Source organism: Arachis ipaensis, chromosome B1, assembly GCF_059453495.1.
Source record: "Arachis ipaensis isolate K30076 ecotype BB chromosome B1, ASM5945349v1, whole genome shotgun sequence".
NCBI lineage: Eukaryota > Viridiplantae > Streptophyta > Magnoliopsida > Fabales > Fabaceae > Arachis > Arachis ipaensis.
The window spans coordinates 7,748,323-7,819,926 of record NC_142436.1 but is presented as its reverse complement, the minus strand read 5'-3'; the positions used below and the strand labels follow the sequence as shown (position 1 = coordinate 7,819,926).

General features: G+C 36.8%; 6 protein-coding genes across 6 annotated transcripts in view; 3 read left to right on the top strand and 3 right to left on the bottom strand.

Annotated features, from left to right (window-relative positions):
* LOC107615706 (uncharacterized) overlaps positions 1 to 1,118 on the top strand; it is a 4,213-nt gene extending 3,095 nt beyond the window's left edge. Inside the window, exon 5 of the mRNA XM_016317769.3 lies at positions 354 to 1,118. Coding sequence (XP_016173255.1) covers positions 354 to 807 — 454 coding nt within the window. The 3' untranslated portion in view covers positions 808 to 1,118. The remainder of the gene's footprint in view (positions 1 to 353) is intronic.
* Positions 1,119 to 9,967: 8,849 nt separating this feature from the next.
* LOC148575644 (uncharacterized) lies at positions 9,968 to 10,674 on the bottom strand. The gene is made up of 2 exons (XM_088502466.1): positions 10,318 to 10,674; positions 9,968 to 10,051 (listed from the first exon to the last, which is right to left on the bottom strand). Exons 1-2 carry the CDS (start codon positions 10,672 to 10,674, stop codon positions 9,968 to 9,970), a joined length of 441 nt encoding a protein of 146 aa, XP_088358592.1.
* A 15,088-nt stretch (positions 10,675 to 25,762) lies between these two features.
* Positions 25,763 to 30,032, bottom strand: LOC107615637 (SEC14 cytosolic factor). Its single transcript, XM_088500952.1, has 11 exons — positions 29,666 to 30,032; positions 29,509 to 29,537; positions 28,907 to 28,990; positions 28,732 to 28,785; positions 28,352 to 28,426; positions 28,092 to 28,145; positions 27,684 to 27,743; positions 27,511 to 27,606; positions 27,308 to 27,409; positions 27,129 to 27,209; positions 25,763 to 26,392 (listed from the first exon to the last, which is right to left on the bottom strand). Exons 1-11 carry the CDS (start codon positions 29,718 to 29,720, stop codon positions 26,081 to 26,083), a joined length of 1,002 nt encoding a protein of 333 aa, XP_088357078.1. The 5' UTR covers positions 29,721 to 30,032; the 3' UTR covers positions 25,763 to 26,080.
* Positions 30,033 to 40,761: 10,729 nt separating this feature from the next.
* On the bottom strand, positions 40,762 to 41,256 carry LOC148575643 (uncharacterized). Its single transcript, XM_088502465.1, has one exon. The coding sequence runs from the start codon at positions 41,254 to 41,256 to the stop codon at positions 40,762 to 40,764; it is 495 nt and encodes a 164-aa protein (XP_088358591.1).
* A 9,891-nt stretch (positions 41,257 to 51,147) lies between these two features.
* On the top strand, positions 51,148 to 57,348 carry LOC107645413 (ABC transporter G family member 26-like). Its single transcript, XM_016349431.3, has 8 exons — positions 51,148 to 51,369; positions 51,965 to 52,269; positions 52,676 to 52,831; positions 53,430 to 53,613; positions 54,790 to 55,068; positions 55,141 to 55,422; positions 55,973 to 56,365; positions 57,082 to 57,348. Exons 1-8 carry the CDS (start codon positions 51,148 to 51,150, stop codon positions 57,346 to 57,348), a joined length of 2,088 nt encoding a protein of 695 aa, XP_016204917.3.
* Positions 57,349 to 70,696: 13,348 nt separating this feature from the next.
* LOC107615572 (uncharacterized) overlaps positions 70,697 to 71,604 on the top strand; it is a 3,350-nt gene continuing 2,442 nt past the window's right edge. The window contains exon 1 of the mRNA XM_016317643.3: positions 70,697 to 71,604. This exon is cut by the window's right edge and continues 1,230 nt beyond it. Coding sequence (XP_016173129.1) covers positions 70,993 to 71,604 — 612 coding nt within the window. The 5' untranslated portion in view covers positions 70,697 to 70,992.

Genomic DNA, 71,604 nt, shown 5'->3' with positions numbered 1-71,604 from the left:
TATATCAAAAAGTGATATTAGCATATACAAGGGAACAACAGAGTGAGTATTTAAACTTCTTACAAGTTAAAAGCACAAATGGTGCTCTTCTGGGCAGTGATTTAGCTCTTAAAGTTTAAGCTGTTGGTATGTTACTGGAGATTTGCATCCGTGATGAATAACGAAACGAGCCATATTCCCTTAAGCTCTATGATGTCTATGATTTGTATTTCTTGTGGTATATTCCCTCTCTGCTGAGACCTGATTTTGGCATTCTGAAAAGTTGGTAAAATATAATGACATGTAATGAGAGTTAAAGTATGCTGATTTGATTTGCTAATTTTAATGCATCATTTTTCAATATTGCCATCAAGGGGCCAAATTGGTTTGACAGAAGAAGAACAAAAAAAGAGCCAAGAACAAAGGATTCGTCAGAACAGTGTAACAAATTTTAAAGAAAACACAGAAGAGTTCATGGATACAAACAATCATACAACAGGCACTGTTGCGTTTCAATTCCAAGAGAGCATTGCAACCTGTTGCCAAGATAATGGATATTCCTCTTGCCATCAGGACGATCATATGTCGTTAGAAAAGACGAAGATCGCTGGAGCCATTGAGACGGAGGCAAAGCTCTTAACTGATGATGATGAGTTCAGAGAGAATGTACCGTCTCGGGTAAGTAATGGCAAAGCAGCATCACGCAAATTTTGTTCCATTCCAACATGGCTTGACTACTGGGAGCAAGAAGATACTTATGCTGCTCTTTCTGTCGTATGCGCTGCCGTGTCGGTTGTTATTGCCTATCGCTGCTACAAGAACAGCTGAGCTTAGTGGAATCAATAATTTGTTGGCCACTGTATTTAGCTTAGGCTCACATGTTAAATCACATTTCATATCTGTTAATTAGCTTCCTTTTATCTGAAGCTAGTACAGTCAGCAGAGGAGGTTATGTGGATACTATGTTGTATATGATTCTTGAATTTACAATAGTCTGAAGTAGGTAGAATTTTCATTTTTTATAATGCACATATGCACAAATAGTTTGCTTGTGTGGAAATTGATTTGTTACATTTTGCAAATCCAATGAAATGCTTACAATTTTATATTTTATTAATATATGTCCTGCATCTCCTTCAGAATTTCTATTGAGTTTCAAACTAGTTTTGACGCGTTATTATGAATTCTTGAAACCCTTTGTAGTGGTTTTATCTAAGTCTCCTTCATTGAGGGTTATTTTCATCGTATCATGGTTGCTGTTATAATGTTCTTTTGTCAGGTATGAATCCTGCTTGGCCAGTTTTGTGAAATTGCAATTTGCCGTCAGCAATCAACTGGATTTGTTCCCGGAATCCGTTGGTTCAATGCCGACCAATCGTTCTTTTTTTCTTTTACCCCACAAATCAATTGTTTGTGTAAGAAAATAAAGTTTTATTTTCGCTTTCAACCAATTGATTTGATTTCTGCACAAAAAAAATGCAGGCATGGTATAAAATAGATTGGTTTTGTGAAACATAAAGAACGATTTAAAGTAGTTTATAATAAATTATATATTTCTTAACACTTGTTCATCCGTTGGCCTAATAATATGGTCCATCCCATAGTCTCCGTAACAAACAAATAAACCAAATTGGCCGCCCCTAAGTCAGCCCAACAGTGGCGAACCCAAACCAAGTTGGAAAACAAGTTAGATGTTCATCTCACTATTTCGATTATCACCTCTCATGTGACAACCAATTCAAACATGGGGGTAGAATACAGGTTTATAAAAATTAAATATACAGTGAAAGAAGTAAGAGAACTCACAATTTTTCTTATGTAATAATTTGTAATAAGTGAATAATTATTAAACTAGTTTGTTAATTCAATAATTTAGAGCATTTATTAATATTTGTGAAATTTGGAATGATTGAATTTTATATTTGTTTTGAAAAAATTTGATATTTTTGCGGATAAGATAGGGCAGGGTTTAGAACTTTAGGGTACGGGTAGGGTTAGGATAGAAAGATTCTCAACCCTCGAATTAAGTAGAGTAGAGTTTTAATAAAATTTTCAACCCGCGGATAGGATTAGGGTAGGATCCAAATCCTATCCTACCCTATCCATTGTCAGTCCTAAACACATATTGTTACGTTGGGTAACCGGAGATTAATGGGCTGGACTCGTGGGACAGGCCCAATCGTTGGAAGGAGGGAGCTTGGTGAACATATTCGCGTCTGGGGCCACCGTCCGACTTGCATGTGTGCGAGAGGATGGGGGTGGTACCTGCAAAGACACTCCGATGCCTAAGTCAGCAAGGGTCTAAGCAAGTTTTAGAGAGTATTGGGACTTAGAGATACCTGAGGGGTGTCAGTGTATTTATAGTGGTGAACCAATAATCACCATTTGAGTAGTTTCACCTTTTAAGGAGGATAACCGTCCCTTTATCTTAGGGAAGTTGGGATATGGCTCCTGGAAGTAGGTTGAGAGATTTTAGGGGCAGTTACTTATTTGAATATGTGTTATCTGCCAGCTAATCTTCTTTCCCGACTTCCTTAGAGCAAGCCGTGGTCAGTTCCGACTTCTTAAGAGAAGGTCGGTGTCGAATGAGGGCCAATCTTTGGATTGGACCTTTCATTTGGACCTGAGTCTTTAGTGTTGGGTCAGGGTATGAACAGTGCCCCTACTCGAGTACAATCTCTTTTCTTTAAGATCTGGACTTGAATATTTGGACTCGGGCTTATGACCGACGTGATGAGGAACCGACGTGTTTTTTCGAAACCGACGTGATTCAAAATTTCTCAACATTCGCGTCTAATCAAACGTCGCGTCCGTTAGGAGTTTGCGTATTTACACACGGGGAGCAATTACATTGGTAACGGCGCATCTCTTTAATGACTGCTTTGACTTTTACCATTATGCCCCTGACGTATTTATAAATACTTTCCCTCTCTTTGTTTGTTTCGTTTCTGAAAACTTTTGCACTTACACTCTCTATTCGAAAGAGACTTCTTCTGTTCGAAGGAAAACTTCTTCTTTCTTCGAGTCACTGCTGCCTCTACCATTCTTCAAGCAAAGGTTAGTTCTTTTCTCTTCTCTTTTTCTTACAAGTGCTTTTGCATGTTTTTTGAGAGAAGTGTTGACTGCAGGCTTAGTGACTCTGTTTTGTTGAGGATCTGATCTTAGGCCCCTTAGAGACCCTTGTTTTTTTTTATCCTTTTTCCTTTTTCCTTTGTAGGTTTTGCCATCATTTTTATTAGGAAAAGATGTCTTCCCTAGAGTCCCTTGCACAGTGGGTGGATGTCACTGTTCTTGGGGAGAGACCTTTAGTGGATACCGACTACATTACCGATCTCCGTACTCACCATAGAATCTGTGTTCTTGATGAGGATGAGCCAAAGTATGAATTGGTTGTCCCGGGTCCAAAAGACCGAGTCTGTTTTGGGAGGGCTTCTGATGAGGACCCTCATTTCTTCTTTATGTACGAAAGCCTTTTTACTCACCTGAGAGTTTTTCTATCTTTTTCTGATTTTGAGATTTCTGTTCTATATCACTGTCGTGTCGCTCCTACCCAACTTCACCCCAACTCTTGGGGTTTCTTGAAGATTTATCAGCTTGTCAGTCAAGCCCTGGATTTTCCAACCTTTTTGAAAATTTTCTTTTATCTCTTTCATATGACCAAGCCCTTTAGTGGGCAAAACAATAAACAACAGTGGGTGTCTTTTCGGGCTATTCAAGGTCGGAGAGTTTTCAACCTTTTCGATGAGTCCTTACATAATTTAAAAAATTTCTTCTTTAAAGTTCAAGCTGTAGAGGGTCACCACCCCTTTTTCCTGGATGAAAATTCTGCTCCTCGCTTCCCTTTATACTGGTTGGAGGCTTCTCCTGTGGAGAAGTATGGTTTGGACGATTTAGATGAGGTCGAAGAGGCTGTCGTGAGGTTCCTCCGAGAAGTTTGGGGGATGGCCCCTTATTTGGATACAAAGAAATTTCTCCAAGGGTCTCCGAATTTTGTTCGGACCCAAATAGGTAGATATGATTGTTTTTTTATTTTCTCCGACTTGTTTTAATCATTTCTGACTTTGGAATTCCGATTTTCTTGTAAATAGATTCTTTGCCTTCTTCTTTTTCAGAAATGGTGAAGAAAGCTTCTGCCTCTTCTTATCAGAAAGTCCAAGATGCCAGGAAGAGATCTCAGGCGCGGGTGGATGCGGCAAGGGCTGCTGGCACTCTTCCTCCTCCTCCTCCCCCTCCTCCTCCTCCTCCTCACAACTTGGGGACTTCCTCCCGCCTTATCATGGTATCTTCTTCCTCTACTTCCTCTCTTCCTTCTCCTCCCCCTCCGCCCCGATCTTCCCTTGAGCCCGAGAAGAAGAAGCAAAAAACTTCTGGCTCTTCTTCCGGGGTTACATTCGATGGTCCTCAATTTTTCCGGAAACATATTTTTCCCCATACATCAATTAGTATGGATGATGCTATGGTTTGGAACCATCTGAATGTTATAGTTCAGGGGAGCGTCCGGGCGGCTGAGGTGTGTACAAAACTCCTGGATATTTTGGAACAGACTCCCCTTAGCTCTTTGGGTTCTACCCAAAAGGTTGAGGAGCTCGAGGGGAGAATTTTCTTATATCAGGAAGAGGAGAAGAGGTTAAAGGAGGAGGTTACCAAGTTGAAGGAGGAGAAGGATCAGCTTCAGGAGAGGGAGAAGAAGTTGATAGGCCAGAATGCCATGGCGGAGGGCCTCAAGGAGAAGGCGGAACAGAATTACATTAGGCTCTTTGGGGAGAATCTGGATCTGAAGAAGGAGCTCTCTGGTGTCGGGACGCTTTCCAGGATTTGGAGGATTCGATCGCTGAGGGTGCAGAGGAGGCATAGAGGATCTTTAAGGAACAAGTCGGAGTTATCGCTCCCGACTTGGACCTCTCTCTGTTGGATCCTGGCAAGATCGTAGTGGATGGTGCCATTGTCTCTCCTCCCCGACCTGTGACTGACTTCGAGTTGAAGATGAAGGGACAAAAGATGGTGGAGTCTCCTCCTCAGGGAGACGTACCGAGTTCCTCTGGAGTTCCTTCTCAAAATCCTGATCAGCCTGCTCCGTCCCCTCCTGGTGCTGCTCTGACTTCTCTACCTGTGGATCCTTCTTCTGGCGATGGTGGTGACCTTCCCTCTGAACTCCCTGCAAACTGAGATTCGGATATTGGGGCCCGGCCTGTGGGCCCCTTGTTTTTTGAACAATTTATTATTTTGTTTTGTTGTGGTGGTTTGACATTTTCTGGCCTTTTATGGCCGTTAACAAAATATTTTATTTAAAAATACCCTTTTTTGGATAAGGGTTTAGGATACCTTTGTTGCGTGCATGGTTTAGGTTTTGAAGAAATCTTTTTCGATCCTTTTTGAAAACCTTTTGACTTGGCTGGCTATCCTTTGTCTAAGTTATTTTCTTAAAGACTTGGGACAGCCTCTGTCTTTGATTTTTTGACGAATTTTCTTATCTCTTTTTGTTATTCCTCGTGCTCAATTTCTCTTTTATTAAGTTTCCATAACTTAGGTTATTTTTGCGATGCATTTCATTTCTTCTCGGTTTTTTCGACTTGTAAGTCAATTAACTTCCGAGTTCTTTTATGATCTGCTTTTATAACCTCTTTACACCGACTTGTACCTCGTCGTTTTATCCTGACGACCATCTAGGTTGGTTCATAAGATTTTCACGTTTTGTCGAGTTTAAGTCGACGCGTTTCATAGAAAGAGTGAAAATAACGTAAAAAGGAATTTATATAGAGATATGGAAAAGATCTTTATTTATTTGAGAGGGTACTTTTTTGCTACTAAAGGTTTTGGCAATTTGTTCCCCCTTAGCCCCCACTTTGATGCCTCGTTAAAAACTCCCCTTCAGGAAAACCCTTTCTTTTGGAAAAAAACCATGAAGTTGGGAAAAGAGTACATCAGGGAGTGGAGTTCGCTTTTAACTATAGTACCTTTTCATATTACAAGCATGCCACGACCTAGGTAGCTCGGTGCCGTTTAAGTCGGTCACCTTGTAGTAGCTTTTTCCTAAGACCTCACTAATTTTGTATGGTCATTTTCAATTGGCAGCAAGCTTTCCATCCCTAGATTTGTTGACTTCAATGTCGTTTCTAATCAAAACTAAGTCGTCTGGGGTGAAACTTTTTTGAATGGCCTTTTTATTATATCTATTTGTCATCCTTTGTTTCAGCGCTGCTTCTCTTATCTAGGCTTGTTCTCTAACTTCAGGGAGTAGCTCAAGTTCTTCTTTGTGCCCCTGTATGTTTCCAACCTCGTCGTAGAAGCTCACCCTTGGACTTTGCTCGTTGATTTCAACTGGTATCATGGCTTCTATGCCATAGGCAAGTCGGAAGGGTGTTTTCCCTGTGGCAGACTGAGGTGTAGTCCGATAAGCCCATAGTACTTGAGGAAGCTCTTCAGTCCAAGCTCCCTTTGCATCTTGCAACCTTTTCTTCAACCCTGCCAGTATAACTTTGTTGGCCGCCTCGACTTGTCCATTTGCTTGCGGATGTTCTACTGAGGTGAACTGATGCTTGATCCTCATGCTGGCTATTAGGTTTCTGAAGGTTGAGTCGGTGAACTGAGTGCCATTATCAGTGGTAATGGAGTGAGGTACCCCATACCTTGTGATAATGTTCTTGTAGAGGAACTTCCGACTTCTCTGGGCGGTGATAGTGGCCAAAGGTTCTACCTCGATCCACTTTGTGAAGTATTCTATCCATACTATTAAGTATTTTACTTGTCCAGGCGCATGGGGGAATGGTCCTAACAAGTCCAATCCCATTTTGCGAAAGGCCATGGAGGAGTTATACTAATGAGCTCCTCGGGAGGAGCGACGTGGAAGTTTGCATGCATTTAGCATAGCTGGCATTTCTTCACAAATTCTGTGGCATCCCTTTGCAAGGTTGGCCAGTAGAACCCAGCTCGGATGACTTTCCTAGCCAGGGACCTTGGTCCGAGGTGATTTCCGCATATACCATTGTGGACTTCTTCTAGGACCTCCGTCGTCCTTGAGGTCGGAACGCACTTCAATAATGGTGTTGATATCCCCCTTTTGTAGAGGATATTTTTCACCAAAGTATAGTTTTGTGCTTCCCTCCAAATTTTCTTGGATTCTTTTTCCTCTTTGGGTAGGATGTCGAATTTTAAGTATTCGATTAAAGGATTCATCCATCCGAGGTCTAATCCAGAGACTTCGAGGACATCTTGCTTGGCCTCTGTTTTTGCTACAGAGGGTTCTTAGAGAGTTTCTTGGATCAGACTTCTATTATTCTCCCTGGCTTGGTACTTGGTAACTTGGAGAGGGCATCTGCTCTGCTATTGAGATCCCGAGTTATGTGTTTGACCTCGGTTTCTGTGAAGCGCCTAAGATACTCCAAGGTTTTGTCCAAGTATCTTTTCATATTGGGGTCTTTGGTCTGATACTCTCCATTTATCTAGGAGGTCACCACCTGAGAGTCGCTGAATATTACTACTTTTGTTGCACCGATTTCTTGTGCCAGCTTTAATCCTGCAATCAAGGCTACATATTCTGCCTGATTGTTGGAAGCTGAGAATTCAAATTTGAGTGAGACTTCTATCTGCACTCCCCCTTGTTGACCAATATTATTCCCTCAACGCTTCCTATTTTGTTTGAGGATCCATCTACATATAACTCCCATGTAGTGGATTCTTCCTCTCGGTCTCCTGCATATTATGCTTCGAAGTCGGTGAGGCATTGGGCTTTTATTGCCGTCCGAGTTTCATACTTCAAGTCAAACTCGAACAGCTCTATCACCCATTGAACCATTCTACCCGCAATATCCGTCTTCTAGAGGATTTGCTTCATAGGTTGGTTCGTTCGGACTCTTATTGTGTGAGTTTGAAAATAAGGCCGTAACCTTCGAGAGGCTACTATCAAGGCATACGAGAACTTCTCGAGTTTTTGATACCTTAATTCAGGGCCTTGTAGAACTTTGCTGGTGAAGTAGACAGGATGCTGCCCGACCTCGTCTTCCCGTATTAGGGCCGACGCTACAGCTTTGTCTGCTACGGACAAATACAGGACGAGTTCTTCCCCAACTTTAGGTCGGGTCAGAATGGGAGGTTGGCTTAAAAACCTTTTGAACTCCTGGAAAGCTTATTTGCAGTCAGGAGTCCATTCGAACTGGCATCCTTTTCTTAGTAGAGAGAAAAGTGGTAGGAATCTTAATGCTGGTCCCACCAAGAACCTGGAGAGGGCGGCAAGTCGGCCGTTCAGCTGCTGAACCTCTTTTAAGCAAGTCGGGCTTTTCATTTTTAGGACTGCTTTACACTTGTCTGGATTAGCGTCAATTCCTCTTTGTGTAAGCATGAATCCTATCAATTTTCCAGCCTCTACTGCGAAGGTGCACTTTGCGGGATTCAATCTCTTCCCATGCAACCTTATGGTGTTGAAAACTTGCAGGAGGTTTGTCAAGAGGTCGGTCTCATCCTTGGTTTTCACTAGCATGTTGTCTATATAGACTTCCATAAATCCCCAAGGTGAGGTGCAACACCTTATTCATCAGCCTTTGATATGTGGCTCCAGCATTTTTCATCCCAAAAGGCATGACCACATAGCAATAGTTTGCTTTAGGCGTGATGAACGATGTTTTCTCTTGATCCTGCTTGTACATCGGGATTTGAATGTATCCCGAGTATGCATCCATGAACGAAAAGTATTGATACCCTCAACTAGAGTCTACTAGGGTATCAATGCTTGGGAGTGGATATGGGTCTTTGGGACACGCCTTGTTCAGGTCGGTGTAATCGACGCACATACTCCACTTGCCGTTTTATGTTTTGACTAGCACCACATTTGCTAGCCACGCCGGATATTTGACCTCTTTGATGAACCCAGCTTCTAGGAGGGCTTGTACTTGCTCTTCCACTACTTGAGCTTTTTCAGGTCCGAGCTTCCTTCTTCTTTGCTGAACAGGTCACGAACCGGGGTACATCGATAGCTTGTGCGATATGAGCTCGGGGTCTATCCCCGGCATGTCGGAAGCTTTCCAGGCGAAGATGTCGGAATTTTCTCGTAGGAGCCTTATGAGATTTTTCTTCAAATCTTCTTTCAGGTTGGCTCCTATGTTGGTGTTTTTTCCTTCCTCTTCTCCAACCTGTACTTCCTCAGTTTTTTCCCCTGATTGTGGTCGCAATTCTTCCTTGGCTCTGACTCCTCCGAGCTCAATTGAGTGCACCTCCTTTCCTTTTCCTTTCAGATTCAGGCTTTCATTGTAGCATTTCCTTGCCAATTTCTGGTCTCCCCTAGTGGTTGCTATTCCCTCTGGTGTTGGGAATTTCATGCAAAGGTGAGGGGTAGACACCACCGCTTCGAGTCGATTAGAGTGGTTCTACCGATTAGGGCATTGTAAGCTGAACCCACATCAACGACTATGAAGTTGATACTCAGAGTCTTGGACTTTTCTCCTTTTCCGAAAGTTGTGTGAAGGGGTACATATCCCAGTGGTTTTATTGGTGTGTCCCCTAGGCCATATAGGGTATCAGGGTAAGCTCTTAATTCCGTTTCATCCAATCCCAGCTTATCGAATGCCGGCTTGAAAAGGATGTCGGCCGAGCTTCCCTGATCTACCAAGGTTCTGTGAAGATGGGCATTGGCAAGGATCATGGTTATCACAACTGGATCATCATATCCAGGAATGATTCCTTGCCCATCTTCTTTGGTGAATGAGATAGTAGGGAGGTCAGAAGCCTGGCCCCCGACCTGGTAGACTTCCTTCAAATGCCTCTTGCGAGCTGACTTTGTGAGGCCACCTCCACCGAATCCCCCTGAGATTATATGTATATGTCTTTCTAGAGTTTGTGGGGGTGGATCTCTTCGGTCCTCGTCGTTTCGCTTCCTTTTCCCATGATGGTCCGACCTTTCCATAAGATATCTGTCAAGCCGACCTTCTCTGGCCAACTTTTCTATCACATTTTTGAGGTCGTAACAATCATTCGTTGAGTGACTGTATATCTTATGGTTCTAGCAGTAGTCGCCACGACTCCCCCCCCTTTTTTTGTTTTTGATGGGCCTAGGGGTGGTAGCCTTTCCGTATGGCAAATTTTCCTGTATACATCAACTAGGGAAGCTCTTAGAGGAGTATAGGAGTGATATCTCCTAGGCCTTTCAAGGTCGACTTCCTCTTTTTTCTTGGGCTCTATTTCTTTCTCCTTTGATGAATGAGAGTGCTCAGGTCGCCAGTTCTGTTCTCGCAGTCTGGCATTTTTCTCCATGTTGATGTACTTCTCAGCTCTTTCCTACACATCACTCAAGGAGGTCGAATGCCTTTTTGATATGGACTGGGAGAAGAGACCTTCCCTAAGTCCACTTACTAGGCCCATAATTACTGCCTCTGTGGGAAGGTCTTGAATCTCCAAGCACGCCTTGTTGAACCTTTCCATGTAGTCCCTCAAAGGTTCTCTGACCTCCTGTTTTACTCCTAGGAGGTTTGGTGCGTGCTTTACTTTGTCCTTCTGGATGGAGAATCGCATCAAGAACTTTCGCGAGAGGTCGTCGAAGCTAGTGACCGACCTTGGGGGAAGATTGTCGAACCACTTCATCGCTGCTTTCGTCAAGGTGGTCGGGAAAGCCTTGTAGCGAGTAGCATCAGAAGCGTCAGCTAGGTACATCCGACTTTTAAAGTTGCCTAGATGATGCTTCGAGTTCGTGGTTCCGTCATAGAGGTTCATATCAGGGCTTTTAAAGTTTCTTGGAACTTTTGCCCTCATTATGTCCTCGCTGCATGGGGTTGTCCTTCTTTTCCTGACTCGTGCCCTTCAGATGAAGAAGATTTCGGTCAGAGGAAAAAGATCTCAGAGGGATGAATCATCTCTGCTTTTGTGTTCACTCATCACAGAAGGTAGCTAGGGTGGCTACGTGAAGGAGGAAGCAAAAGTAGAGCAGGAGGAGCTGTCATACATCAAGAAGCATCAAGGGCTAGGAGTCCATCTTGGAGTGCAAGTCAAGATGGATGGCTCGGATTGATAAAGCTTGGTGTAAAGGGAAGACTCAGAGGTAATTGCATTTTGATTTTAGCATTTGGTTACCTCTCCTCTCTCTCTCTCTGGCCGAACCGGTTTTGCATGAAGAATAAGAAGTTTAGCTTGGTTCAGTTGGTTTCAACCGTGGAGGCTTCCCCCTCTATATAAGGGAGAATAGCCAGGGCTTGAAGCAAGGAGTGAGAGTGCAAGGCACAGGATTCTCATAGTTACCTAAGCTAACAGAAGTTCTTTTCCTTCAATGTTTTCTGTTTTGTAATTTTCTGTTTAATTTTGTCTGTCTTGAGTCTCATGGAAAAAGGCAAATAGTGAGGTTTGTAAGAAAAAGCCATAGAGTGAAAAAAGGCAGAGAGTGCAAAATTAAAAGAAAAAAGCAATATATGTCCTTAGAGGTCCTTTGTACATCTGTGTTGTGTTTTATGATTCTGTGGGAATCCCCTTGCAAGTTGGGTTAGCACTTAGCAGTTGAAAGCTTGGCAGTAACCAAGTCAAGTTCAGGATTAGGGTTTAGATTCTGAACTTGTCCCAGATAGGAAGGATAGTTCCTAGGGAGAATTGGTGTTTGTAATCAAGGATGATTATAGTGAAATTCCATCATTGTTGTGATGGAGATTGGATGTAGGCTGCATTGCACTTAGCAGCTGAACCAAGATATATCTTGGTGTAATTCTCTCTCTTCTACTCCATTTCTGTTTCTGCTGCACAGGAGATAAAAATAAAAAATATCTCGTGCCGGGTTACGAGATAAAAAGAAAAAGTCTCGTGGCTGGGTACGAGACAAAAATAAAAAAGTCTCCAGAAGTTGTTTCAAAGACCAGCAAGTGTTATTAAGTGAAAAAAGGGGCTAAGATTCAACCCCCCTTCTCTTAGCCACTGAAAACCATCACAATTAAACAAATATTAACATTAATTGATAAAGTAATTTATTAAAGATTAAATATTAAATATTAACAAAAAGAAACTCACTTTTTATTATTTGATTTTTCATAATAAATTTTTAATTCTATATACTGATTCCTTTTTATATTAGGTTATTTTCTGAATTATTTTTCTTTTATTTGGTTATATTTTAATTTTTTGCTATGAATTAAATGTGTTTATTTTTTGTATGATTGTACTTGAAGTAATTTGTAGGAAGAAAAACAGAAATTTTGAGCAAATGTAAGATTAAAATTTTGTTATATTAATTTTATTGTTGTTACTGATCTGATGCTAATTGCTCGCGTTAAGTCTCAAAATAGTCCCTAAACTTGCACTCGAGCCTCAAAATAATCTCTGAAGTTAATAATTACTCAAATTCGTCCCCAAACTTGTACTCCAGGACTCATAGTAGTCCCTAAAATATTTTCCGTTCATTGGAATCTTAAAACGACGTCGTTTTGAACAAAAAAAATTTTAAAAAAAAAAAGAAAAAAGAAAGCAACGTCGTTTTGAAAAAAAACAAAAAAAAAAGAAGCGTACACGTCATTTTATATTAGAAAAAAAAGAATTCCCTTCTTCTTCTTCTTCAACTATGTTCTTCTTCTTCTTCAACTCTGTTTTTCTTCTTCTTTTTCAAAAGGTCACAAAAATAAAAACCAACACCACAAAATATCACAAAAAAAAATCAGCATTAATCAGAAAAGTTTAATTAACTTAAATAGCATGTATCAATCAACTTAAACATCAACAAGCACAAAAAATAGCAACAATAAAAAAACCAATAATAATTACAGAATAGAAAACAACTAAAATTAACCATTGTTGTTATATTAAAATAGGATCAACAGTAGGGCTGTCAAACGGGCTAGCCCAGCCCATTTAGGCCCGGCCCGTTAAGCCCGCGAGTTAAACGGGCTAGCCGTTTAAGCCCGCTTTATTCGCGGGCCAGAATTTTCTAGCACAGACCGTTTATGGTCAGCCCGATGGGTTAAACGGGCCAGCCCGTTTATCATTTTATTTTATTTTTTGAAAAATATTTTGACAAAAAATACCACTTTTAGGTAAAAAATCATTAAAAATATATTTTTTAGTTAATGGGTCGAATTTTCGGGTCGGATCGGGAGAAATATTAGCTAAAAGTGCTACTTTTTTAAAAAAAAATGTTAAAAAAAAAATTAAACGGGCCACCCGTTTAGCCCGCGGGCTAGCCCGTTTAATCCGTCATTTTTTCGGGTTAATCGGGCTCAGCCCGTTTAGCCCGAAATTTAAACGGGCTTAATTTTAGAGGCAAAGCCCGTCCATTTAAACGGGTAAACGGGCTGGCCCGATGGGTTTAGTCCATTTTGACGGCCCTAATCAACAGCAACAATCACCCAGAACATTAAAGAATAATGATTGAATAACTAAAAAAATTAAAGAAAAAGAAATTACCATGACTGAGAGAAAGAACCGTGCCAGAGGAGAGAAGAGGAAGACCGAGCGGAGATGGAGGCTGTCGAGCAGCGGCGGCAGTGAAACGAAAGCCGGTGAAAGGCAGCGACAGCGAAGGTTGAGGAGAGCTCTTATGAGTGTGAAAGTATGGTTGGAAAAAGGGAAGGCATCAGATTAGAAAGGAGAAAGGGAAGGGAAAGAATCTTAGGTTGGGGGAGCAGAAGAGGAAGGAGAAGGAGAAGGACGTTGGGGAAGCAAAAGAAAAAGGAAAAGGGGAAGGGTTGGAGGAGGGAAAAGGGACGGATTAGAGATGGAGAAGGGAAAGAGAAAGGTTGGGAGAGGGAAAGGGGTTGGGGATGGGGATAGGGAAGGGAACAGATTGGGAATTGGGAATTGGGAGAGGGGTGGGGCTGGGGCTGGGGCTGGGGCTGGGTACGCTACGCGTTCTTTCTTTTTTTGGATTGGGGGTTTTATGCTACGTTTCTTTTTTTTAAATTTTTTTGTTTAAAACGACGTCGTTTTAAGATTTTGATGAACGGAAAATGTTTGAAGGACTATTATGAGTCCCGAAGTACAAGTTTGGGGACTATTATGAGTCCCGGAGTACAAGTTTGGTGACGAATTTGAGTAATTATTAATTTCAGGGGATTACTTTAAGACTCGAGTGCAAGTTCAAGGACTACTTTGAGACTTAACTCCTAATTGTTCATATTTTTGTGCCAGCTCAATAGAGTTTCAACTGCTTGAGGCAAAAGCAAGAGCAATATTATCATCATCTTGTGTAATATGGTGTTAATCTTATACTTGAATATAATGGATTCATATGGGTTGGAGAACATATTGAAGACATAGATGATTTTATGTATAATCGGATCGGATGATTATTTTTCTAAAAATTGAACCAAATTGTAAACCGAACAACACTGTAAATAACAATATTATATTTAAGAAACTATAACCTCTGGTACAAATCAAGATTGTTAGAATATAATTAGGATCAATTAGTATTATTTAGTATATCTGGATATTTATTATAAGAGATTACGTCTTTATTATTACAATTCTCTTAGCTAGTACCTATAAATACACTTTTATATTGTATCATTCCAGACAACTTGAATACACTCAATAATACACAAATCCTTTCTCCCGTTAAGTCTCTTGTTTCTAACATGGTATCAGAGCCATTGTATCGTATTTTTTACATTTTTTTCTATGCCATTCTTCTTCCCTTTTGTCACTCTTTTGATATTTTTCATCTCACCGCTATTTTCTCTGTCTTGTGTTTTTTTCGAGTCGAATGATTAAACACCATTGTCATCCGCTGCTTACCCATTCTCATGAAGAAATATTATAGTTTTCGCTTTCTTTTGCTAGTTCCGTCTGCGTTCTCTCGTGGCAATTTCGTTTGTGTTCTCTCGTGGCAGTTAGTTTCGTGTGCGCTTCCTTTATGCGCTTCCTTCAAACAAGCCGCAGTTTTGCCACTTACTTCAGACAATCGGCAGTTTAATCTGCGCTTCCTTACGCCAGTTTTTATGCAGTTTTTTTCTCTTTATTTCGTTGTTTTAAATAAGTTTCAAACTCAAGTTGTCATTTGAGTTTGAGGGGATGTTAGAGTATAATTAGGATCAATTAGTATTATTTAGTATATCTGGTTAGTTATTTATGATAAGAGATTACGTCTTTATTATTACGATTCTCTTAGTACCTATAAATACCCTTTTATATTGTATCATTCTAGACAACTTGAATAGACAATTTGAATACACTCAATAATACACAAATTTTTTTTAGTTTAGTCTCTTGTTTTTAATAAAGATGTTGAGAATGTTAACGCTATGAGACTGCATTGAGAAGTGAGATTAGGTTAAAACATAATTAATTTGATAAAATTGAATAAAAAAATTTATGAATTATTTATTAATTAAAAAATTGACTAATTAATAATAAAGATATAATTCAAACTCAAAATTAATTTAGAATAATTTTCATATCTCAAGTTTTAATGACAAAAAAATTTATTTTATTCAATATTTTAATAAATACATTTGTCTATGAATCATGATATGTTATATTATTGTTATCCCCATAAATGATGTGATCCAATTTTTTAAAATTTTACTAAAGGTTAGGAAATGAGTTTACTATGATATAAGTGTATGATATTATAATTTAAAAATAAATTAACCATATTTAAAGTAGCCTATTATAATTTAATAGTCGAATTAGAGTTGTATTGTATTATTTAGCCTTTATATAAAAGTTCATGTTATATTTTGTTTTTATATATATATATATTCAATTGAGAATTAAACATGGTCTAATCAAGCTCAAAGTATGTAAAAAGAAAATAATTCACACGAAAAACTGAATAATTTTTTTAATGCAAATAATTAAAAAAAAAATAAAAACTCTCTCACTAATATATTTATTAACACCACCACCCTCTTCATTTCTCCAGAGAAAAAAAAAACTTTCATTTCATTAAGGACACTGGATAGCAAGACCCGGTAAAGAGGAGTCTCTTAGCATATCTTAATGTCTTATAAGTTTGTTGAAATGAAAATTCATAACTTTTGTTCAATCATATATTTTGTAAACTGTTGTTTGCAAAAATCCATATATAGGTGGTTTTCAACGGGATACAGTCTCTGCTTGTTTGCATGAGTGGGTGGTTAAGAATTGAGGCCACAACATATTATGAGCATACCAATGGTGTGCTGGTGGCATTGCATTGCATGCCATATGTGGTTCCTTGGCGAAGTTGCTATCAGATTTTGGGTGATAATTTTTGAAAAAAAAATTATTATTTGTGTATATTTATATATTAATTTATATATTTTTTAACTAAATAATTAATCACTTGATAATCAAATATATTATATTAGGATAATCAAACTTATAATAAATGACTAATCAAACTTATTTATATAGTATTATGCTTTGATTTTGATCTAACTTCGACAATCTCAATTCGAAAAATAAATACAACTTCTTTTAGGAGAATTCGATTTAAGACTTATTTACTAAGAGTCAAATTTAACTTTGTTGACAGTAAAAAATAAATAAAATTATATAATTGAGTAGAACTTTTTATAAACAAGATTCCAATAAGGTTTGAACACAAAAATGAATCAATACATAAATGAACTTGAAATTAAAGTGAATAAATAATCTGGATATTTAAAAATAATTAAGAACAATGAAGAACAAAAAACTTTTAGAAAATTAAGGATTAACAAATAAAATTGGGAAGAATCCCACTAGGGAGCCAATGGAGTAAATATACAATGTATACAATAGATTGATTTTTTGGCCTAATATTAATAAAAAAAATTAAAATTATCCACATTTACCCATTCCAAAAGTGATGTTCATTTTTGAGATAACCACCACCACATATTCAGTAATCCTAATTTTCTCTCAATCACCCTTTCTTCCGTTACTGTGACGTTTCAAACCAAACCCTTCACATACAATGTTGAACATCCCACCGTCTCCCCCAATGGAACTCTAATCAGCGCTGAGCATCCTTCACTGCTAGCTTCCGTCGCGTGTCTCTCGCCCACCAGACTCCAGCAGCTCGTCCTCAGTCACAGGTGTACAGGACGACGGCGGTTCAACCGAAGCTGCGCCATCCAAGTTAAAATTCTTGTATAAGATCACACACAATAAGCCATGACAATTTTATAAAAACATCTGTGTATAAGAAGTAACCATCCGCTATTGTACACGTTCGAACATTTAGGGTAAATTACTACTAATTTATCAAACACAATACACCCATACTATCCAGAATAACTATCCGGGTACCAGGGATAATAAACATCTGATATCCTACTGAATCGAACATCCAATTTAAAATACTTGAAATTGATCACACGACGACCGGAACACACAACGGGTAGGTGGTGCTGGACGAGGGCCTGTGCAGACGACGACGCCGGTGGGAGGAGAGTCCGACGGCGTGCGATGACAGGTGGGAATGTAGTTTCCGATGAGAAACGGAGATGATGGAGATGATACCGTATTGAGCAAGTGACGTCTTTGTTGTGATCCTATAAATGACCCTAATCCTATTTTGTTTCAAAATTTAAATTAGAATAATTTTAAATTAATTAATTGTCCATAATTTAATTTTAATTTGAAATTAACGCCATTGTATGCATTGTACGGCACATGTATTGGCTCTCTATACTTCTTCTTATATAAATCACTACACGTATTAAATTTGTACTTAATTGAATCTAACTAAGTGGAAGTGGAAAAGAGCACATGAGAGAGAGCGAGAGAGAGCAAGGTGGGTGGGAAAACATAGGGTGGATAGAGCTAGGCAACCATTTCACATAAAAGATCCGCGGCAAATGATGTGTTGAAAAAATAATTGTTTCATCTATTTAAGTGGACAGGCCGGATAAACGACATATACCTGTCACGCAAGGAGAGGTATGGAAAAGTCCATTTATTTGGTTTTGTTAGGTACACGACAAAAGGAGGGGTTTTGAAAGCAATAAAAGAGATGAACCGGATGTGATTGTGGGAAAAAGAGATCTTTGTGGGAGAGGTTAAGTACAAAAGACACAGTGACATAAGGGCAAAGAAGGATACCGAGGGTAAAGATAGCAACAATCCATTGGAAAAGGAGTATATTGACGGTGGAAAAAGTCACGTAACCGAGGTGAAAATCTGGTAGAGGACAGAATCGGTAACAGAAGGGGGAGTTGTTGTTACACAAGGATACAACAAAACTGGTGAAGTAAGGGGGGAACCTTCGAAGGTGGGTTGGGACATGGCGGCGAAAATGTTGACACAGGTGCCACAAAGGGACGATCATGAAAAGGGTAGAAGCGTCATTATTATTCATGAGTTGGATGAATGGCAGCAGGGAAATTCAAACCAGGAAACGGCAAATCCTATGATTAGGAAGGAAGTTATGGGGAGCGCGAATTCCACAGGATCTTCTTCAGGCAGTGATGGCACCACGTCTGAGAAGACGGTATCTTGGGATTATGGGAGAGAAAGATCTGGTGGGGCTACTTTAGTGAAAGGGAGCTCTATTTTGGGCTCTTTAAATTATAAGAAGCCCAATAGTAGTGCTAAACATGACGAAGAGGAGAGGTATGGTATGGGCCAAAACCAGATAGACCCAATTGGTATAGAAGGGCTTGGATTACTGGCGGGTCAGATAATCACTCAGGAACAATTTAGCGGTGCCCTACACGGATAAGAGAGGTCAGCAGGTTCCTCCTGGGGAGGGCCATGGCGTCGTTTGCGTCATAGGGATTTTGAGGTGGCGTGCGACGGAGAATACATTGTCATGCGTTTTTCTAAGTCTACTCTAGCGGAGATCATAGGCGCCGGTGCAAGGGGCTGCGCGAGCTTGGGAGAGCGGAAGGGGGAAGGTTCTGGCCTTCGCGCAAGGGTTGTAGAGGCTTCGAGGCCCAATAATAACGAGGAGATTGGTGGGAGAATGGGAGGACAGGAAGTGGGGAGGCCGGTTGCTGGTGGTGGCGGCTATGAAGATCGTCGGGCTGAGGGCGAGGAAGTTGAGAGTATTAGAGCGCAAGGAATGTGTCGCGCCTCTACTAAGTTGAACGGCACAAGGAAGGAGTTGATCCAAGGTGCTGGGTATAAGGTGAATACGGTGGCGGTGAACTGCTTAGCCAACGAAGCAACTGGTGTTGGGATGAGGGCAATTTTTGTTGAGGAACTGACAAAGAGGACATTTGAGGCTGGTGCAGAAGATGACGCTCTGCAAGGGAGGCAATAAAAACAGCACCTAGGAATGTGAGTGGCATGAGGACCTCTGAAATAAGCCTGGTGAGGAATGATGAAGAGGAGGGATCAAATTCAGGGGGTGAAAATAATTTGATAGAGGAAAATTGTGTCCAAGAGGAAGAGGCTGTAAGGGATCTGGAGGAGTCTGGATGTTCGGAGAATGACGTTGACAGTGAGCCGTACCAGGTAGAGGAAGGAGGAAGCTGGGATGCAGACTTAAATGAAAACAGAGTAGCTTGGAATTTGGCAGCAGAATCAGGAATTGTTCCTTATGATGAAGAAGAAGATATTATGGCTGCTCTTCAAGCTCAGAATGAAGTGATTGCGCAGAAGAAAAAGCTAGCAAAACAAAAGGCGAAAGTAAGAAGGAGTCGTCCAAGAAATCAAAGTAAGGTGTGTAAAACAGTGCTTAAATGATCTTTAGTTTTTGGAATGTGAGGGATTTAGGGGGTATCGAAAAAATAGGTATGGTGAAAAACTTTAAGAAAAAGAATAGTTTGAACATGTTAGGTTTAATAGAGACAAAAAAGGAGGTAGTTACGAAGTTTGACGTAATACAAATTTGGAAAAATGATGCGGTGAGCTGGGAGTTTGTGAGATCTGACGATGCTGTTGGAGGTTTATTGTTAATGTCGGACATACTAATGTTTAAGTTGAGTAATTCTTATAAAGGGGAGAGATGGTTGTATGTGGAAGGGGTGTTGATGAACAATAACTTTAATTGTGCATTCTGCTTGGTGTATGATGCGCATACCAGAGAGGACAAGCTGGCAGTGTAGGAAGAGTTGAGTTTTATCTCTGGATTATGTCAAATCCCTATTTGCTACATGGGTGACTTTAATGAGATTGTGCAAGTGGAAGAAAGAAAATGAGCTAGTACGTTAACAGCATCAGCAGAAGAATTTAAAACCTGGATACAAAAGATGGAGTTGGTGGATTTAGAGTTGAAGGATCGGAAGTTTACTTGGTTTAGGGGTCAATCGTGCAGTCACATTGATCAGGTGTTGGTTAGCGTAGAATGGGTTGAAGTCTTGAAGAGTTTCTTGAGACGAGGCTGAAGAGTGGGCAACGAGGTTTATCTGATCATTATTCGTTGATTATGGAGGATAGTAGATTGTGAGAGGATCCGAGGCCGTTCCAGAGTTTAGACTCTTGGTTCACACATGAGGGTTTTCTCATAATGGTGAAAGAGGAGTGGAGGGGGGTAGGAGAGGGTCAGTTACTGAAAAGCTTAAGGCTTTGATAGTTCCCTTGAGTAAATGGCATAAGGAGAAGTTTGGTGATATTGATTTGAGGATTAACAAGTTAGAGGATGAGATCAGGAAGGTAGATGATATGGCTAGTGAGGGAGTTTATGATGGAGCACTGGAAGCAAGGAGGAGGGCCCTAGTTAGCTTTTGTAAGAAATGGTATGTTAGGAAAGAAATTCATTGGAAGCAGATGTCAAGGTCTCGTCATGCAAAGCATATGGATAAAAACACTAGATATTTTCATAACTTAGCCTCTGCAAGAAGACGGAGCAATTGGATTGATGCCTTAGTGATAAATAGAAGATTAGTGAGGAATCATGCCAGGATCAAACTCGCGATAAAAGGTTTTTACAGGAACTTGTATCATCAGGAAGCGTCACCTTTGATAGGTTTCCGTGATGGACTAGTTAATCAGATACAGGTTGAGGAGTCTGAAGAAATAGAGAGGATCCCTTCAGTAGAAGAAATCAAAGATGCAGTTTGGGATTGCGAGTCGTCTAAGACTCCGGGTTGTGACGGCTACAACATGAACTTCATAAAGAAGTATTGGGGAGAAATTGTGGCTGAATTCACAAAAGCTATTATGGATTTCTTTCGGTTGACGGAGCTACTAAGAGATTCTAATGTTACGTGGGTGGCCCTGGCTCTGAAGTTTGTTGGAGCTAGGGAGATCAAAGATCTTTGGCCAACTAGCATGGTAGGATGTGTTTACAAGGTCATATCGAAGGTGTTAGTTCGGAGAATACGGAAGGTAATTCTAGGATTAGTAGCGAAAACTCAGAGCGCTTTTGTGCAGGGGAGGAAGATACATAACGGGACTTTGATTGCGTGTGAACTGTGCAGTGGCTGAAGACGAGCAAGAAGAGTTCGGCGATTATTAAGCTAGATTTTCAAAAAGCTTATGATAGAGTCAAGTGGACCTTTGTGGATGTTGTTCTTCAGAAGATGGGTTTTGGGCAACGATGGAGAGGATGGATCAAGGAATGTGTTTGCACAGCGTCGATGTCGGTTCTGATAAATGGTTTGCCTACTAAACCGTTTAAGATGAAATGGGGCTTAAGACAAGGTGATCCTCTTTCTCTGTTTCTTTTTGTTCTAGTTGTTTATGTCCTTCATAGGATGATAGGAGAAGCAGTAAGACATGGAAGGATTGCTCTTCTGTTGGTAGGTAAGAATAGTATTTAGTTATCACACTTGTAATTTGCAGACGACACCATACTCTTCTGCCCACAGGAAGAGGAAACTGTCAGAAACTACAAGCGGCTTTTACGGTGTTTTGAGCTGATGTCGGGTTTGAGTATTAATTTCGATAAATCTAGCCTGATTTCGGTTAATTGCGAGCAAGGGTGGTCTTAGAGGATATGTGTAGAGTGTTGGGGTGTAAAGAAGTTTCGTTGCCAGTCAAATATCTTGGTATTCCTTTGGGGGCGAATCCGAGATTAGTTAAGACGTGGAAACCAGTTATTGACAAAGTGGAAGATAAACTCAATTTGTAGAAAGTAAAACGCTTAATAAAGCTGGTAAGCTTATCCTTATCAAATCTGTGTTGAATAGTCTGCCAGTGTACTACCTTAGCTTGTATAAGATGCCCAGAGCAGTAGCAGAGAAGTTGATCTCTCTGCAGAGGAGGTTCCTCTGGAGTAGAGAGGATGGCAAGTAGGGGATAGCTTTGGTGAGGTGGGAAATGGTGCAAGCTCCAAAACGACTAGGGGGATTGGGGTTGGGTGATGCAGTAATTCGGAATACAGCATTGTTATTTAAGTGGTGGTGGCGTTTCTCGAAGGAAGATTGCTCATTATGGAAGAAGATTGTGTGCTCGTGCAATGACTTGAATCCAAATATCATTCTCTCTTGTTAGCCTATACCTAAAGGAGGCGGTCCATAGAGGGATATCTGTCAATTGCAGATAAAAGATCAGCGGGTGAGAGATAAGATGGTTAGAGGGTTGGCTTTGGAAGTAGGAGATGGAAGAACAATTCGATTTTGGGAGGATAGTTGGTTGCCCTGTGGTATGCTGAAGGACAATTTTCCACGCCTTTTTTTGCTTTCAAACTAGAGCGAATCTGTAATAAGAGATTGTGGGTTTTGGGATGAGATAGAATGGATATGGAATTTTCAATGGAGAAGGATTTTATTCCAATGGGAGCTAGATTTAGTGAACTAACTCCATGAGGTGCTACAATCTGTCAAATTAGCATCAAAGAGAGAGGATATGATAGTGTGGAAATTTGATAGGTCAGGCGTTTATTCGACTAACTTATTTGTGCAGGTCTTGCAGGCTGAAACTGTTCCAAAGGACATTACAGGCTATAGCTATACTAGTTCTATTTGGAGGAGGTTGGTACCACCAAGAGTTGAGTTGTTCACCTGGTTTGTGTTAGTTGGCAGGGTCAATACTAAGGAGAGATTGAGCGAATTGAACATAATTGATCAGAATGATAATCTTTGTGTTTTATGTAAAAAATCTACTGAGAATGATTACCAATTGTTCCTTGGTTGTGAGTTTACTTGGCAGGTGTGGTGTGCTTGGTTGGTTGCCTATAACAAACCATGGTCTTTTCCAGGGTCAATTAAGCAGCACTTTGAGAGTTGGACAGGGACTCCTGTTAGGAAGGAGGACCGGCATAGGTGGTTGATTGGCTTCTGTGCTATTATTTGGAATACTTTGATGGAAATGAATGATAGAATTTTCAGGAATCAAGAAGCAGGTGTTGCGGAAGTTATTGACAAATCGGTTAGGAGCTACAAAGAGTGAACTGAGTTTGATCATCTTAGTTGTTGATGGCAATGCGGGAGATGACTATAGGGGGTTTTTATGTCACTAGGTTCTGTTTGTTGTTTAGTTGCTCCACCTTGTTGTGTTGAGCCTTTTGCTTTAAAAAAAAAAGTTTCAGCAATTTAGTAGTATAAATTGGCAAAACGAACTAAATTCACCATGTCGAAATAAAACCCATCAAAAGAACGGGTCGGGTTAAAATTTAAAATTAAAAAAAAAAACTAAATTTATATGATCAAATTCGTGAATTTTGGCAGGATGGGCTAGTTTCCAACCCAAAAGTTTTTTTTTTTTAAAATAAAAGAGTATTTAGTATTATACAAATTAATAATTATATAATTTTTAAATATATTTTTTAAATTTTTTATTTTTTATTAACTTTATTTATTTTATTTTATACTTTTATATATGTGTTGAAATTATGTGACTTGTTTTTAAAATAAAAATTATTATAAACAATTTTGTTAAAATTGAAATTTAGAAGATAATGAAAAAAAAATATATTGTAATTTGTTTATTTTTTATTTTTACTTATTTTTAATTATCATTTTTTGGATTAATTTTATTAATTAAAAAAAATAAGTGGACTAACCCGTTAACCATCCAAAAAGCGAGAGGAACTAGCATTTTTGGCTAGGGGTGAGCATGGGTAGCGGGTACCTAATTACCTATCCGAACTCGAACCGAACTAATTAAATTGGTTCTGGAACCAACGGATAATCGGGTCTGATCCGAACCAAATCAATGGCTCTCTCTAGTAATTGGTTCGGGTATCTGTTTTGGGGGCGTGAAATTCGAACTAACCCGTGGACCTGACCATATATTAATTACATAAAAAAATAAAAATTTAAAAAATATATATGCCTTTTAATGATTTTGAGTTTCTCTTTATTGCACTTTTGTATTTAGTTTTTAATGTGTTTTGTGTTTAATATGTTTAGATTATAATGTGTTTAGTATTTAACATGTTTGGATTTTAATGTGTTTAGCTTTTAATGTATTTTATGTTTAATATGTTTGGATTTTAATGTGTTTAGTTTTTAATATATTTGGTGTTTAACATATTTGGATTACTTCTATTGATTTTACATGTTTATTATACTTACAAAATTTTTAAGATAAAAATATCATTTTTTTTTATGAATTTCTGTTTCATCGGGTACCCAATTACCCGAACCGAACCAATCTGTTTTTAATCGGTTTAGTTTAATTCGGATATATACACAAAAAAACGTAAATCCGAATCAAACCAAACCAATTACAATCTAATTGGTTCGATTCTAATTTCACTCTAAACCCGAACCAACCCTACCCGTACTCACCCCTATTTTTGGCTAATTTGGCAGGATGGGCTGACCTGCTCTGTTTTAAGCCTGGGCATGGCGGGAAAGGTTACATCACTTTGCCAACCTAAAAAATCATTTAGTCTTTAACCAAAATTCCAAACATCAACCAAATTTTCAAAATTGCAAAATACCATACTACAAAAAAATTGGGGCATATGGAAGAAAGTGTGTGCTCAATTATTGTTTAGGATCTCACTTAGATTTAAACAAGAATTTGTGAAGTTTGATTCTTTTGTGATACAGCAAGATAATGAAATAGGACTATGTTTCATTGTTATGTGAGTTTTTTAATGATTCGAGTGAAGGATTTGTTTTCCAAGTTCGAAAAATATGCAACCAGCTTTGGAGGATATGCTCTTAATCCTCATTCTATTGGCATGGCGAAACTTGTAGTTTAATTCTTGTGGTTTTAGCTCCTATATTGGTGGCACCTCCTTTTTTTTACAGTAAATTTAAACCACAACATTGATGTTGCAAGTGACATAGGAACATTCCAGTTAAACCCATCCGTCGAATTCGGAATCTTGGTGCCATGACTCAACAAGGTTTTCAGATTTAATTAGACTCTAGATTTGGCATGATGATTTGTTTTCAGATTCGTACACCAAATAAGTTCCAAATATAATGTTTTCAAAAGAAAGGCATGCTCTCTGTAAAATTATAGCATCTGATGTGGTTTAAGTATAAAGCGTTAGAGTGAGATCACATCTTGTACTATGGAAACTACAAGAAATTTGGAGATTACAAGGTAAGCTTAGTCATCGTCATGTGTGATGTGTCTCCATTTTTCTAGACATACCGATTCCTCATGTTCATTTAGATCTATCAGACTCAACAGAAAAATCAAATGTGACGCTCGTTGTATTGTCCTGCTTAATACAGATGCACACATGAAAATGTTTTTAAAATTAGACAAATTAGGTTCAAAGATCAATGTGTCTAAATTTTGAAAAAGTTAGGAACTTAAATGTATTTTTAAATCCTCATAGACCTAAATGTCCGTGAACCAAAAAGTTAGGAATCGATTTATCATTTTCTCTTAAAAAAATAATACCAATTGGCAATTTTTCTTCATTGAGCAAGTACAGCTAAACTATAATTTTAGTATATACTTCATTGTTGGTTTATTATCTAAAGTTGTGTTTGTTGAACCAAATACAACTGAGTTTCTCATTTGCTTGATAAATCTAAAGTGAACAAGAGGAGATTGAGAATATTAAAATAAAACTAAGTGGTTAATTACAGTTAAAACAAATATATAAGAACAAGGCAAAAAATAATAAAATCTGGTGTATGTTTTCAAATAATAGTGTACACTGAGGATCATAAGAACTGATCTCGGGAGGAAAAAAAAAGTGTGATTTTCTTTTTCTACATGATCCCATACCATATACTCATCATCCCAAATTGGGTTACAGAAATTAGATAAAAAAAATTTTATCTCAAGAACTTTGCATCAAGCTAACTTGATGCAAATATTCAAGTATTACATCTAGTATAACCCCTTAAAAGGGATCATAAAGTAATAATAATAGCATATGAAGAAACTGACTCACAAGGCTGAAGGAGAGACCAGAACCGGGCTAACCATGTCTTTAGTGTCCATTAACCGCAACACCATTCATTGAACCATTCTGAATTTCCAACTTGTGGAGCTCGGATTCGATGGTCTTGGCAATCTTGGCGTCGTCGGGGTCTGGCTCGGGTAAGTCAACATAGAAGGATCCCTGTCTGATTGGTGATATGGTTTGCATGACGACGGCTTGCTGCTTGATGAAGTTGTAGAGATGTTGGTGGAAGTTGCTGTCGAAGGAGAAGCAATTTTCAGTGTCTCCTGCTACGCGGTGTTTCGAGGATCCGGAACCTTCTTTTCTGCAGAAGTGTGGGAGAGACTGATAGTCCATTACCTGCTCACAAGTTTCGAAAGAACTTTTAAGGTGATCAAATGTTCTCCGGTTATTTCGTTAGAAAAACGTATTTTTCTATTGAAAAAGATCAGTTTTCACACAGTTGAATCAAGTTTTTAATAATCACGATTTCATTAATATCAGATTAATGACAGGAATTTAGGACGGAAAAACATGCAAGATTTATGATATATCACATCATATATAATACAGAGGTAGGACAAAATGTTGATCTAATCAATTCCATTTTCATTTAATGCATGTCTAGCAAGAGTAAATTCACAATTTAAAATTAAATGTTAGCATCTTCATTAGATTGGGGATTTGGAGATTTCATAACAGTGAATAGGAAACTTGACAAACTATGTTTCTTATTTTCAAGATCTTTTTGAAGTACAAAGTGAAAAACAAGAAAACACACCGAAAACGAAAACAATAAATGAAAATACAAACCACATGGACCTAAAATCCATGAGGATGATAATGTGTAGTGAGTTAAGTTGCACCTAGCTGTGTATCCAAATACAACTGCTCCATTTATGAGTAATGCTACACATCCAAGTCTTTTTATGAACCAAGTCTAACCAAGTTAAACAATAAGACTTGAAATAATGCTAGTCATAACTGATTTTTGTTATGTTAGACCAATTTGGTCGGACTTGGTTAACAAAAATACTTAGATGTGTAGTAGTATTCTTACAGATTATATGTTTGAAGAAGTAAATGTGATTTTTACCTTGAGTAATTCCTCCTTCCCACATCCTTGCAGCACCTGAACTTTCTTCCTCGTTCTTTCTTGCAAAAGGGGCTTTACAACCTGCCAATTGTAATTGAAAGGAAAAAAAATCACTTGCTAGTCTTTGGATGTTGAATGATGTATTGAACTAAAGCAAAGAAGTTTAGTAGTACACAAACCTTCCAACACGCCGAGAATACATACGGCACGTTAACAATATAATATGTGTCTGTCTTTTCCGGGTAGTTCAAGTCGTCAATTGTAGATATAGCAGTCAAAAGCTGCAGGTGATATGAACCAAAAAATTCCATAAAAGGGGCCTTCATAGAATTAAAAGAATGAAGAGAAACAAAGAAATTGTTTCTCTAAATTATGTGCATACCCTCAGTTGGTTCAGCGCTGAAATTTTCAAACCAGTCATATCCAAGACTTTCACACAAGTGCCAATGTAACGTCCTTGCTTCTTCGAAGCTGTTGGCTAAAATAATGATTTCAAATAAGCAAAGCCGGGCATAGAAAATTTATGAAAAAATGAAACTGGTAGAAGGCACTCACCAAGACCACCCGATCCCTATATTCGTTCATTTGGATGTGCGATTGCACATAGTATTTGTCCTGAACAACAAGAATCAGCTATTTAATATTAAAGAGAATTTGTACATTGAAGTATTTCATGCAAAAGACATTTAATTTTAACTTGTTAGTGTCAATGCAGAAACTTTTTAATGAAATGAGGTTCCTAAGAAATTAAATATCCCAGGAAAAGAAATAGTCTAGTTTCGAGATAGGGATGGTACGCAGAAATGAGACAAAAATTGAAGAAAAAATAGTTGCTATGATATTGTTTGGAAAGTCCGTCTTTACGGTATTCTAGAGCCCTTTACATTGTTGCTATGATATCATTTAGTAAGTAATCTTCAACAAATTAGTTCAGTTCAAATCATAATGTTATGAGATCCTTACGGATGCTTTGTCAAATGTGCTGAGCCCAACACCAACAGCGATGACAGGAAGGCCCTGGCATAGATAAGACAAAAGAGAAATAGAATTAGCAATCATAGATAGTACTAAAAGCATATTGTATTATTAAAGATGCCAGTTTACAAACTATAATTACACCAAAAATACAGGGTGAGGACAAAGAAGGGAAGATGAACATAAAGCTTAAATTTATAAACTGACATCTAAATTTCTTTGAAGATCTGTCTAAATTACAATAGTACCTCCTTTGAGTAACCAGACATTCCAATGAGTTGAGAATCTCGCACGGCTTTGTACACATCTACGGGGATTGGCTTCTGCAAATAAATAAAACAAGCGAGATAAAGAGAGAGAGAAATCAACAATGCATCACAATTATAGGCATGATGATCAAATGAACATCTAATTTGAACTCAAACCCTCTTCCGTAGATAATCGAGGTTAGTAACCATCGCAACCAACATTTGACCATTTCAAAATTTAAATATATTTTCAGCTCTAGATTCATCAGAAACATGAGAAGGTATAATATACAAGATTTCAGCATAGAAGTTTCAGGAATTAGTATTCTATCAACAGAAAAGAGAAAACATGTGAATACATACATAGTGAAGGAACTTACTGATAAAACATTGTCAATCTCATTTTCAACTCTCCATTGTAAACAATCGATTATCTGTAAAACTTTAAGTCGTCAGCAAAGTATACACATCGAAAGAACACAACTCGAGTAATTCTAAGAACAATCAAACAACCGAACCAACTAAAGGCCTTAAGCATAAAAAGATCTAGCTAACCATTTTATGGGCTTTGGCAACATTCCAGTCCCTTGCTTTGAGAAATCTGGCTAGTGTTTCAGTTGGATATCCCTGATGCATGTTCTGAAATATGAAGTAAAATATTTTAGGGGGGAAAAAAAGAGGGATTTATTAAAATAAGAGTAAAAAACAAGAAAAGGCACTTATTGGTTTAATATCACTAAAATTCAGGATGATGATTCTTGAAGAGTGTTGAACAAACATTGAAAAGAACAATTATTCATTAAAAAGTACATTACTTGAATTCAAATCTTGAATTCTTAATCCCTTCAAATGTATATTATAACCACCAATAAAAACACTCTTTAGCAAATGCGAGGCAACAAAAGTGATCCAGGTCAATTTAACCAAAAAAAAAAACTGATGCTTATCAAATCATTTGATTCTCTTAATTTGGAATTTCAAACAAACAAACAAAAAGAAAAGCTTTTTTCTTTCTTCTCCTTTACCAAATCAAGTTGCAGATCATGAATCATAAGTTAAATTGTTTCTTTTTCCTTTAAATCTTTTCTCAATATCCAAGATCAAACATATAAGAATCTAAGCATATTAACTAAGAAAAAAAAAAAAAAAAAGCAAACCTGGAATGTGATCTTCTGCTGCTCATTCACTGGAACGAGACAAAAAAAAAAAAAAAAAGAAGAAGGAATCTTTATCAATTAGAGATCATGGAAGTAAAACAAGAATGCAAGATGAGACTGATTTATTTATTTATTTTGAAGGTTGTGAAGAACACACCATTTTCCATCATGGATTGCAACTGCTTGATTGCATCCTGGTTGCAAATACCCATCTTCAACTGAAACAAGGACAAATCTGCAACTGGGTTCTTGAAAAAGTGTGACCTTTAACACTAGCACAGGAAGATTCTACCCATTAAAGAAAGAGAAACTAAAATTGATTGATTCAGGTTCCCCAATGGGTTAGAGAAGAAGGTGAGGGTTGCTAATGCTTCTCCACCATGAAAAGATTCAAACTTTGTTTTGTTCAAGTCATGTGAAAGCATGGAAGGGAGGGTGGTGGTGTTGTTTTTGGCCTATGTTTGCTGCTTCCTATGTACTTGTAGGAAGGAACTGAGTGGTCAAAACACAAAGAAAAAGGTAGCAAAACTGTTAAAAAAAAAAGCAAATCAATAAATAAATAAACAATATTGTGATTCACGATACTAACACGAACATGGGACATACCATCGGAACACGTTGACATGCGAATTTTAAAATATTATAAGACATGGAAATACACATACATATAAAATATAAATTATTTTTTAGATAAATCATACTGATATTTTAATATTTTATTGATATTAAAATATAAATTAATTTTTTTAATTATTTTTAATATTTTATTTTAATTATATAAAGTATTTAAAATATTTTTTGTTTTAATAAATAATAATATATACTATATCTAATTTATTTTAAGAATAAAATTGGACACGCTGATACATAATAGTATTTAAATGTGTCTAAATATATTCAATTTAATTCTTTTAGTTTAATAATTCAATAATATATTTCTAATATACATTTTCAAATATTGATGATAATTGATAATTAAAACCAATAAATCTTCATCCTCCTCTAATATTTATCTTTAAAAAGATTCTAACATTTAATTTACATCAATTTTAATTTCAATATTTTCAATAAATTTAAAAAAAATAAATCAGTGGGTGTTATTTGCTTTTTTTTTCTTCTTAGTTTTTGAAGGACATTAATTTTGCCGGTAAAAATGTAAAATTATGGGAAAAAAAAAATATCACAATTATCTAATACTTTAAATTCTGAAAAATTTTAAGCGTGAGCTTTTATATGTTTCCTTAAAGGGGTATATGTTAGGTTTAATCGTGCAAAGAGGGCTATGTTAAATGCCCTTTGCTCTAGAATTTGGATAATAATTCTTTAAATGTCAATAAATTAAAAGATAATTTTTAATAAACTTTATATAATTTTTTATTTTATTTTTTATTTAAATTTAAATGAGTTATTTTTTAATAATATTTTAATATAAAATAAAATAAGCTATTGGATGGTAACATTGTGAAGTGTAGTTGATTTTTCATATTTTGGTAATTTAGGCATAATTTGTTGGTTAGCCAGCAAAATATCGCCAAAGTACCTAATACTTAATTGGCTTGCAAATTAAATATAGGAATAATGTACAAATGATAAATCTTTTAAATTTGACATAAGTTGAGAAAAAATACTTAAATAAAAAGTCAATTTTATTGAAGTTTCTAATTGATTATTCTTATCATATTTTATTAATTTAAACTAAAACATTGTTAGTCAAATTAAATTTTATTAAGAAGCCTAATTAGTAATTACACATTCATGATCATATTAATGAGAGTGGTTGACTCATTTTTATTATTAAATATTCATAGAGATTATTGTTAAAATCGGATCGAATATGACAAAAATCTCAATTCGGTATGCACTAAAATTATCGGATCGGATTCAATATTTGTAATTTTTAAGCTTAGATCTGATCTGTACATTTGCTGATCGGATCGGATATCGAATCTATCCGCAAAATATAAAAATATTTTTAAAAACTTATTTTTATTAAAAGATCAATAAATTTTTTTTTATATTCTTTTAAACATGTTTACTCTTGAAATAATATTAAACATATTTTTTTAAATAATAAAAATAAAATAATACAACATATATGATAACTATTAGTTAAAATCAAATATAAAAAATATTTATGTATTTATTTTTGTGGATCTTTGGATATGCAGATACATACAAAAAATCCGCAATCCGATCCTATTAGCCTTGCGGATTGAATCTATATTTGTAATTTTTGGATTAGATTCGGATAAACACAATAGATATGTGCTTTTATCAAAGGCCGGAAGATCCATGATGGGGCCCTGATAGCGTGTGAAACTGTCTAGTGGTTCAAACTAAGGAAAAAGGAAGCGGCAATTGTTAAGTTAGACTTTCAGAAAGCATGTGATAGGGTCAAGTGGAGCTTTGTGGATCTTGTTCTTCAAAAGATGGGGTTTGGACGAAGGTGGAGGGGCTGGGTTATGGAATGTATCAGCACGTGTTCTATGTCAGTGTTGGTAAACGGATCGCCTTTTAAGCCGTTCAAGATGGAAAGGGGATTGAGACAAGGTGATCCTTTGTCTCCCTTTTTATTTGTTCTTGCTGTTGATGTCCTGCACAGGATGATTGGAGAGGCTGTTAGGAATAGTCGTATATCTCCGTTGTTGGTTGGGAGAGATCATATCGAGTTGTTGCATCTTCAGTTCGCAGATGATACGGTTTTGTTCTGCCCACCTGAGGAAGAAACCATTAAAAATTACAAGAGGCTATTACGGTGCTTTGAGTTGATGTCGGGTTTAAGTATTAATTTTGATAAATTTAGCTTGATTCCTATTAACTGTAATGAGCTGTGGGTACGACGTATGTGCAGGGTGTTGGGATGTAAGGAAGCAACTCTTCCAGTAAAATACCTGGGAATTTCGCTTGGAGCAAATCTCAAGTTGGTTAAGACTTGGAAGCCAATTATAGACAAAGTGGAGAAAAATCTTAGCCTCTGAAAAGCCAAGGTCCTCAACAAAGCCGGTAAGTTGGTGCTTATCAAATCTGTGCTGAATAGCCTCCCGGTGTATTATCTGAGCTTATATAAGATGCCTAAGGCTGTAGCAGAGAAGTTGATCTCCTTGTAGAGAAGATTCCTATGGAGTAAGGAGGATGGGAGGAATGGTATGGCTATGGTCAAGTGGGAGGTGGTACAGGCTCCTAAAAGGTTAGGAGGCCTAGGAATCGGAGATGCTTTGATCCGGAATACAGCTCTTCTGTTTAAGTGATGGTGGCGCTTTTCTAAGGAGGAATGTCCGTTATGGAAGAAAATGGTTTGTTCCTGTAATAATTTGAATCCAACTGTGTCTTTGTCCACCAAAGAATTACCCGTGCGGGGGTCCGTGGAGGGATATTTGTCAGTTACAGTTCACGACTCAAGAACTGAGGCAGAAGATGATTAATGGGTTGTCTATGGAGGTCGGAGACGGAAGAGATACTCGCTTCTGGGAGGATGTCTGGCTACTTGGAGGGTTGTTGAAAGATCGTTTTCCTAGACTTTACTCTGTTTCAAACCAAGTAGGATCAGTGATAGGGGATTGTGGGTTTTGGGATGGATTAGAGTGGATATGGAACTTCCAATGGTGACGACAATTGTTCCAATGGGAGTTGGATCTAGTGAACCAGCTACTTGATGCGTTAAGGCTGGTTAGACTTGCATATGACAGACAGGACAAAGTTGTGTGGAAATATGATAAATAAGGTATTTTTTCAACTAACTCATTTGTGCAGGTAATGCAGGCGGACATGGTCCCGGAGGAGATCACAAGCTATAGCTTTACGAGTACTATCTGGAAAGGACTTGTTCCACCAAGAGTGGAGGTGTTTGTTTGGTTTGCATTGACTGGCAGAATCAGTACGAAGGAGAGACTGAGTCGACTTGGGGTCATTAACCAACAAGATACTTTATGTGTATTATGCAATAACTGTGTTGAGTCTGGTGACCACTTGCTTCTAGGCTGTAATTTTTCTTGACAGGTTTGGTGTGTATGGCTATTATATGCTGGTAGATTATGGTCTTGTGCGGGTTCGTTGAAGGAGCATTTCTTAAGTTGGACTGAGGTTTCAGCTAGAAAGGCGGAACGTAAGGCATGGATGGTCAGCTTTTGCGCGATTATCTGGAATTTGTGGTTGGAAAGAAATAGAAGACTATTTCAGAATAAGGGAAAAGGAGTGGAGGAGATTATCAACATGTACTCTCTGAACTACAACGAGTGGCTAGGTGCGAATCCATTTGGTTGTTGATGGCAATGTCGGAAATAACATGGGGATATAAGTTACTGCTTTTTTTATGTTTGTCTTTTATTTTTCCATTTTGACTATACTCCACTTCATGTGTTGAGCTTTACTTTCAAAAAAAAAGATATGCGGATCAGATCCAATCCATGAACATCCTTAACTATTCTTTTATGGTTGAATGGTTAATGTCACATTCATTTTTTAATATTCATGGATTTCTAAAATTATTATTTAAGTTACCATCCTATATAATTTGTTTTACAAGAATGTTATTTGTACATTAAAATTAGTCATTAAAATCAGTTATTAATGTATTTATGTATAAATACATATATAATTTAATTTATTTTTAATGTATATTTATATTTTAATATGTATTTTATACTAATAATTAACTTTAATGACTGATTTTAATACACATATAATATAGCCTTATATTTTATTTATCCTATTTTAGTAATTACTTATCTCTTCTAATTCTCTTCTTGCTCATTGCTAACAGCACTATTTTGTCAAGTGTTATTCTCGCAAGTTGCAATTTTTGAACAGAAGATTCAGTGTCATTCAAAATTTATCAAGTGTTACTTAACAATTTTTTTTATTTAATAGTATTCAATATCAATTATTTGATCATACTTAAAGATAGATATGTGAATTTTATTAAAAATATATTTTTTTATGAGATAATTCTTAACATATATTTTCTATTTAATAGTATTTAAAAAAATTATTAGTATAACTTTTCAAATATAGGTAGGGCAATAAAAAAATGTTTATTCCGTATATTAACTAAAAGTATTTTAACAACTTTAACATAAGATTAATTGTACAACCAATGCAAGTTGGCACAGATGGATGAGGATCTGTGTCTCTTAACCATCTCTCCCGAATTTGATACTCACTGGAGGATGAATTGTAATAGTTTTTTCGTTACCTACATTATAAACTTATTTGGGTGATCTTCTAATAAATTTTTTTTTAATTATTTTTTTAAAATATTTAAAAAAATAAAAATAATTTTATATTTAAATATTTTATACAAAAATTTTTTATTTATTAATTATATTTGAATGTAATAATATAAAAATATTATTTATTTATTTATTATATAAAAAGAATATTTTTTTAAAAATATATAAATTATAATTTGTTAAAAATAATATTTTTTATTTTTTATATATTTTTATTTTTATTATTAAAAATTTATTAAACATATTAAAAAATTAAAAAAATATTTTTTTATTAATTTAATAACACTCAAATAAACAGTGTATAATTATAGTTATATACCATCGTATGGATATGTGTTGTTTTCTTCCTCCTCATGCATGTCAAATCCACCGTTCATCTTTATGAGGACTTTTTTATTTTTGTGGGTAGTATGCATCTTTAATAATTTAGGTACCTTTATCATTTTCTAATATTAAAATCAAAATATTTAATGATACAACACATATGTGGGGAATGAAAATTCTAGTGGACTTGGAACCGCTCCACATGGTTGGATGTTAATATTTAAAATCTCTCTGAATAAATTACGCATTGAATGAAATTGCATATATATATAAATCATTGTTTTTTTTTTTCTTTTCAAAAGAAATAAAATAATAAGGTTCATGACATGATAAGCATGTATACAAATGTTGACACATTGAAGGGAAAGATAAGTGATAGAGATTACTACTATTATTAGTATAAGAAAAAAAAAGATATTTTAAGCAGATAACTAATTAAATATCGCTACATGAAAATTATAATTACATTTTTCCCATTTGACTATAAATTTTTGGGTAAAAAATATATTACATAAAAAATAAGATGTAACAAAATAAGTAAATCCACTAGGCACTAGCAATAGTATAATGCTAAGAAACTTAGATGATATACGTAAAGTTTTAAGTATAATTCCAATTACATGTGAAAAAAAAGCAACTAAATTATTTTTTATGAAAAAGCAACTAATTATACTACATGTGAAATAATTATTGATTTTTTTCTTTGGCGATAAAATTGGATGAAGTTTACACCTCAAAATCTATTTTGGAGTTCAAATTTGAATTGAATAAAGTGAGAACATTCTATAAAAAAAAAGTGATGAATCAGAAGAAAAGATACTAAAGAAATGTATAAAAAATATGCAAATGAAATAATAATAATAATAATAATAATAATAATAATAATAATAATAATAAAGTATTACATAAACATCAGTATAAAATATGTAGTTCCATAATAACACCAAATAAAAAGTTAAAAAAATGAAAATACATAAGTACGTAATAGTTAATTTAATATTACAAATAATTTTGCAAAACAAAATCCAAAAAAGGATGTATAGATAAAAAATAAGGTGTATCTAAATAGAAGACACTTATTCTTTTCTTAGTATATACTCAAATTGATCTTAAACGAATTTTTAATTAGGCACTTTTATTGTTAACAAATTTTATTATTTTAAAAATTTTTATAAATTATTTTTGTAAGATATTTTGGTCCTTTTATTATCTACAATAAAGTGTTTAATCTGCATCTTAAATGAATAAGTTTTTTAAAAAAATTATTAAAAGATAATTTAATCCTCAACAAATATTATTATAAAGCAAATTAATACTTCGAAACTAATTTATCTTAAAAAAATTTTAAATACTAAAAATTTGTTGAGCATCAAAATGTCTAATTTAAATTTTTTTTTAAAATTAATTTAAGTATTTATTTTTTATTTAGTTATTGAAAATCTAAATATCTAATATTCGTTTTTAATATGAAAATTCTAATACTAGACTAACTCTTTCATTTTGACAAAAAAAAAAAAATGAAAGAAAAAGTTAAGCATATAATATAAAAAAAAATTTTAAGTATATCAAAAACACCGCTGTTCTAGTTATTTTAACCGTTAATTTAATTAATATATATTATATATTTTTTTTATAATTTAAACCAACGGTTAAAACAACTAAAACATTAGAGTCTCCACGTTTAAAACTTTTTCTATAATATAATAAGTAGCTTTCTTTCATCATCAAAGGTAGCTGTTGCTATTACTGTTAGGCAACATGCTAACTAAGCAAATCACCTTCGGCCCAATACATGAGACAGTAAGACACGTGGCTATTATCGCCAATCTTGTTGACTTCTTGTGGCCAAGAATCTTCCACCATTTATTATGGTCACAAATCACTATTCTCATAAAGCAACAGAAATATCAAATTTCATTAATAGCCCCAACATCGGATCATTTGTTACATTATTTATTTTTTCGGTTAATTTTTTTTATAAAAAAAATATTAGTATTTTTGTTAGAAATAAAATTATTTAGTATAATTATAGGTGAGTAAATTTTATAAATAAAAAATTAACACGTAAGAAATATGTGCAACAATCAACACATAGGAGGTGTGTTGCAATACATGGAGACGTGTTGAATACGTAACAACATCCCAATCAACACGCAGAGAACGTGTTAAAAAAATTAAAAAACAAAAATTAAAAACAATAATTTTGATTAAAAAATTAAAATAAAATAAAATAATATTTGAAATAAAAATAAGACGTATTAAATATTAAAGATGAAATTAAAATTCAGTACAAATATTAAAAACAAGAATAATAGTACTTTATTTTTATTTTTCAGAAGGATTGTTTTTATGTATTATAATATATCTGTAAAATTTAAAAATTTTAGAATATTAATTTATATATAAGGTTGTTGAGGATGAAGATCGAGACCTGGATGTGAGTTTTGAGGGTATAAGTTGTGCCAACGCATCGTCAGGTGATCCGCAGGTGGGGCCACCTGTAAGAACATTCCGATGTCAAAATCAGTGTCCGTATGATGAGGTGACTAAATTAGGTTATGGTGACGTACCTGAGGAGAGGGGTAGGTCCATCTCCTTTATCTGCATTTGTTGGGTGGACCCTCCTACTTGGGCCCAGCCTTAGAAGTTTCCACCAGCTATCCAGATCTCCTTCGAAGAAATTGTGTCACGTGATGGGCGTGTCGTCGTACGACTGGGTCGTGAGTCCACTTGATGGATCTCCAATTCCCATCAGGTTGGGCGTAGAGCTCATAATTGGCTCAATAGCTTAGCCCGTGTTCTTATGAGATGTAGTTTTTGCCCAACACAGCTTCGTCAGCGAGGGATTACGCTTTTTAGTGCTTTCTTCACGCATGGGGGTTGCCTCTACCCGTTGCTCGAGGGCATCACTTCGATTTCTATGTCTAGAGCATTAAATGCGCTTTAAGTGTGATTTGAAAGCCAGTAAAAAAGTTTTTTCCTGACCTTTCGCGCTTCTTCTTCTACTGTTATCACATTTTCTTTCCTTTTTTTACATTATTGCTTTTATCTCCCCTTCATTTTCCATAACCACCATTGTTATTTCCTCCTTTTTCTCTTCTGTGACTGCTGCGTCCATCTCTGGATCATTCGCGAATTTCACGCTATTGTTGTGAAGAAGTTGCCATTACCTGCTTTTTGCATCCGTCTTCATTATAGATACTGGTAAGTGATCACCCTTTCGTGCTTATTTTACTCAGTTTTTGTCATCACTGCTCTATCTCTTTTTACTGCTATTGCCTCTTATTCTGGCGTTTGTTAGGTAGTTCTTAGGGGGTGCCATAGGTGTCCTTTTGGTGGTTTAGACTAGGGTGATTTAGTGTAAAATGACTTAGTTTAAGGCTAGAATATTCCTTTATCCTTGCAGTTAATGTAAGTGGTACCCGCCTGTAGGTATGGTGATGCGACCTCCCGCGAACCATTACGTGTAGTGTGCATCTGACGTGATGGGTACCTCCTCTAGGGTGACTACAAAGGACTTGCAAGAGCTCCGTGACTTGGGAGCGATATGCGGAGATGGTCCCGAGGAGACTAACTATGAGCTCCTAGTCCTGGATCACTGGAAACATGTCTGTCATCTCAATCTCGATGCCCCCCGTGTCCCAGACTAGATGTGGGTATACAAGCCCCATGTTTACCGTCTTCGGTGTTTGGTTTCCCTTTTATTCCTTTATCCTGGCTCTTTTAAATCGGTGTGACGTTGCCCCCCTCGCAACTTCACCCAAATAGCTGGGCTGCCATCCGGTGCTTCGAGATGGTTGCGAGTACCTAGAGCTCCTGGCTACCGTCGAAGTCTTCCTCTTCTTCTTCCAACTCGCGAATCATTACCGAGAGGGAAAACATAAAAAGGGATGCCTCTTTTTTCAGGCTGTGCAAAACCGGAAGATCTTTGGCCTCTTCAAATATTTCTTTCACGGGTTTAAAGAAATTTTTTTCAAAGTAAGGCCAACTCGAGGTTGCCACCCTTTTTGGTTTACCCTTGAGGGGGAAAGGTGTATTCCAACCTACTAGAGATTTGGCGCCAACTCTCACCTTTTGATGGGTGATCAGGACGCTGGCCGAGATTGTGTAAGTAAGCGAAGGGCATTCTATATGTTAATACTCTTTTATTTTTTCGACTCTTCATGTCGCGATTTTGTAGATGACTTCATAACTTGGTCTTTGATTTTACTTTGCAGTTGAGATGGTCGCCGAGACTCATTTTTTTCCCTATGGGGTTGACAACACCTCTGACACCCCCAACCCTCAGGCAGAGATCCCTCAATCAGAGGAATCAGAGGTCTAATCCATGCCCCAACCAGAGCCCCAACCTAGTCATGATGCGACCAGCATGGGTGACCAGGGTAAGGGAGCTACAATTGAGCACTCTTCGGGAGCTCGAGCCAAGGAAGAAGACGTACTTGTGATTCCTAATCCTAAGAAAAGGAAAACTAGCTCCAGTCCATGATAAGTTATTTCCGTTATGGAAAAGTACTTCAATGCCGGCAGTTTCATCGATTCTCACCATCTGCGAACACCGATAATTTCTTCGGTGAGGAGGACCTGACTACCCAGGCTAAGTGGATATATCAGAGCCTCCTTCGAGCTGCCGCTATAGCGAGGAAGGTGGAGCCAGTTTTAGCCCAGTGCCAGGTTTTGGAGGGGAAATATAAGGTGGCTCAACATGAGATTTCGAAGTTGAAAGCTGAGGAAGAGACTACGGGGACCAAACTGAGTGAAGCCGAGAAGAAGCTAAAGGAGACCGGTGAAGAGATCTAGCATCTTGTTGATTGGGATCTCTCTCTTAGTAAGCAAATCAACAATGCTCAAGGTTGTGCCATCACTGCAAAAAGCAAGGTAAGCTTGAGAATGATTTGGCTGAGGCCAGAAAATTGGTAGATTCGGCTCGCCTTGAGGCTATCAACATGTGAAAGAAGAACAAGGAGATCATCAAGAATGCTCGGGATGCCATTTTTGCTACCGAGGAGGTGATGAAGGCCCAGGTTTGTCTGTTGGCTCCCAACTTCGATACTTCAGCTATCGGGGCTTTCAAAATGATCCAGAATGGAAATATCGTGGACATGCTGAGGCCTTAACTACTGTTGCTCTTGTCTTTTAAACTTAGTTTCTTTCTGATGTACTTGAACTTTACTTTTTGTTGCTTGTAATTGAGCTTGTTGAACGCAGTTTATTGTGGTAGGTCGACGAGTTGCCTTTTCGTGTATTTTGAACATATAATTTTGTGAATCTACAAACTTGCATTTTTAAGTGAATTTGGCCATTTACTCGTTAATGCTTATGTTATTCAGGTCTGATTGTAGTATGATAGATATCGTTTCTCCCGCATAAGAAGCTCTCGAGTTGATCAGCTCCTGAGAAGTCATAGTAATAACTTTGAAAATGCTTTAAAAAAAATCTCAAAAGGAAGATTTTCACTAACTTGGACCTCGTCAAAATCCCTTGCTGTCGTACCAAGCTGACAGGAAAGGGAAAGAGTACCCTTTATTTTTATAAACTATGCTTTGAGAATACAAGAAAGTGCACGATAAAAGTGAAACTTAAAACAAAAGCATAACTGAATAAAATAAGGAGAGAAAATAATAACCAAAATATTCTAGGGAGGTCTTTAAGACATGGAGAGTGTAGGCCCTCATGAGTAGAACATCCTCAGGTTTGCCGCATTTCATGTTTTTGGGAGCTCCTTCCCATCTAATCGCTCCAGCATGTACGCGTAGTTCCCTATCACCTCTTTTACTCTGTAGGGCCTTTCCCAATTGGGGGACAATTTCTCCTCCCTGGGTGTCGGTGGCTCGATGTCGTTGCGCCACAGGACTAGGTCTCCTTCTCCGAATCTTTTGCTACGCACCTTTTGATTGTACCGCAACACCAACCTCTGTTTCAGTGCCGCTTCCAACAAGTGGGCCATCACTCTAGTCTCATCTACTAGGTCCTTCTCACTTGCCTCGTCGCCGTTACCTAATAGGAGCCTTGGGCTGAGTTCCCCTATCTCGACGGGAATAACAGCATCTACTCCATAGGTGAGCCGAAAAGGCATTTCATTAGTAGCATATTGCAGTGTCTTGTAAGACCATAGAACCGAGGCTAGTTCGTTTACCCACAAGCCTTTCCTTTGCTCCAAGCGCTTCTTCAACCCTTTTAGGATGACCTTGTTCGCCATCTCCTCGGGTGTTTTACAGAGGAGAATGTTTGATTTATGCCGAGCCCTACCAGGAACTCTCCAAACTTCTTATTGGAGAACTGCGTCCCATTGTCTGATATCACGATCTCAGGAATTCTGAACCTGACGATCACCTGCCTCTACAAGAATTTTCGGTAATTTGAGGATGATATACTCGCCAGTGGCTTTGCTTCTACCCAGTTGGTATAGTATTCAATAGCCACGATTAGGTACTTGACCTATCCTGGGGCCGTCGAAAATGGGCCCAACAGGTCGACTCCCCATTAGGAGAAAAGTCTGGAGGCCATGATGGAGCTCAGCTCCTTTGCCGGTGCCTTATGAAAGTTTGCATTCTCTTGGTACCTGAGGCACTTCTTCACATATTTGCTAGCGTCGTCATCATTGTAGGCCAATAATAACCAGCCCTAACGAGCTTTTGTACCGGGGACTTCCCCCCGATGTGGTGCCCATAACATCCATCGTGTACTTCTTTTAAGACGTACTCCGTCTGCTCGAACTGCAAACATTTCAGCAAAGGTTGATTTAGCCCTCTCTTGTATAGTTGGCCCTGCACCACCATATGCTTGGCGGCTTATCTTCTCACTAGCTTAGTTTATTCTGAGCCCTCTGGTAGGTCTCCTTCTTTAGGAACCGTTGGATCGGGTCTACCCAGAAAAGTGGTTCCCAGTGACCCTGGGTCAAACATAAGGCTACTGATGGCTCTTTCACCAAGCCTTGGATGAGAGATTGGTTTTCCACTTTGGGCTTGGTGCTAGCCAACTTCGATAGGAGGTCTGCTTTAGCGTTCCTCTCTCTAGGAACATGTTGAATGATCACCTCCTCGAAACCTCTGCACAACTGTTTAGTTTTCTGTAGGTACTTCTGCAGTAGCGGGTCTCGAGCTTGGTACATTCCGTTAACTTGGCCGTTACACTTGGGAGTCACTGTTGATTTCAAGTCTTGCTATTCCAACCTCTTTTGCTAGTATTAAGTCTCCAATCATGGCTTCGTATTCTACTTGATTGTTCGGGACCAAAAACTCAAACTTGATAGACTGCTCGTAAGTCGCCCCCTTTAAGTTCTCTAATATTATTCCTATTCCACCAAACGCTTTGTTGGATGCTCCGTTAACATGGAGCTTCCACTGCATGTTCGATGCATCGGATGGATCGTCGACTACCTCCACCAAGAAGTTGACCATTGCTTGGGATTTGATGGTGTGGCGAGGCTTGTACTGGATGTCATCCTGGGATAGCTCTATTGCCCAGGCCATCATCCGTCCTGCTAGGTCAGATTTATGTAATATCTGCTTGATCGCTTAGTCAGTTCTTACTGTAATCGGGTGTCCTTGAAAATACTGCCTTAGCTTCCAAGAAGAAACTAGAAAAGCGAAAGCCACCTTTTCTAACCTTGTGTTTCTTAGCTCTACCCCTTAGAGCACCTTACTTATGAAGTATACGGGTTGCTGTTGCTTGCCTTCCTTTCGTATTAGGGGTGGCTGCCAGAGCTTCTTCTATTACCGCGAGGTAGAAGTATAAAGGCTCCTCTTCTCTTGGCTTTCCAAGCACAGGTGGCTCCGGTAAAATCCTTTTAAAGTGGTTAAAGGCTTCATTGTAAGATGCGCCCCACTCGAAGGCGATTTCCTTTTTCATTAGGTTAAAGAAAGGCAACACCTTGGCTACTAAAACACTGAGAAAATGGGACAGATTCATTAATCTCCCAGCTAGCCTTTGCATATCTTTCATGCACTTGAGGCTTGCCATGCGAATCACGGCTTCGCATTTTATCTGGATTGGCCACTACCCCCCTTTGAGTAATCATGAACCCCAGGAACTTCCTTACTTCCATGGCAAAGACACATTTCTGGGGGGTTTAGCCTCATATTGTGTTTTCGGAGGAAGCCAAAGATGACATGTAGATCGGCTACCAGACTGTCCGATTCTGCCATTTTAACTAGCATGTCATCAACATAGATTTCTACTAACTTGCCTATGTGGTCCTTGAATAGGGATGGCAACGGGTCCCATGGGGGCGGGGACATGCCCCCCGCCCCCAATTACTGTCCCCGTCCCCGCCCCGTCCCCATGACGGGTAACGGGGACCCCGTATCCGCCGGAGACTTGGGTCTCTGCGGATATCCGAGGATTTTTGTAAAAATAAGTAAAAATTGAAAAAAATAAAAAAAATAGAGAAAATCAAAGATAATATTCAATTGTCATTACAAACATAATATCCATAGTCTTTAAAGACTTAAATAGCAATAACAACAAACATAAACATCCAAACATATCCATAAACAACCAAATATTACATAAACAACCAACCATATTCATAAACAACAAAATAAAGTTCATGACATCATAAAAACATAATTCCACCATCTCAATCTTCCTTTCATCCCATAATGGTAGTGATGGTAGATTCCGACTTACTTGAATCCTACATTGACAAGAAAACAATTTAAAGTTAAAATCATATAATAACTCAATAAGTCAATAATATAAAAACATAGTGTATTATATGTAATTTAATAGTTTACTTACGTCAACATCTCCTTCAATGTTGTGAATATAAATCAAAATCTCATTAACCTAACTCAAAAATATAAATTATAAATTATAAATTAAAATTCAGCTCTCCAAACTATTCAAATAACACTTAGATAGGAATATGATATTAGTTAAAACTGTTTGGTCTAGTGAAACAGATCAAAAAATAAAGGAACTAGAAGCAGGATAGTAGAATATATATATAACGAATGAGTATATACAATTTCTTGTATGTAATATTCTTACACTAGTGTATTAAAACATAATTAGACTCATACATCAGGGAGGAAAAAACTAATAAACACAACTACTCTTATATAGTGCTCCAAGTTTATAATAACTGAGCTACTACTGCTGTTAGAACAAAAAAACATAAAACAGTTTCTAACGAATTTTTTGGGTTGCTTCTTGATTAGCTTCAGTTTGTTTTCCTTTTCTATCTTCAATATAGACCTTCTCCACCAAGCTCAGTTGGGGTGTGCCTGTGTGTTGATGAGAGGAAGGGATGGATTTTTTTCCTATAAGTCCAATATCCAATACTCTAATCTCTTTTAAATTGTATTATGTGCCTCGCTTTTATATATTTATTTGGCCTAATTCATTCAGACTTAACTGCCAAGACAGTAATCACCACTCAATATCATATCTAATGTAATCAAATATTCAAATAGGAATAACTCTTCACTAGAATAAAAATGTAAATATTGTTTATCAAATTGTTTTGCAATGACCTTTAAAAAGAATGAAACCATTTGGACTTAGCATAATAAACTTTTATGCAGAAACAAAAATGGCAGTATGGCACCGATAAACTATGAGGCATAGTTTTGAAAATTAGGACGACCTAGAAAATTAGTCCAATTCAGAATATTAACTCAGAAATACCAATTACACAATCAGAAATTCATAATCGGAATCAGATTAACCTAACTTTAGATTAACTCAATATTAACTCAAATATTAATCAGAATAAAAAATCAAATTCATATCAACCTAACTCAGAAATATAAATTACACAACCAGAATCCAGAAATTCATAGTCAAAAATTCAGCAACCTAATTAGAAATTCAGCAACTCAAAACTCAAAAATCCAGAAATTCAAAACACAAAAATTTAGATCAATAGGAATCTCATTAATTCAGAACACCCAAATTCGTTACCCTAATTCAGAAATCTAAATTCAGAGAAGGGGATGGAAGACCAGCGAAGACCAGGACTGACTTACCTGAACCTGATGGAGAAAAGGGGAAGGAAGACCAGCATCCAGCGAAGACCGGCGACGCGAACAGGAGAAGATGACGACCACGACCAGGAAAAGACGACGACGTTGCTGAGTCTGGGGTGGGAGGCAGCGCTGAGAGACCAGAGGGTGGAAGGCGGCGGCGACGGTCGGCGGTCGGCGGTCAGCGGGAAGGAGGCATGAGGGGCTAAGGGTTTGAGGAGGAGTGGAGTGTGGAGACGAGACTCTCAGGTCTCAGCTCAGTTCTCACTCTCTGTCTCTCTCTGAAGCAGGACGGCTAGGGTTAGGTCCAAATGAGAGTGGCTCACATATAATATATATATATATATCAGGGAATTTTTGTCTTTTCACACAAACGGGGATTTAACGGGTCTCCACGGGGCGGGGACCTCTACCCCCGCCCCCGCCCCATTTATTATACGGGGCCCCGTCCCCCGTCCCCGCGGGTAAAAATGACCCCCCATACCTGCTCCCCGACGGGTAAATCCCGCGGGTACCCGCCCTGCTGGGGATTTTTGCCATGCCTATCCTTGAAAACCTTATTCATCAACCTTTGATAGGTTACCCTTACATTTTTTAGGCAGAATGGCATGACTTTGTAACAATATGTTCCCCTAGTGTTATGAACGCCGTCTTCTCCTCATCAAGTCGGTGCATCGGAATCTGATTGTATCCCGAGTACGCATCCATAAAACTCAAGAACTTGTATCCCGCCACTGCGTCCACCAAGGCATCTATGTTAGGAAGGGAAAATGAGTCCTTTGGACAGGCCTTTTTAAGGTCTGAGTAGTCCACACACATTCTCCATTTCCCATTTGCCTTCTTCACAAGAACCACATTTAAAAGCCACATAAAGCAGTCTAACTCTCTAATGAAACCGACTTCCAACAAGCTGGCCGTTTTGCTCATTTCGAGGACATCTTCCTCTTCCTTTATGTAACAAGCTGGCGTTATCGCAAGCGACGACCATTTTTAGGTCCTTTAAGATCGTCCATACCAACCCATCGTCTGCAGATGGAATCCTTGAGCCATGATGGACTTCCTACTTGCTCCTAAACCAATGCAGATCGGCAAGATGATGGAGCCGTTTGGTCTTATGTAGTTATCACCTAATCACACGACTCCGTGGCGGTGGTCCTTGAGACGCTCTCCTTTAATCACAGGGCATTGAACACATTTCAAAACATGATGTTTGAGTATGTCCATGTGTCAACTAAAATTCTCTTGACAAAACCCGTCCCAATCCTCGTTGTAACCACCATTGGTGGGTCCTCCGGGAGGTTGTCACACCACCAGTCTCCGGGGCCAACTAATATTTCGAAAAATTCTCTAGGGGGAGGCCTCTCCCTGGCTGCAATGGCAAGTACGCTAGCATCTTTTTCCGCTGCAGACTTCGACTTTGGTGGAGCGTCCCTACCGACCACCACATTCACTACTAATGTTGGGGCTGTGTCCGGGTTGTCTGGAGTGTCTTGCTTTGGCTTGACAACCCGACTCTGATCCTCTTCGGAGCGGTCCCTTTCTTTTCTTCTTGGTTCTCGGATGAACCGCAAAAATTTACTCAGTTTCCTTTCCCGGATATATTGCTCGAACGCATCCTTCAGGTCGAAGCAATCTTGTGTCTTGTGTCTGAAACCCTTGTGGTAGTCGCAATAGAGATTCTTATTTTCTCCCATACAGTCTTTTAATTGCCTCAGCTTGGGCAAAATACCTCTATCCGCAATCTGCTGGAAGACTTCCACTATCAGGGCGGTCAGGGGGTATAATTTGTGAACTTTCCTATCCGAAAAAAGGGTTTAAATGGCCTCCCTAACGTCATCTCCTTTGCATTGGGACGTCCCTTGACTTCTCCAAGTTGCCGGCCTGACAGGAGGGGAGTTGGGTTGGGTGGCTAGCTGCCGTTTGTTGGCGGCTATCACCTTGTTAACCTTCTCGTCATTTATGTACTCTCTTGCCATGCATTGTATCTCTTGCATTGTCTAAACAGGCTTAGTGGTTAAGTATTTCCGAAGATTCTCGTTTACTAGGCCGTTGGTAGGCACAAGCTGGCCATGGAATCAGTGAGGCCATCGATTTCTAAGAATTCATCGTTGAAACGGTCCAGGTACTTTCTCGTAGGCTCGCCAACCCGCTGTGTTATTCCAAGAGAGTGATCGAGTGCTTTGCCTTGGCGATCCGAGTGGTGAATTGGGTTAGAAACTTCTGAGAGATGTCTGAAAAAGTGGTTATAGAACCTTGTAGGAGAGAAATAAACCAACGGATTGCCAGCCCCGTCAAGGTTATAGGAAACGCGCGGCACCTGACCGTGTCTCCCACGGCTTCTAGGTTCATTCTGGCCTCGAAGGCCATGATGTGTTCTTGTGGCTCTTTGGTACCATCATACCTTATGTTTGTCAGCTTATCGAAATTCTTAAGTAATCGGACCCTGAGGATAGAGGAATGGAAAGGCGTGGCGCTGATCACCACAGGATCTCAGCGTTTCCTTTTTCGCTCTTCCCTATATTCCCAGCTTCTCAACTTGTCTCGGGTGTGACAAAACTGGGTGCGACCATCAGTCTGGTCGTGCCATCGTCTTTCTCCCCGTCGTTCCATTATTCTTCCAATCTCCTCAACGGGGACCGAGTGCAAGAATGGCTCAGGCGGGGCTCTGCACGTGAGCGGGTGTTTTGGCTATTCTTAGGATTGTAGCGGTCTCTTGCCGCCAGCACTCTCTCTCGATTTTGGACCTTGTGTCTGAGTTCTTGCATGATTCGAGAGTTGTCCTGTACCCCCAAAAGGATACCTTTTCGGGGATTAATCATGGGAGTAGTCCTGCCCGGAGGGGGTTGGCCGACGCCTACAAGAGGTCCTCGTTCTCAGCCTACTCATGAGACGACCTCTTGGCACTCGATATTCTCACCTTCTCCTGGCTCGTCTTTTGGATGAAGGAAAGCCTCCATCCTCAGCTCTCGTCAGGTTCCATAGACAGCGCCATTGTTTGTGAGTTCATTGGGTCGATGGGTAAAAGATTGTCGAGGATAAAGATCAAGACTTGGATGTAAGTTCTGAGGGTAGAAGCTGCACCAATGTGTCGTTGGGTGATCGGCGAATGGAGCCAGCTGCAACGACATTCCGATGCCAAAGTTAGTGCCCGTACGATGAGGCGGCTAAATAAGGTTACGTGGCGTACCTGAGGAGAGAAGTAGGTCTCTTTCTCCTTTATCCTCATTCGTCGAATGGGCCCTCCTGCTTAAATCCAGTCCTAAAAGTTTTTACCAGTTGTCTAAATCTCCTTCAAGGAGATTGTATCACATGATGAGCGTATCATTGTACTGCTGGGTCGTTGGTCCGCTTAATGGACCATCGATTCTCGATTCTCATTGAGTTGAGTCAAAATAGAAATAGTTTTTTATAATAATTTGAATCAAATATGATTAATAAATAAATATTATTAGCTAGTATTCAAAGTTAAAACAGTTTTAATGGCCATATTATTTAAGGGTATAAATGCCTTAAAAAAGCGAATATTCTTTAAGAGAAAATAAATAAGAAAATTTCAAAAGTACATATCTCCTTTACATTCCATGAATTTGACACTTGTGCGTAATATAGTTGGCCAATCAAAAGAGAGGATATATAAAATAGAAAGTTTCACATTTAACGTGATGTTAGTATGTTACTGCTGCTGCATTTCTATACCACAAATGAGAGACTTAATAACACGATAGCACTAATAATATTCCCTAGACCTGATTGTTGTTTTTGCGTTTTGTTTTTAATTAGGTGAATTCTAGTGTCACGATGCTTGTCATGACAAGTGGCAAAATGTGCTTAACATTAATAAGTTTTAGTTCGACTAATTAAACGTCACTAAGTTGTCTTAGTATTATGTGGGGATGTAGATGGGTCGGATTCAACATGTATTGGTATAAGTTGAATGAATCCAAAACCATACAGACAAATGTATGTTTATACTGATCTAATGATGTTTGTGTATACTAATGGAGGCGAGAGGAGTTTCATCCATAAACGTGTTTGGCCAAGTTTCCTTGGGAGAGAGTAACACTATCACTAAGGTTCATCTTTTTGAAATTCTTGAATCCAAAAGTACCTTTCACACATAAAGGCTGCCCACCTGTAAAGAAATTCTTGAATCCTGCAACGTCTCATTATGCCCTTGCCTGATAGTATTTAGATGAGAAGAATATTAGAAGATTATTAGAACTTGTTGTTTTTTGTCATCAATTAATTATCAGTATTTAAGAGTATAGAATAAAGTATGTTATTAGATTATTAGATTAAAAGAATTAGACTAAATGAACTAAGTTAATGATTAAGTAATTGCCAAAAATAATAAATTCTGATAATCTCTTAATATTTTTCTTCTTTAGGTAATCCAAGCTAATTACGCAGATCTAATAAGATGAAAAATGATTGATGAAGCGTTAGGTGAGGTCTTGAAAAATCACAATAGAACCTATAATCAAAGAATTGAAGAAAACTAAAGAAAGGCAACACCTTCTAAAAAGGTAGGAAAAATTCTACATAAAATAGGTTCAGTTGCACGATTAAAAAGCATAATGGAACGAAATTTGGTGATGTGACTTTATGAAATCAGCAAACTGCGTCACCATGAACTCGTTACTTTATTATTGGATTGTAGTTCCACTATCATATGGCCAATATTCAGTGCAAATGGCTGGAGGGAGGCCAATCTTCAGCCAAGATATAGCTCGTCCAATTTTCTGTAATTGGATAATATTTCTGTTTTCTTTACTAGTATAGGGTGACTATCTGCAAACAACACTCTACCACTCAAGTCAATATAGCTATTTTGTTTGTTGTTATTGACTCTTATGTTACCCTGCTATAATTTGATTTGATTAGTATATAATAGGTTGGTTGAATGGATAACTCATCCCATTAAATAAATGTCGAAAATTCGAATTTTTTGTGAATGCAGCAATCCATTAGTTAATGACAGACCGTTAAATAGAGTTTAGATTCGTGACGGATTAATCGGCTTAGAAGATACCTAGACCAACCAAAAAAAAGTATATAATATTTGTTTCATAATCAATTTTAGCATTTTATTACTATCCGATATTTTTGCGTAATTCCTTAAGTGTTAGTCCGAACTATGAAGTGCGAATCAATTTCAAATGAGGAAGTATAGGGAGCCAATAGAATAGTTGTACAATGTGTACAATAGAGGTTTAGGGATGTCTGATTCAATATTAGAGATATAACCATTAGTGTTACTTTTTCCCATCAGCTTAAGATTTTGGGATAAGTGGTTTCATGACATGGTATAAAATCAACTTAAGCTTTTGGGATGAGTGGTTTCATGACATGAGATGTTTATTATCCCTAATACCCGGATGGTTATTCTAGATAGTATGGGTGATGTTCATTTTTTAACCTATAGGCCAAATAAATAGTCCATTGTACACATTATACAAATATTTTATTGACTCTCTAACAAAAATCATTTCAAATAGGATATAGTTATTACGCCAAGAGATTTTGTACCTCCTATGATAAATTTATCATTACACAATGTTTGTTTAATTTCTTTCTAGAACCCCCTTTTCACCCCTAATGTTTCTCCTAGGATAAATAATTCAAAAAATAGGTGTTCTTTTGTCTCTTATGTTAAGTTGCAATTCACATTCTTTAAAACCATACACATTTGGAAGGAACTGTTGGTATTATATGAAAAGTAGCAAACCAATGAATGACACACTATGAATGGAATGTCGTAATGCCGAAAGAAGTGAATTTTATAAATGTATAGTTTCTTAACCAAACAAAATTTTATTCATTTTCTTGACATGTTCAAGTGTTCTTTTATTCCATACCATCATATTGGCTTAAAGGGTATGTTAATGTGAGGTTCACACCAACAACATGCCATGAAAAGTATGTGGCATACCAACCAAAATTTTGCTACCATATAATAACCTGTGAAATAGGCAAGCTCTTGGTCTGATGCAGTTGACTCATCAAAAATCAAAAAAGAAATTTTATCATTATTATTTTTTTTAATTTCTATTTTTTGGGGTACTAGCTAGCTATTAGAGACTTAGCTTCAAAACTAGCTTTTAATGACTTCCCAGGTAATGGAAACTAGAAGAGAGGATGCTGAAATTGAAGACATTTCAATAATGTCACCTCCCTTAGTGGGTTCTATGAGAATTGAAGGGTGCAACAATAATGACTATTCTCACAACAATAATGAGTTTTTGTCTCATTCATACTTTCACAACAACTGCTCTGAGATTGATATTCAAATTGATGATTCCAGTTTCAATCAAATTGGCCCTCTCCCCATATATCTCAAGGTACTTGAGATTAATTAATGTCTTCATCATTTTATTTTATATATAGCTTGTATATATATAGTTTCAAGAATTTGAGATTTCAGCCAACTAACTATATCTCGAATGACATAGTTTCTCCGTACTTATTTAGAAATTACAAGTTATGGGGTTAACAGCGTTTATTCGTTAAACTATAGAGGCATTATCAAATTCACATTTCTTCTTTATTTCAAATCTGAAATTACACCAATTTGAAGTCGATTGGAATTTATTTCTATGTAAGGATAGTTAACGTAATACTTAAAAAAAAAAGACTTAAATCTTATAAGGTTTTAAATTCGATTTCTATTTACATATTATTTTAGTAGAATGATTACTGTCGAATCTATTTAAACTTTAGAGCATAAATTTTTTTTACTTAAAAATCTAATTATATATTGTCATATTAACAAAATAAATAACCATATCTTATATCGTTATTTAGTTGGTCATTTAACTTAATCAATCTGATTAAATAAAATACAAATTAAACGGCTTAGCATTTTTGTTCTCTTCGTTTGTAATCACAACTATATTAATTGCTTGCTACATTTTCTGAATTCACATAAATTTGCAGTTTGAAGATGTAGAGTTTAAAGTGAGAAACAATACACGAGCAGCTTCGAAAAACCCTGTGAAGAGAATAGTATCAAAGGTAACTAGAGAAAATAAGAATAATAATGGGGAAGGTGATGATAAATACAAGAAGATTTTGAAGGGTATAACAGGAAGCATTGGACCTGGTGAAATTCTAGCACTAATGGGTCCTTCTGGGAGTGGCAAAACAACCTTGTTGAGAGTCATAGGAGCAAGATTACTTGACAATGTAAAAGGAAAAATCACCTACAACGATGTTCGTTATACGCCAGCTGTCAAGAGGAGGTTAAGTGGTTATAACTTATAACAACCTTCCTACACATATATAAAAAGATTTTAATATTAGATCGTACATTTAAAGATTGTTCAGAGAAAGAAAGAATATTTTTGTCATATTTATACTATTTTGTTTATATTTTTATCCATTTACTTAAAAAACACAATTGTATCACTTGTTTACCTAATTACTTTTTTCTTTTTTAACGTTTTTTTTCCGAAGTTTTTTCTTTTTCAAAAGTTTTACTTTTTTTTTCAAATTATTGTATATTCTTGCAAAAGTGACCACATTTTTTCAAGGATATGAAAAACAAAAAGGGCATACATATAACAAGATTATTGTTCATATATATTTTAAAACTTAAATATGTACTAATAGTGTTATTGTTGTGCCTTTTTCTCCGTTGACTTATAGGATTGGATTTGTGACACAAGAGGATATTCTTTTTCCACAATTAACTGTTGAAGAAACATTAGTTTTCTCCGCATTATTAAGGCTACCAACTAATATGAGCAAGCAGCAAAAATATGCAAAAGTGGACACCACTATCAAGCAGCTAGGCCTTGAAAGGTTTGTTTTTTTTTATCATATCTTTGCACACATATGAAATTGTGTGGAACACAAAAAATGTCTGTGTTTGCTGGTAAAATTACTCGTGAAAAAATAAAAGTTCAAACAAAATTAGAAAATATGTAGGTTTTGAAATGTATATTAATTCATAGAAATATCAAATATAATCTTAAGAATTTAGATTTTCAATAATATAAAAAAATTTTACGAGTAAGATGTTTTTCCAAAATAAAAATTATCTACTTTCACAAAATGATCCATTATTTATCTAGATTTATCAAACGAATCGAAATTTTGAATATATTCTACAAATTTTTGTTCTTTTATAGTTAATCAATCATGTTATGTGTATATCTAAAATTATCTATTGAATTAGTCATTTATATAGTATACATATTAAAATATCAAATACACAGTAAAAATAAATTAAATAATACATGTATTCATACATAAATACGTACGAACTGATTTGATAACTAATATTTAGTGTGCAGATAACATTTTTTTTCATCAATTATATGCGAAATAATCTTTAGTGAAAACTTTAACCAAAGCTTAACAATTTGTTCCTAATAATTCATCACTTGTGCAAGTATAGATGTCGCAACACAAAAATAGGAGGGGGATATCTGAAAGGCATATCAGGAGGGGAAAGGAAGAGAACAAGCATAGGTTATGAAATTCTTGTTGATCCTTCATTGCTACTGCTTGATGAACCAACTTCAGGCCTTGATTCCACCTCAGCAAACAAACTTCTTGTCACTCTTCAGGGGCTTGCCAAGGTATTTAATTAACGTTGTTGAATCTATGGGATTAATTAAAATGGGGAATATATATTAGAGTTTAATTTTGGTAATTTGCGTAAAATATTGGTTTGATTATTTTGTTAGTAAAATCATTAGGTTTTTATATTTTTTTTCTTTCAATTGGTCCATATATTACTTTTAATTTTGTAATTAGGTTCTTCCTAGTAAATTATTAGAATTAACTCAATATTTCTCCACAAAATTGAAGGTATCCATAATTAAAAATCTAATTAGACTTTGACCACATATTTTTCGTTGAAATATTCGGTTAATTTAATATTTGAAAAAAATGATAAATAAGTCTTTCACCTTTTAATCCGTAGACATTTAAGTCCTCGAGAATTTGAAAATATATTTAAGTTACTGACTTATTCAAAACTTGGACATATCGATCCCTCATATTTACTTAGGTCTCTCAACCCAACGAAAAAATCATACGTCACTCCTGTTGTACCAACCTAGTTGATACGGGTGTACACGTGAGATAGTTTTTAAAATGGAACAAATTAGACCTAGGGATCTATGTGTCCAAATTTTGAAGAGGTCATGAACTTAAATGTATTTTAAAATTTGCAGGGTCTTAAATGTTCACGAATTAAAAAGTCAATGATCGATTTATCATTTTTTCTTAATATTTTTGACATGAAAAAGACCTAATTACAAAAACAAAAGCATTGTAGGGACTCAATTAAAAAGAAAAAAAAGTATAAGGACCTAATTGAAAATTTAGTGAAACTATAGAGACTAATAAAGTAATTAAACCTAAAATATTTTATATAGTCATCTAATCATATAAATTTTTCTATGACTATTTGCACGATCAATGTAAAAAGTAGTTATTCTATTTCGCTTACGTAATTCGATATGGAAAAGTATAAGCAACCAACAACATTTTTGAACAATATGTGAACAATATGAATTAATAAGGTTAAAAGAGTAAATTAATCTTAAATTTAATTAGTAGCATTAAATTAAAATCTAGTGTATTTTTATTTGATTGGTGATTGTTCATATTGTTTAAAATGGTCATTATTTAGCTAGCACTTCCCATTGGATATACGGCAAAACTTTTTTACAATATCGGCGTCAAAATTAAATTCTATATACTATATGATAAAACAATAAAAAGAATGTATGTAATTTTGTGTATAGGCAGGAAGGACCATAATTACAACAATACATCAGCCATCAAGCAGAATCTTTCACATGTTTGACAAACTTCTTCTGATATCAGAAGGCTATCCGGTTTACTATGGTAAGGCCAGAGAATCAATGGACTACTTCTCTTCCTTGAGGTTCATGCCGGAGATACCGATGAATCCGGCCGAGTTCTTGCTCGACTTGGCTACCGGACAAGTCAACGATATAAGTTTTCCAGCCGAAGTTTTGCAAGATCAACTAACTAATGACCCTTCTAGAGCGGTTATTAATGTAAGAATTATTCACTACAACCACATTTGTTATTTATTTATTTAGTTGTTAACTTTTTGTTAATGATGTTAGTATCTAAAAATAAAGTATAAAGCTTTGTTGGAGCCAAAGGAAAAGGAAAACCATGGAGCAGCAACAACAGCAGAGCATCTTCAACAAGCAATTCAAGTTAAGAAGGAGTGGACATTGAGTTGGTTGGACCAATTTGTGATTCTTTCTAGGAGAACATTCAGAGCAAGATGCAAGGACTATTTTGATAAGTTAAGGCTAGTTCAAGCACTTGGCATTGCACTCTTGTTGGGATTACTTTGGTGGAAATCCTCAACCAACACTGAGGCTCAACTCAGAGATCAGGTCAGTAACTTCCATTCTATTCTTTTGACTTTTTACTTTATTAGACAAGTAAATTCTGACATCAAACTCTCGTATTGGAAACTAACAAATTTAATTTAATTAGTTTCTATGTTATTTAAAAAAAATAAAAATTTTAAAAATATTTATGATTTTCAAATTAATTTCTTACATATAATGGAAGAACTTTTTTGTGAACTATTTTATCTAACAGAATGAAAAGCTTGAGACTAGATTTGTAATTAAAATTTATCAGGGACTAAAATATCCTACAAAAAAATTCATAGGAAATTATTTGAGGGTATTACTCCACATCATATTATACACTTAAATTGACAAGATAAAATTATAAAGTTATAAAAGACTAATGTTTTCGCCATGAATGGAGTGAAATTATGTTATTTTGCTGATAAAATTATCTATTTCTTGAATATGTTTTTCACTTTTCAGAATGAATCAAACTTTTTGAATTAGGTACTTGATATATATGTTATGTAATATGGACACACCAAGTAAGCGAGATTTGAATATTGATGATATTGCACGTGTGCAGGTTGGTTTAATGTTCTATATATGTATATTCTGGACATCTACATGCATTTTTGGAGCAGTGTACGTGTTTCCATTCGAAAAGATATACTTGATAAAAGAAAGGAAAGCAGACATGTATAGATTAAGCGTATACTACGCATGCAGCACGCTGTGTGACATGGTGGCGCATGTTTTCTATCCCACTTTCTTCATGATCATTGTCTATTTCATGGCCGGCTTCAAGAGGACCGTGGCCTGCTTCTTCTTGACTCTCTTCTCCGTTCTGTTAATCGCCGTCACCAGTCAGGGCGCTGGAGAATTGTTTGGAGCTGCAGTTATGAGTATTAAAAGAGCAGGCATGGCTGCTTCTTTGGTGCTTATGTTGTTCCTTCTTACTGGTGGCTACTATGTCCAGGTATGGTGCCAACTGTTACAAAAATATTACGTCCGTATCAAAAATCAATCGTCAAATTAGTCGCTATATATTTGTGTATAATTAAGTATATATATTATTTAACTCCCTTTCAACATGTATGTATTTTGTGTTACTGATTATTAGATTAGATGGCTGCAAATGTTACTGTTTTTTAATCCATAAGCTGTTATAAAGTGCAAATAATGGAGAAATTATTTCACTATCAAGTAGCAGTTGGATAAGTTATACATTTTTTTATACTTTTATATAAAATACTACTCTGTAGACACCAAAAAGAAATGTTACTTTATGAATAAGCAGAACATAACTCACTTTAAGTGTTCTATAAATACAAGTAGATTAATAGGTACAAATATAGAGCAAAATATGTACTGATTTTGCAAAATGACAACTAGACAAAGTTATTTGTCTTTTTATTTATGTTATTGTTCGTGTGTAAAATAGTAATCAATGTAAGACTAGCTAACATTATAATTTTTTTAATCTTATAATCAATGATTTTAATGAAAGAGACTAATCATTTTCCCAGATAATCAATTTCTTGCCTATTAAGGTAATTTTAGCTGTAAAAATAATATAAAGATTTAACATAACTAAACAATATACAAGTCACTTTTTTGTGAATGAACTATATAACTATGACTTGCTCATAACTTATATATATATTCAAGGTTTTCAACTTTTCTTTGTTGCAGCACATACCAAAGTTCATGCAGTGGTTGAAGTATTTATCCTACTTATTCTACGGATTCAGGCTTCTTCTAAAAGTGCAGTATTCCGGAGACCAATTATATGACTGTGAAAGTGAGGGAGGGTGCAGACCCTTGCAAAGTTCACCAACATTTAGCACTGTTAACTTGAAAGGTGGCTTGAAAGAAGTTTGGGTTGTGCTAGCCATGGCTATGTGCTTCAGGTTCTTGGCTTACATTTGCCTCCGCAGAAGAATTGATGCCTACAAATAATTTAATCCAATTTATTTCTTATGATGAATATATGCTGATCTAGATTTATATATATATATCTATCATGGTAAATTTATTGGATTATTTGAGAAGAAGAAACTCATTTGAAGCATGTAATTGTCACTCAATAACTGTTATATATATTGCTGATGAGCCAGGCAATGATGCAAAAGAAATTACTTATTCATTCTTTATTATCAACCAATTAAACTTTATATACAAATTATACGTAGTAAAAATCCTATGTTGTAGTAAAAATGCACTATATATATACAAATTAAACTTTATTAAATGATGCTTAATGAGAACAAAATGAAATCCTATTTATTAAAATAAGAGTTTAATTTTAATGCACTAATATTTTATACAATCGTTTAATTAATATTTATGTAGTCAATAAAAAAAATAATTATTTTTTATGATACATAATTAAATACGCATATAAAATTATTTTACATTTTATACTGATAAAATATTAAAATTAAATTCTTAAAATAAATGATCAAATAAAGTTTGAGTGAAATACCAAAATAGCAGGCATATGACATGAGGGAAAATAGAAGAGTACCTGAATAACACCTCTTTCAAGGGCATGTCCCAAATGGTATGCAAAATTTTGGGCCGAAGATGATGTTTCAAAAATGTTTTGAACCTCTTTCACAAAAAGTAGCACATCCCCACTTTGCCCAACTTCCTTAATTATACGCTTAATGATATTCTCGAAATCTCCTTGACTTTGTATAACATACAAAAGATTAGCAACGTCCAATTTGATTACCTGATCATAAAAAATATGCCAAGTTGAATTCTCTTTTTCTTAAGTCACTGAAAGCACTAATTAAGGGTAAATAATTATTTTGACATTTAAAAGATTTTGATTATGACAAAATGGACCTAACATTTGTTTTTTATATAATGAACTTCTAATATCAGTTTTCGTTTGACAAAATAGACTAATCGTTACCCTCATTTTAGAGTTTAGATTATTTTGTCAAATACAACTGATATTTAGGAGTTTATTTTGTCAAAAATAAATGTTAAAATTTATTTTGTCAAAAACAAAATTTATTGGGTGTAAAAAACATGAGTATGACCTTCTTTCCTCTGAGATTTTGAGGAACAGAGCCACTCAAAATCCTGTGAGCAAGGCCCTCTATGATTGCTGTTTTGCCAACTCCAGGTTCTCCAACAAGACAAGGGTTGTTCTTCGTTAATCTACAAATTATCTTAATCACACGTTCCAATTGCTCTTTCCTTCCCACAAAAGAATGAAGTTTCCCCTATAACAAATTAAATTAAACTACCTTTTCACTTAATATATACAACTACTCTTTTTTTTCCTTTTTCTTTTAATTAATAGTAATCTTAATATATGTACCTGCATGTTAGCTAAACCTATTTCTATTAGCAATTTCAACCCCGAAGAGATCTTAATGCGATTTCTATCCCAACAACATCACTAATTGTAATTTGTCTTCTCTTGTATACTTAGACAAATCACCTTATTATCATGTCGTTATGGGGAATTAACACATTTTCTATTATATATTAAAGTTTTTGAATCCATTTTCGTATTATGTCTTTCTACTGGTTAATTTAGGGGTGATCATAGATCGGATCCGATCCGCATATCCGCGGTATTTATCCGAATCCGATTTGAAAATTGCGGATATGAATCCAATTTGCAAGACTTTCGGATCGGATCGGATCGGATCAGCACACTAATAGGATCGGATTGCGGATTTTGTGTTGGTATCCGCATATCCGCGTATCCGCAAAAATAAAAAAATAAATAAATAAATATTTTTTTATATTTTATTTCAACTAATAATTATCATATATGTTGTATTATTTTAATTTATTATTTAAAAAAAGCATGTTTAATATTATTTTAAGAGCAAATATATTTAAAAGAATAGAAAATGAATTTTATTGATATTTTTTAATAAAAATAAGCTTTTAAAAATATTTTTGTGTTTTGCGGATATATCATCCGATTCGATCCAATCCGCAAATGTGTGGATCGGATCGGATCGGATCGGATCCAACCTTAAAAATTACGGATATTGGATCCAATCCTATCCGATGATTTTAGTGCGGATCGGATCGAAATTTTGGCCATGATCCGATCCGATCCGCGTGCAGCCTAGGTTAATTTCTAGACTATACCTAGTTTTCTTAATAAAAAAAAAAGCTATTTCATATCACCAATCTTAGCCCAGATTAGTTTTTTTCTTTTTTTGGAAAAACATACTGTCGATTAATGGATTCCTAATGAAATCCCAAAATGCAAGCCACTACTTGGCAATGTTATCCTCAATTCCTCATGACTGAAGTAGTTGACCAGGTTTCTCTCCCATTCCACTCCACCAAATGAAAGAAAAGGTGGTCACGCACGTGCACCTTTTTTCCACCAAGGAAGGAACAAAGAAATAGCATAGCATACTAGTGTTTTCTAAGCTTTTTCATAATTACTTAATTGCATAATTGGTCTCATTCATTAGTCGAGCAAAGATCAAATTCAGTTATGTCCATTTGTACGAAGGCCAAAATAATTTCTGTCAAAAATAAAGATATTTTGGATTTTTTATTTTATTTTAGAATAACATGATCTTTATTTAAAATTTTATTAAATAATAATGATAATTATTTTTGTGAAAATTTTATTTATAATTTATAAGATTTTAAATTTTATAATTTTTTTAATAATAATTACTATTACCATTATTATTATTATTATTATTATTATTATTATTATTATTATTATTATTATTATTATTATCTACTATACATTATTATCATCACCAATATTATTACTATCAATATTAATATTTTTTTCTCTCATTTTGTGTTTGATGCTATTTTTTCTTTAAAAAAAATCATACTAAAATTATTTTTAGCAAAGATTTTTCTCCACTTAATTACGAGTGGAAATTTTTTTTAAAAGTAAATTTATTAATAATCCTCATAAATTATAAATAAAATCTCTTATAAAATTAATTTGGTTACTTTAATAAATTTTTTTATAAGAAGAGTCACATTATCTGAGTCACATTATCTTCTGTTCTTGTATGGATACCTGAAGGGGGAGCTCGACTCCTGGGAATCGACGCCGAGTTGTTATTTTCGGTGCCGATCTTTAAGCCTTGGGGAAGTCCGAGCTTCACTCCGAGGGGATGTCCAATTGTGCAGAGCGTGAACAAGAAACAAGGAGGGAGTGTACTTGCAAAGGCACTCCGAAGCTTAAGTCAGTATTGAGAATTCAATGTGTTCTTAAGGAGAAGATGTTATACCTTTATATGCGGAGTGAGACAGGTCGGTTATGTATCTGCTTCATTGTCTGAATTGAAGAATAATAATAAGGCTTAATGGGAGATGATGTTTGATTCTGACGTTTTGATTCTAGTATGTAGGCCGTTGAACTCGGTTTGTAACGCGTAACGCCGAACTTTGCATTATATGGCCGAGTTATGAGTCATGATGCCGAGTTATATTTGTAACAGTCAGATCATAGCCCCAAGTTTAGCCTAAAAATGTGTTTAATGAAGCAGGTTGAGCTTAATGAGACATAGATCGGTTATTTAGTGACCGAGTAACTCGGCCAATTAGGTGAGACCCTGTAGCCCCCCAGTTCAAATTGCTTTATTAAACAGTTAATGATGGTAGATAATGATGTTTAGTGGCCTAGAGACAGAATTAAATGCACGTCCGTGGTTCCAATGTAGTCCACTTTTTTTTATGTAACTGATTTGATTTGAGGGCAGTGGAATCGAAATAGGTGGTAAAGTGTGTTTAATTAAAACACTCTTGAAATCTTGAAGGTTTTCACTTTGGCTCCATTTCTTTTTGTTTATCAGAGACGTTTTGAATCAAAATGAGTAAGAGAGGTATGTTCTTACTTCTTTGTTCTTCCTTCTGCATTTGTCTGTTTTTCTTCTCCTCCTCCTTCATCATTTGTTGGTTACTGATGGGTTTCGAAAAGGAGAAAAAAGAGAAGGTTGACTGGTCCTATGATTGGGTTAATGAGGACGTGAAGAGTCGTGCATCTCTATTTTTGGATGAGGAAGCTGTGAAAGAGATTGATAGTAGTAAGATTGTTAGGGTAGGTGCTGGGGTTCGGGTGGAGCTACTTTCCTGTTCATCAGGTGACAGGGTTTTTCATAGAGGGGAGGGTTTTGAGTTTTTCTATATGTATAATAGTGTTTTAGAGGAATTGAGGGTGAAGCTGCCGTTTACGGATTTTGAGTGTCAGGTTTTGAAGCAGCTTAATTGTGCACCTTCCCTACTTCACCCTAATGGGTGGGCATTCCTTTGTAGTTATGAAATTCTGATGGAGTTTCTGGAGGAGGAACCAACAGTAGAGTTATTCTTTTCATTATTTCAAGCAAAAGGGGTTTGGAAGGGGGGTTCGGTGAACTTGAATAGTTCACCCCGTTTTGCTGTTTTCAAACTTTAAAATCCTCTTTCAAAAATTTCAAGAAAATGTATGTAAATGTTAGAAATGTTGAGGGAGAGTTCCCTTTTTATATGGATGAGCATTTTGGGGAGAAATTTCCTGTTTGGTGGTGTTCGGAGCCTCAGAGTATTCTGGGGCCGGAGGTTATAAATGCAAGGAATAAATGTGTAATTGAATATTTGACTGAGGTTGTTGATCGTAAGGAGTTGATTTCTGTATATGAAGTGCTGCAGTGGGAGGATAATAAAGCGGTTGTTATAGATTATTTAGGTAATGGTTGTAATTTGGTTATTGTATCACTGTTGAGATTTGTGACAAATGTTAGTTTTGCTTGTGTTGCAGGTGGTAAATATCCGGGCGTGTCTGCTGCGAGTCTGAGGGCTCGGGTGAGAAGTAAAGGTCTTGATAAAGAGGGATCTTCGTCACACGCAGATAAGGTCAGTGTTGGCGAGGTTGATCAGCCAAAGCCGAGGAGGAAAAAGGTGATTTTAAAAAGGAAAAAAGCTGACGTAGTGGACTTGTCCGAAGATTCTGATGATGGGCTAGAGATTCCAATAGAGGAAGTTCAGAAATTTTATGATAACCAGAAGAAGTTGCATGATGTTGTTGAGCAGTGTGAGGGTTCGTCTCTTTGGGGGAAGGATTATACCTTCATGATTATTGCTGATGAGGTCTGTCAGACCCCCTCCGATGTTATCTTAGCTGACGAGGTGGGGGATGTGGCGATTGACCAGTATATGCAGGTAATTGTGTTTTTATTGTGTTGTTTTGGTTGATATATTTGCTGGTGATCCTGTTGATAGTTGTTTTTGTTTTGTGTGCATAAGGTTGTTGGTCTGCGACTGGCCAGTTTGGGTCGTAGCCGAGAAAAGAAGCATATGAAAGCTGCGAATGAAAAGTCTGATCCAAAGTTGAAGGAGGAGTTAGATTTGGGGACTACTAGGGTTGCCGAGGTTGAAGCCAAGCTGGCTGAGGTACAAAAGGGGTTGACATTGACAAAGAAAAATTATTCGAAGGAAGTAGAAGACATTAAGAAAAAGGAAGCTGATCTTTCCAGTATGAGTGCTCGTGTGATTGAGTTATCAAGTAAGTTGAAGGAGATGGAAAAGAGCAGACAAGGTGAGATTTTGGATTCTTTTATTGAAGGTTTTGAAAGGGCTTCTATTCAAGCAAAGTTTCTTGCTCCTAGAGTGGATTTCTCTCAGATAGATCCAGGGAAGATAGTGCAGGATGGGGTTATGGTGGAGGATAATGGTGCTGCCGAGTAGGGGGATGAAAATATTGAAGAGGTTTATGTCTGATGTTGTGGTGTTTGTTTGGACAGTTATTTTGTTGGTAAACTATTTTGCTCCTGTGGTGAGCTTATGTTTGTAATGTTTATTTTGCTACTGTTTTTGGAGAAAAGCAACTTATGATGCTTTTGATTACATGCTGTTGTGCATGCGTTGATTGATAATTATATTGTTTTGTTTGTTAATTTGATATGTTGTTTGATTTGTGATTATGGCCTGGAGCCTAATTGTTTTGATATGGTAAAATATACCCTATTGTTAGGTAAACTTGTTTGAATGGGGAAGTGCCATTAGTTTGATGGATATTGGTTGATGTTAATGGAAGGCCGAGAAGGCCGAGTTTAGTGAGATGCCGAGTAATCGGAATAGAAATAGGGTTTATTTGATATATAATGTTTGGTATAATTGGAGTGGGTTTGATAAATTTTGAATAGTCGTTTTTCAAGTATTGATCGGTAATATGATTGACTGATTAATTCTGAATAGTCGGAATCGCGGTGAGGTCAGATATTTGTTTGACTGATAGATTCCAAATGATCGGTTTCAGATTAAGATCGACTATATGTTTGATTGATAGATTCCAAATGATCGAATTACGATTAGGTTCGGCTATTTGTTTGATTGATAGATTCCAAATGTTTGGATTCCGATTAAGATCGGCTATTTGTTTGACTGAAAGTTACTGAATGGTCGGATTCAGAGTTTAGATCGGTGGTTTGTTTGACTGATAATATCCGAATGATCGGTTTCGGATTATAGATCGGCGGTATAAATAGGTTACAAATAAATGAGAGAGGAGAAGTATTTACTTGATGAAATAAGAAATTTATTCATTTGAGAACCTTTGATTTCAAAGGCCCAGGTAGGCTAGCCTTGTTAAAACCTCTCCAAGCAAAACTCATTATGGGAAAAATCTTGGTAGTATAGGAAAAAGAGTACTAGCCTGTCCCTGGTTTTAACTGTAATATAACTTTAAAGAAGATACATTCCAAGTGTTAGGCAGATCTTTACCATCTAATATTTGTATTTGGTAAGCTCTGTTTCCGACGACTTGAATGATTCGGTAGGGGCCTCCCAGTTAGCTACTAGTTTGCCATGGCTTGATGTTTTTCTAGTCTGTTGGGTTCTTCTTAGCACCAAGTCGTTTAATTGAAAAGACCTTGGGTGAAGTCTTTGGTTATATCTTTGAGCTATCTGCTATTGCATAGCTAATTGTTTGATTGCTGTGGACGATCTTACTTCTTCCAGGAGGTTGAGTTCGGATTGCCGAGCTGTTTCTTTTGTAATATGGTCGGCCATTTCAGTCCGTAGTGAGGATTGGGAGATCTCCATGGGTATCATTGCATCTGAACCGTAGACTAATCGGAAGGGTATTTTTTTTGTGGTTGAGTGGATGGTGGTGTTGTATCCCTATATGATCTCTGGGATAAGCTCGGTCCATAGGCCTTTTGCATCGTCCAGTTTCTTTCTGAGAGCATGTAGTAATACTTTATTTGCAGCTTCTGCTAACCTGTTTGTCTGCGGGTGCTCTACTGATGAAAAATATTGTTTGATTTTCAAGTCCTGCAAAAAGGATGTGAACTTATGGTCGGCAAACTGGCAACCATTATCTGTGATAATGTGCCGAGTTATGCCGAATCGACAAATAATATATTTCTATACAAAAGAAAGCATTTGTTGTGATGTAATCTTGGTTAGAGGCTGGGCCTCTATCCGTTTTGAAAAATAATCAATTCCTACAACCAAGAATTTTACTTGCCCTGCTGCTGTAGGGAAAGGGCCAATGATATCTATACCACATTGGTTAAAGAGCCAGCTTACCTCAGAACAGTGTAGGAGTTCGGTTGGGAGATGTGTGATCGGACTATTTTCTGGAAGTTGTTACAACTTTTGACTTTTGTTTTACAATCTTGTTGTAGCGTCGGCAATATAATCCAGCTCTGACGATCTTTGAAGACAGGCTTCGGGCTCCGAGGTGTGTATCACAGATACCCTCATGTGCCTCGGCAAGTGCAAGCTCGGCTTCCGTTTTGCAAAGACATTTTAGTAAAGGACGAGAGAATCCTCGTTTATATAGGCAGTTGTTATAAATTGTAAAGAAGGAGGCCTGTCGGCGAAAGTGTCGAATGTTTTTGACATTGCCTGGCAGGATCCCTGTCCGAAGATAGTTTATGTATGGAGCTCTCCAATCTGCATCCTATGTTACGCTCAGAACATCTGTTAATTCTATGCTAGGTTTAATCAAGGTAGATCGGTGAAGGGAGGAATTATTTATTTGTGTGCTGGCGAGCTTAGAGAGTATGTCAGCTCGGCTATTGTTTTCCCGATGTATATGTTCAATCTGACATTTATGAAATTTTGAAAGTAAAGTTTGAACAATTGCTAGATATTTGGATAATAAAGGATCTTTTACCTGATACAGGTCGCTTACCTGCTGAACAATTAGCAGAGAATCACAGTATACTTTAAGCTCGGCTATATTGAGATCGGAAGCTAGTCTGAGGCCAGCAATAAGGGCTTCATACTCACTCTGGTTGTTGCTTCCCTTGAAGGAAAAGTGAAGCGATTGCTCAATGACGTTACCATTTCCATCGTCGAGTATGATCCCGGCGCCACACCCTTGCGGGTTAGAAGAGCCGTCTACATACAGAAACCATTCTTATGAACTTTCTTCGATGTCTGGTACTCTGAATTTGGCAATAAAATTGGCCAAGAATTGGGATTTGATAGATGATCATCCTTGGTATCTGATGTTGAACTCGAAAAGCTCGACCGACCATTTTACTAGTCGTCCAGCCAGTTCTGGTTTCTGAAGGACTTGTCGCAAAGGATGATCTGTCCGAACATGGATTACATGACTCTGGAAGTATGGCCGAAGTCTTCTGGCCGAGAAGACAAGAGCTAGCGCCAGCTTTTCAATGCTCGGATAACGAAGTTTGGCATTCTATAGCGTTTTGCTAATGAAATAGATCGGCAACTGCTGCTTTTGCCTTTCTGCAATAAGCACGGAGCTAACAGCCCAGTTAGTGACAGATAAATATAAGAATAATAGTTTTCCTTGAAGGGGGTTTGTAAAATTGGTGAGTTTGAAACAGTTTCTTTAATGGTTGTGAACGCTTGTTCACATTCATCAGTCCATTGGAAAGCTTTTTTCTTTTTAAAGTTTGGAAAAAACATAAAGACTTAGAAGCTAGGCAGGGTAAGAATCTAGAGAGTGCAGCAAGTCTCCCTGTCAACCGCTGGACTTCTTTGATAGTTTGTGGGCTTGTCATGTCCAAAACAGCTCGGCACTTTTCTGGATTTGCTTCAATACCTCGGCTAGTGAGCATGAAGTCGAGGTCATCAAGGTGGTTGTTGTCGATCTTCGTTTTGGCGACCATATCGTCAACGTAGACCTCAATGTTCCTGCCGATCTGTTTTGCGAATACTTTGTCCATTAGGTGTTGATATGTTGCACCTGCATTCTTAAGGCCAAACGGCATGACTTTATAACAATAGTTTCCATATTTAGTAATAAAGGCTATCTTATTTTGATCGGATGGATGCATTTGGATCTAGTTATAGCCAAAGTATGCATCCATAAAGCTAAGTTTTTCATAACCAGATGCATTATCAATTAGGCAATGAATAGATGGCAAAGGATATGAATCTTTGGGGCATGCTTTGTTGAGATCAGTGAAATCAACACACATGCGCCATTTACCGTTATGTTTTTTTACCATAACGACATTCGCCAGCCATATTGTGAATCTGATTTCCCGGATGAAGCCGGTGTTGATGAGTTTCTTGGTTTCTTCCAGGGAGGCTTGTTTGCGGTCGTGGCCGAGGTTCCGCTTTTTCTGTGCTATAGGTCGGACGGACGGATCTAATGCCAGCTTGTGGGATATGATGGATGGATCAATGCCTGGCATATCAGCAGGAGTCCAAGCAAATAGGTCAGTATTTTGTTGTAAAAATGCTTGGCATGAGGCTTTCTCTTCTGAACTTAATGTGGAACCAACATAAGTGAATTTGTCTGAGCTATCTGTGAAATAGATTTTATGCAAGTCTTATGTCGGGGTTGGTCTTTCAAGGGTTCCTGCCCTCGGATCAAGGTCGGCCAGAGCTGGTAGGTCATCCTGGCTGCCGATGTTGTGCACAGGAGCTTGTATGTTTTGGTTAGGTCTTTTAAAACCGTTGTTGTAGCATTCTCTGGCTTCTCAGGCGTCAATGTGTATAGTTGCAATTGTGTTATCCTGCAAAGGGAACTTAACACAGAGATGAATTGTAGAGACTATGGCGCCGAACCTATTTAAGAAAGGTCGTCCAAGTATCAAATTGTAAGGACTAAAACAGTCAACAACTAAGTATTGAATATCTGAAGTTTTTGATAAGGAAAACTCACCGAGTGTGGTTTGTAACCACACAGAGCCCATAACCGGGACTCTCTCACCTGAGAAACCAACCAGGTCTCCAGTGGAAGGTTGGAGGATGTAGCTGCTCAGTTTCATCTTCTGGAATGTGGAGTAAAAAAGAACATCAGCACTGCTCCCAGGGTCCAGTAAAACCTTTTTGACTAGGAGTTCTCCGAGCTGCAGGGAAATCACGACCGGATGTCTGGAATGTTATCTGAGGAAAGTGTGGAGGTGTCTGCTGTTGAGTTTGATCGGCTTCTATGGAAAGTATAACTCGATAAGACCGCTTTCTTGCTGAGCTTGTTGCTCCTCCACCTACAAAACCTCCAAAAATACAGTTAATAATACGTCTTGGTTGGTCTGTACGATTGGTGTTCGGTCGATCTTTATCTCGGCCGTGCTGTGTTACCAAGCTCTGGTCACCAGAGGGGGGTGCTCATCGTTGTATGTGGCCGCCGATATACTTGTTGAGGTGACCTTTCCGAGCTAACCGCTCCAGAAGATCTTTGGCGATGACACACTCGTCAGTACTGTGTCCGTGTTTTTGATGAAAAGAGCAGTATTTTGATCTGTCTGCGCCTTTTGAATCTGGATAGCTGTCGGCTTTTCTTGGCGACTTGATCAACTTTGAATTTAAGATCTCCTTGATGATGTCGTCGTGCTTGGTGTTGAACTGAGTGTAAGAATCATATCGGGGAGTTAGTTTGAAGTTTTTCTTGTTGTCTCGTGTTTTATCGTCATCTCTGTATTGTAGTTTCTCTGTTTTTCGAGCTTGTCGGAGTTCTTCGATGTCAATCTGACCTTTTGCCTTTCCACGGAACTCGGCCAAAGTTTTAGGTTTGGCTACGGCAATGGTCTCTTGGAATTTTTCTGGTCAGAGTCCGCTTTTTATTGCGTGCAGTTTCACCTCGGGATGGAGATTGGGTATACTCATAGCTATCTTTGTGAAGCGCGTCATGTAGTCTCTAAGGCTTTCGTGCTGGCTCTGTTTGATTGTGTTTAGATAATTGGAGTCGTGTAGATAGATGGCCGATCCAGCAAAGGGCTCCTCAAAGGGTTTTGATAGGTCTTGAAATCGAGAAATAGAATCTGCAGGCAAAGAACAAAATCAATCAAGTGCAGGACCATCTAATTAAGATGGAAAACAACGACATAAACTTTTTGAGGTATTTCTTTGGATCACCTACCCATCATAGGGGGGTTAGTGTGGTCGGCAGAGTGAACCTCCTAGGTAACACGAAATTCATCACCTCGGCCGTGAACGGTTCAGGGGAGCTTTCTAGGTTGTCGTCCTCGTCATCTGGCCAAGCTTCTTCACTATGCTCGAGCTGCTCTTCTTCGTGCCGAGCAGTTTTAGAGACATGCGTTGACCTTGACTGATGCTCGACTTCTTCTGCTCGTTCTTGTCGATCATTGTTGTTTTCGATTCGGGTATTATTCAAATTAGCAATCTGGTTTGCCATTTTCTGGTTCTCTTCGGCCATGCGCTGGTTCGTTTGCCGTAACTCGGTCACCATCTGAAGAAGCTCAGATGGTGTGGGTGGAAGTTGTTCATCCATGGCTTCAGGCGAGAACGTCGAGGCCGATGATATAAAGAAAGAATTATATTCTCGGCCTCACGGTGGGCGCCAATTGTTCTTGTATGGATACCTGATGGGGAGCTCGGCTCCTGGGAATCGACGCCGAGTTTTTATCTTTGGTGCCGATCTTTGAGCCTTGGGGAAGTCCGAGCTTTACTCTGAGGGGATGTCCAATTGCGCAGAGCGTGAGCAAGAAACAATGGGGAGTGTACCTGCAAAGGCACTCCAAAGTTTAAGTCAGTATTGAGAATTCAATGTGTTCTTAAGGAGAAGATGTTATACCTTTATATGCGGAGTGAGACAGGTCAGTTATGTATCTGTCTGATTTGAAGAATAATAATAAGGCTTAATGGGTGATGATGTTTGGTTCTGACGTTTTGATTCTAGCATGTAGACTGTTGAACTCGATTTGTAACGTGTAACACCGAATTTTGTATTATATGACCAAGTTATAAGTCATAATGCCGAGTTATGACATGATATTTGTAACAGTCAGATCATCTTCAAATAAAAAAAAAGTTGAAATTTGAAGTGTCTTTTTTTTAGAAATTATTTTGTCTTTCATAAAAATAGATAATAACCGATGTTTACTCTTCCTTAATCAATATAATATTAGTTATAAATAATATAATATTTCTCGTTCAACGTGTGAATAAATTATTGAGCATAGAGATTAGGCACCGACCAATAGAAGGAAAACTCCCTTCTTTTATTCTGCAATTTTCTTGTTGCCTGTTTTTGTTTTGAATAACAATAACCCCGCCATGTTCATAACAGGTCCACACGTTACACGTAAAAGAAAGGCAGAAAGCTAAGCAACCATTAATTAACTAAAATAAAATAATAAACCTATTCACCACCTTGAAAAAAAAAAAAAGAAAGACAACTTTGTTCAGAGCTTTTAACTTTTAAGATTCTAACGTCAAAATTTTTTTTTAATAAAATATACATTTTATTTTTAGTAATTTTAAAATTATTCAAAATTTTAGAGTAAAATTAAATCAAATTAATCACATATATTAAATATATAATAAAATATAAAATATAAATTAAAAATAAATAAATAATTAATAAATAGTTAAATTTATCTTAAAAAAATTATTTATTTGTTATTTAAATTAATCTCTGAAAACTTTTTTAATTAAATTTATCCATTTTAAATTAATCATGTTGATCTTTTTATCATTTTTTTGGTTAATGTCGTCAAAAGTTATTGACGTGTTAGATTGGTTATTAATATAATAATATGATAGATTTATAAAATTAGATTAAATTAAAACCTAATTAAAAGAGAATATATATTGAGATATTGGAATAAAATTAACTTACTTTGGAAAAAAGAAAAAAGAGATATTGAAATATCTCAATTAGAATTGTTTGATATAATTTTATAAACTTATCAAATTAGTCATCAATTAAAACTAATATGTATGTGTTGTAGTATTATTTAATGTCTAAATTCGACCTAATTAGTAATAAAAAGAACAAAAACACTAACATAACTAATTTAATTTTTAAAAAATAAATTTAATTAAAAAAGTTTCGAAGACTAATTAAAAAATGGTAATCTTCCAACACTATTCCGATACTTTACTTATAAAACAACACATTTATTATTTTTTTTTAAAACGGAAGAGGGTTTTGTACGTTTAAAGTTTTAAACTCAACAAACAAATTTATAATAATTAAATCACTAGAGATTGAGAGTGGAGATGGAAAGAAAAAAGAATATGGAACAACCGAACAACCACCAAACCGAAACCATTGATTCTTCATCATCTGGGTTGTCATTGACAGTTGAAAGTTGATTTAGAGGTAAAAGTTAACACCCCTCCTGTTTTCTGACAAAGAAAAGAAATAAAAGAAAAAGAAAAGAAAGCACACTTTACATTTCACTTGTCTCTCTCTGCTGAAGCATCAGCATGGAACTCGTTCCATACTCCGAACCAAACACTTCCACTCCACCCTGGCAAGAAATGTTCCGATCCGCCTCCACCAGAAAACCCACTTCCACCCCTCAACCCCACGCGCCGCCGCAGCACCCTCCCCAAAACCCCTGCCAACCACTACCAGACTCCAAACCAACTTTTTCCGGGGATCCCCAGGTCCGCCTCGCACTCTACATAGCCATGGCGCACGCTTTTCTTGCCTTCGCTATCTTCATCCTCTACGCCGTCTCGAAGCTTCTAGAAGCATACCTAAGACCCCTCCAATGGGCCGTACTATGCTCAATTCCACTAAGAGGAATTCAAGAAACCCTCGTTTCCTTCTGGTCCGAGCCGTTAAAACTCGGACTAACGGAAACCGTTCTCGCCGTTCCAGTTTCCGTTTTCAGAGTCTTCGTCGGTACACTTGTCGAGGTTCGAGAAGCTTCCTTCAGGTTCGTTTCTAGAAAGCCAAAATCCGTTAATGTTACCGCCAAGAAGCGTAGCGGTTTCTCCAATATGCTTCGTTTGCTTGTTTCTTTTGGGATTTTTATAATTGCTTATGAGAGGCTTGGTGGATTTGGGGCATTGTCGTTGTTAGGTTTAGGG

Excerpts from the sequence above, each read along its gene's own strand:
- LOC148575644 (XM_088502466.1), bottom strand. The coding sequence starts at position 10,674 with ATGAACCTCTATGACGGAACCACGAACTCGAAGCATCATCTAGGCAAC. Across the intron at positions 10,052-10,317 it reads AGGCAGTAATTATGGGCCTA|GAAAATTTGCCATACGGAAA; the intron begins GTAAGTGGACTT and ends TGATGTATACAG.
- LOC107615637 (XM_088500952.1), bottom strand. The coding sequence starts at position 29,720 with ATGGGTATTTGCAACCAGGATGCAATCAAGCAGTTGCAATCCATGATG. Across the intron at positions 28,427-28,731 it reads AGATTGACAATGTTTTATCA|AAGCCAATCCCCGTAGATGT; the intron begins GTAAGTTCCTTC and ends ATTTATTTGCAG. Across the intron at positions 26,393-27,128 it reads GGAAGGAGGAATTACTCAAG|GTAATGGACTATCAGTCTCT; the intron begins GTAAAAATCACA and ends ACTTGTGAGCAG.
- LOC148575643 (XM_088502465.1), bottom strand. The coding sequence starts at position 41,256 with ATGGCGAACAAGGTCATCCTAAAAGGGTTGAAGAAGCGCTTGGAGCAA.
- LOC107645413 (XM_016349431.3), top strand. The coding sequence starts at position 51,148 with ATGGAAACTAGAAGAGAGGATGCTGAAATTGAAGACATTTCAATAATG. Across the intron at positions 53,614-54,789 it reads CTCTTCAGGGGCTTGCCAAG|GCAGGAAGGACCATAATTAC; the intron begins GTATTTAATTAA and ends TTTTGTGTATAG. Across the intron at positions 55,069-55,140 it reads CTTCTAGAGCGGTTATTAAT|TATCTAAAAATAAAGTATAA; the intron begins GTAAGAATTATT and ends TAATGATGTTAG.